Source organism: Brachycentrus maculatus, unplaced genomic scaffold (assembly GCF_059751285.1).
Source record: "Brachycentrus maculatus isolate JH-2025_06_01 unplaced genomic scaffold, ASM5975128v1 h1tg000391l, whole genome shotgun sequence".
NCBI lineage: Eukaryota > Metazoa > Arthropoda > Insecta > Trichoptera > Brachycentridae > Brachycentrus > Brachycentrus maculatus.
The window spans coordinates 231,927-304,015 of record NW_028281140.1 but is presented as its reverse complement, the minus strand read 5'-3'; the positions used below and the strand labels follow the sequence as shown (position 1 = coordinate 304,015).

Below are 72,089 nucleotides of genomic sequence, written 5' to 3'. Positions count from 1 at the left end.
AAAAGGAAAATAATTGTATTATTTTCCAATGATTTATCTTTATAATCAAGATTGAAAGCAATGTGATTTTTTATTTCATAACTTGAAATGCAAAAATTAATTTACCAAATTACTTATTATTTGATAGAATTATCGATTGATTTAAAAATTAGCATATTTCGCATAAGTTTATATTAAGTTATAAAAGTTTATATAAATAAAAGCATTTTTCTTTAAAATGGTTACAAATTGCAATGATAAGATTAATAGTTTTTTCAATTAATTATTCACAACCAAATACCTATTTTTTTAGTATTAAAGCACTTCTTTAAGTATTTTTTTCTATAAGTTTTACTATCAATCATTGGCTAGTTTAATTTATCACTTTTTACTGTGTAACACAGTGAAAGCCTTATTACTCAAATGTCCACAAAGGTTTTTTTATCATTCTCTCCTTTTATCATGTTGTTCTATAACTCTTCTTTTTCTATTCAGCTTATTATTTCCATCCTCCTCCAACACTACACTGAAATGAATACATCCACACACAAATATATGTATATATACTTAGTCGAGTAAACATATACATACATACATACATATCGCTCACTCCTTTCAATAACGTCATATATCAAAAATCGTAAGTTTTCATTTGTGCATGTTTTCAGAATGCCCAGAAAATGCACTATATCCCATCAAAAGCGACATATTTTAAACTTGATATTTATCCGCTACAGGGCAGAAAGTGTTGTTTTTGCATTTTGAAGAAAAAGTATTGTTTAATTATTTTTTTAAATATACCAAATATTTTTCAAATGGAAAAAAAACCTTCAGGTTTTACCTAAAAAGATCTGTTGCACAGTAAAAAGTTCAATAAGTGGCTTGATATTTATTTTTAATATTTTACATTATATATTTTTAAAACTTTAAAAACGATATCCTGAAAAATCTAGTTTTTTTATATATCGCTCACTCCTTTCAAGAACGTCATAAATCAAAAATTGTAAATATTCAGTTGTGCATGTTTTCGGAATGCCCAGAAAATGTACTATATCCCAGCAAAAGCGGCATATTTTTAACTTAACATTTAACCGCTACAGGGCAGAAAGTGTTGTTTTTGCATTTTGAAGAAAAGGCATTGTTTAATAATTTTTTTCAAAAAACTAAATATTTTCAAATGAGGAAAAAAACTTCAGATTTTACCTAAAAAGATCTGTTGCACAGTAAAAAGTTCAGTAAGTGGTTTGATATTTATTTTTAATACATTGTATTATTTTCTTATTATAAACTTTATTAATTCTGTATTATAAACTTTAAAAACGTTCTCCTGAAAAATCAAGTATTTTGATTTATGACGTTCTTGAAAGGAGTGAGCGATATGACGTTGAAAGGAGTGAGCGATATATGTACAAAGGCTAGAATAAATTTAAAAACATGAACAATCCAGTATTTTGTGTCAACGATAAAATATTGCGAAAAATATTGAACAAATATTTAACTTGCGATATTCAAACCAAACTTTGAAAAAAATGTTTATCCTACGCAAAATTTATTAAAATACATTTCAAAATGCCACAAGCATTTCAGGCATTCACTATTAACCCCGCACTTCAAATAAACCCCGTCGTATCGTGATTAATAATTTACAAATAAAATTAAATTAAAAAAGGACGTCAATCGTCTCACTGAATGAATAAATTTAGTACCTACGTTCGTTAGTTTCGGAGCTTATTTCAAGTAAACTGTTGACTGAAACATTATGTCACTAGCGCGGCGAGCTGTCATGGTCCAGTCAAAGGTATTACAACTGGTTGAAACAATCCTTTTCACGTCATGATATATATCGAGGATTCTACTACACGCCCCACTGACAAAACCTCCTGTCTACGTTATTTACAACATTTTGAGAGTGTCCAAATGCTTGTTCACAAATCTGGATTATCTCCAATTAGGAGTTATTTTTTACATTTTTGACATCTCAACATGGATGATGAAAAATATGGAAGTCTAAGTATTTACAGGGCTTACGTTATAGGGCAGGTTAAGTGATCATTTTAAACACGTGTAACATTTACCAATTCTACCCATGATTGATAACTCTGAAATAAGAAAAATCTGCGATGTTGAAGATGTTGTGCGATGGGGAAGAGAAAGAAGACGTTTCTGGAGAAATCATGTGGGAAGAGCGAGTTCGGATCGAGTGGTGAGGATAGCAGCGGACAGCAGCATAAGCAGGATCAGACCTCCAGGAAGACCACCTAAACGATGGAGGGATAGCTGGTCTTCCACCTTCCAGGAGCGGACCGGAGAATGACAGGACTAAAAAAAGAAAAAGAAGAAGATTGACAACCACACTACTAATTATTTTTTCACTGATTCTACATTTAATAGACATACATTCCTGATGAGACACAAGTTTACACTTAACTTACTGGAGTAACTGCGATATACATATCGACTTCACTTAGAAATTGAAGTTACCTTCACAAGAACTATGTTAAGAAAAAAAATCAAAGCATACACTTTTGTAGAAAAAATGGCAAGTTAAAAACCCTATGCGAAATCTAAGGGCCACACAACTCAAATTTTTGAACTCCTAGTTATATTGATCAAACTCGTAACTCAGTACATATAAGTGCACAATAGTTGGAATAGGGAAAACTTTTATTAAGCAAAGACCCTTTTTATTTGCATGCAAGGTCCGAATCTTGGATTAAATTCACACACTTGAGACCCGCCCGAAAAGTTTAATCAATATATCTAGGAAATTTAAAAAAATTGAGCAGTGTGGTTGTCAATCATGGGTTAAATTAGGGAATGTTACACGTGTATAAAGTGATCACTTAAATAATCCTATGATGATCGTAAACTCTGCAAATGCACCGACTTCTATATTCTTCTTCATCTATATAGAGATGTCAAAAATATCTTTGTTAACACTCTCCTTATCATTTATCGTTCACTTTGTGTAATACCACTTGAAAATACTAATTCGTGATAACCGGTTTCGGAATACTCATTCCATCATCAGGTGATCGTTATCAAAAATCACTTTGAGATGATGTCAAATCAGTTTCATGTCAGTTTTACTTAATAAATGCAACTATTTCTTTAATTCTATTTTAGACATGTTTCGATGCATCAAATAATATTGAATTCACCGAAATACTTCTCAAAATAGTTTTTTTTTAATATATATTGGAAAATCCTTTGCAGTAAATTACGATTACAAGTAAGTAAATCTTTAAAATACACAACTATGAACGATCTATATTCACAACCTGTCACTTCTTTTAACCTCTAACTTAAATTATATACCTTCCTGATTACTCCAGTAAAGTGGTAGCACGTTCAGCTTATATGCATAAGATAAGCGCCCAAACTATGGAAAGAATTACCTCTTTATATGGAAAACGCACCATCTCTTCAAGAAACCTTCAAGAACCGCCTGAACTTAACTTTTGAATTTAAAACCTAAATATTTTTTCAAAATTTATAAACAGGAGCTTTCTTATGTGCTGTCAGAAACTTTACCTACTAAACCATACAATTAGTTTAGTACGGTGGATATAACGTAAGTCCAAATACAATGAGATAGTAAAATGATTTCATTTACTCATAATTATATGTTTAATATGTTAAATGAAGATGTGTTCGCCTCCGTGGTGTAATGGTTAGAAAGTTTGGCTACCATGCTGGAGGTTCCGGGTTCGATTCCCGGGAGGGGGTAATGTTTATTTAATATTACCCTGGACTGGTCCCTGTAGCGCAGAAGTTATCACCTTGCCTTCAAGTAAGGAACGATCAACATAATAATAATAATAATAATAATAATAATAAGAACTCTTTATTCCAGCTTGACTAAGTGGTGGGTGCAATACTTAGTCAGCCATATATGTTTTACAAAAAATTTTATACAACGAAATTAAAAATAATAAACAAATAAGAAAGTGAAAAAAAAATAATGATACTTAATAATAAATTTGGAGAGATGTATATAAAAATTAGCTCGCTGGCAAACGCAGCACTCTGCTCCAGTGCCGCCACATGTCCAGCCCCCATCTGTGCTCCACAAGCCGCTTTAATGAGGTTGGAGCTCTTCATCAGCCTCTCCCGGAAGCCTGCCACTCGGTGCCTTAACAGGCCATCCCAATGTGGTAGGCGTGCGTAATACTGCGTCATACTGCGTCAAAACGATGCAGTGCCCTATTCACTATTGGGTGAGGATAAGGGTTAGAAGAAGAAGAAGAAATACACACATGTACGTACCATTACATATTATGCGAGTTTAGACAAAAGTAAAGGCATTTTTAATCGTTCATGGAAACTCGAAAGCATTTGAAAAAATGCCAATAAAACATTTGCGTGTTAAGTGTTAATAATGAAAGAATTTAATTAGATGACGGAATAGTTCTTTTATTTTTATCAAGCGTTAAATAAGACAAACTGCCTTTGAGCTGAAAGCGATAATAAATACAAAGATCCTTCTCTCCTGATTAAATAAAACAATTCAACATGGAAAATCCATCTCCGTTACGATACAATGTCACTGAATACACATTTCCTCTACTTTTCCGAACGTAAAAAGTTCTCCCAACAACTCAAAATGAAAAAAGAAGTTAAATTCACAGGAAAACGTTAAAGATAGACGGATGGAGAGTGATAGCTCTCCCTTTAGAAACTGTACCAAGACTCTGTAACATGATACGCTCGCAGTAACTACGTATAAACTATACAATACTAGATGGGAATATAAAATATCCTTCATAAAAAGCGTTGGATAATCGCGGTGATTGATACAATTCTTTCATTCGACAAATGTAACCCTTTTTCCTTTTTCATCTAGGCTTTAAGAATAAGTTGACATGGTCTAGATGAGCCTTAGGGGTTCATCATTCTGCTATTCTGCAACACAAAGGGTAGATATTACAAGGAGTAGTTAACGTATGACACGCGCTCATTTCACTGAATAAACTACAACTCGGCCACGTATCTTAGACTTCAAATATGCAATCTTAATAAATCTCAATCCATTAATATGGAGCAAGAAAATAATTCCCTTAGCAATTTTTATATCTGATAATGAAAAAAACCACCTAACCATTAAACAATCACGCCGCTTCTCCGCAAGGAATAGAAAATTCGATGTGAGTGATGAATACAAAATATCACATATCGGTAGTGTAAGGCAGGGGTATATCTGTCTCAGACCAAATTTTACAGGAGAGCAAAAACTAACTTGCAAAATTAAATAACTCATTTGTTTGATGCATTTTTATTTGTACATATCTTACTAAAACTAAATAAGTATTGCAACTACAGCTATATCCTTTTGCTAGATAATGAAATGCACTATTTTAGACATTTTGTGAAACAGACTTAGAAAATGAAAATTTTGGCAGATATACCCCTTTGCCATTACACCACCGATATAATTATTCATAGTTGAGTGTGTATGAAGTCAAAACATAATGAATGTACAAAGAAACAAAAAAATTAATTTAAATGTAATTACTAGTAAAGTGACGTTCTATCTTCTTTGTCCATCCCTGCAAAGAATTAGTGTGATGGTTATTTATTTCCTTTTTTTAATTTGTACTTGTCCTTATCATATCGCTCACTCCTTTCAACAGCATCATATATCAAATACTTGATTTTTCAGGAGATCGTTTTTTAAGTTTAAAAATATAATAAAATGTATTAAAAATAAATATCAAGCCACTTATTAAACTTTTTACTGCGCAAAAGATCTTTTCAGGCAAAACCTGAATGTTTTTTCTCCATTTTAAAAATATTAAAAAAAAAAATTGAACCATACGTTTCCTTCAAAATGCAAAAACATCACTTTCTGTCCTGTAGCGTGTAAATATTAAGTAAAAAATATGCCGCTTTATGCCGGGATGTAGTACATTTTCTAGGCATTCCGAAAACATGCACAACTGAAAATTATCGATTTTTATATATGACGTCGTTGAAAGGAGTGAGTGATATATTTATACAATCATTTCAATTCGAAACTATTTTCATGTAAATGAATCGAATGTGTATGAAAACGTTTTATCTTATGCGCCATCAATTTATAAGATGTGACAAAAAAATCGAGAACTAAACAAATAGAAATATTAGTTATCATTCGCATTTTTTTTAAATACACATTTTATGTACACAATACATATGACTATTAACAGAGCTAAGAAACATAACTGATATGTGAGAAAAGAAATGGAAGAGAAAAAGTTAGTACCATTAATTAAGAAGTGAATAAAGAAAATATCAGGAATGAACAAAGTACACTCATACTCTCACATCCCTGTATATGTTGCATAAACTTCTACTAATACAAAATAGATACGAATCTTCTAAGATATGTTGATTCCAAATTCGTAACATGTTGACATTTTTATGAAAAAATATCAACTTACGTATTTTGTTCACAATATTTTGAGTGTGTCCAAACACTTAGTAATTATTCTCAATATTATTAATATTTCCTTAATTTATTACTTATTCTTTTAATTAACAACCAAATAAATTTTACTTTTAGTACATTATTTGATTCAACATCGGTTAAGAAAGATTCGTAAATATTCAATTCAAACCCCGCCCACTCCTTCATCCTACGAGTATATAAGCTGGTTCAATATTATGTTTAACCCTAGTGAATGTTTAACCTCGGCTCGTAAAGCATGCTTCTGCTGAAACTTCTAGTGCATGTTGGTCTTCAGGTTGACCAAAAATCCCATGTGTTAAACATTATGTGTAGTTTTAAGTGTGTAAATAGTGCTACGGTAGTGAAGGGTAGTATTGTTTGAATGCTGTGGTAGTGATTGTCCTGACGAAGAGATGGGTACGTCTCGAAACCGGTAGATATAAAAACCTCGGTGAGTGGTTGTATACTAATATTATTAACATTTTTGTAAAAAAATAAATAAGTAACTTATTAATTGGTCAAATTATAAGCTGCATAAAATTGACAATCACGTTTTCAGGCGATTCCCAGTATTTAAAAGTATATGTATGCAGGTTCGAAACTTGCATACCTATACATCCAAACAATATAAAAATCTGCTTAATATCTATAAGCTTTCTCGATCCAACCATTGATGGGTCCATTGAACTCACATGTACTGTTTCATGATAAAATAATATATGTTACATAGGAGTTCCAAAAATTTGAGTAGGGTGGATGTCAATCATGGGTAGAATGGTGGCACGTATATAGTGATCACTTAACCCGCCCATAACAGCTCATGAGCCTTATAAAAACCCAGACTTCCATATTTTTCTTTAACTGAGATGTTAAAAATGTATATATTTTTTGTTTCGTTGATTTTCGTAATAAAAAGTAAAATGTTGTTACATAAAAAATACCCAACTTTACTATGGTATACATACCCAGTAAAATTCAATGTATTTTTAATATAGGGCTGCATTTTTTTTAACAAAGTCAGATATGCAAAACAAAACGTAATATTTGAATGTATGAAAAGGGATTCCAAGAGTTTCGATAAATGCAGAAGTCAGCAAATTGAAATACCCAAACAGGGTGGTTTTGTTGGAGCCAGAGGTGAATAAAACATGTTTTACGATCGATGGATGAACATTTTAGAAATGTTATCCGCGTGCAAACTGTGTCTGCGGTGAGTCGGGCTTATTAATGTAAGGTCATATAGTATCATGTTGACATGTTTTACGACAAGTTGAAATCAATCGTTTTTATACGAAGAAGTTAATGAATTAATATTGATTTTATTACATAACGCTTTCATAACTCACTATCATTGTTTTCAGTTTAAGTTTTTCTCGTTAAATACAACTATTTCTTAAAAACCTTTGCGACACGTGTTTCGATGCAGTCCACATCATTTTTAAATATTATCAAATTATGGAGAATGTATTAAAACACCTGTCACGATAGATTTAAGGAAAACGTGGAATTTACCAAGTAAAACAAAATGAAAAATGAATAGATATTACCACAAAGTGACTGCGGAATCCATGATTGAAATCACTGTTTTTGTGTTTTAGTCAATTTTTATTGTGATTTTAAGTACTCCTTCTTGTTTGAGTATGTTAAATTTATATGTATACTTATGTATATACACATCATATTTTCCAATATTACAAGGAAAACGTGTACTTAAGTAGTTATCATTCATAAAAAAATTAATACATGATACATATCGCGCACTCCTTTCAAGAACGTCATAAATCAAAAAACTTGATTTTTCAGGAGAACGTTTTTAAAGTTTAAAAATATAATACAATGTATTAAAAATAAATATCAAGCCACTTATTGAACTTTTTTCTGAGCAACAGATATTTTTTGGTAAAACCTGAAGGTTTTTTCTCCATTTGAAAAATATTTAGTTTATTTAAAAAAATAATTAAACAATACCTTTTCTACAAAATTAAAAAACAACACTTTCTACCCTCTAGCGGGTAAATATTAAGTTAAAAATATGATTCTTTTTCTGGGGTATAGTACATTTTCTAGGCATTCTGAAAACATGCATAACTCAAAATTGACAGTTTTTGATTTATGACGTTCTTGAAAGGAGTGAGCGATATGTGAAAATTTAGTTGATGATATTGATATTTGAGGAAGTATGGTGTTAATTTAGATCATTTATTTTACATCTCACCAATAGATGTCTCTAGTGAAGTTCTAGTGATTCAAGAACAAGGTTTCTAAATTGGTTCATATATATATAGAACTTCCAAGAATTTGAGTAGTGTGGTTGTCAATAATGGGTAGAATTGGTGAATGTTACACGTGTGTAAAGTGATCACTTAAACCAGCCTATGACGGTCGTCAGCCCCGTAAATGCCCAGACTTCCATATTCTTCTTCATCTTTGACGAGATGTCAAAAAAATATATTAATGTAGATCATTCCCAATTATGTTTTTTTATCCCGTGCTGCCATCTCTCGTTGGCAAATAAACGTGAAAGTGAGATAGACAGTCTACCATACGTCCAAACTATTACATTTCTGTAGCGGATATGGTTTACTGCGATTGAATTGTTCCCAGACACAACTTTCCGGTCTAAAGGTAGATGAGTTTATTTCAATAAAAATGTATCATGCTAGATTTGAAAGTACTGCAAAAGTTTCCACGTCTCTGGGTCCGCTATAGACTGCGAGCAGCCCTCCCCTAGTTCTCTCTCCGTATGTAATATAGCCCGTAGGTAGTCAAGGTATCCCGTTGGCTTTCATAACGTATTCATAACCCCCGCATTGTTTGCAACTGTACGGATAATCGCAGCCATTCCCTACAGGAGATATTCCACTTACACCTGAAGACAGATAGGAAACGAAGGAGAATTTATAAACGTTTTATTACATTCCGAGTTATGTTACTTCTCTTCCGATGAATTTGAATATCAACTGTCCATATATCAGACTTCCTACAAACCCTAGCTAACGTTTTTATTAGTATGTTTTTGATTGGTAAAAATACTTATTTCATAGCAATAAGTTCGGCAATGTACATACTCGTATGCAGGGCTTTTTTTAAAACAAAAAAGGTCCCTGAACTCACTTAATGTCAAGCTTTTTACTGAAAAAAAAAAATCAAATATCATTTAAATATTCATTGCAAAATCATATTTTATCTTTTTGAACAGTATCATGAATTATATAAATATATATTATTTCGACAAATAAAAATACTTTGTGCTCTGATCCACTCACATTTTTATTAACCAACTAGTTTCGGCAACAACCTGTTGCCCTCTTCAGGGTTACATTTATTACTGTTGAAACTAGTTGGTTAATAAAAATTGTGAGTGGATCAGAACACAAAGTATTTTTATTTCTCGAAAAAATATATCAATATGATCCACAAAGTGAATGCTTTCAATATTCAAAACATATATAAATATAGATTATAATCACGTAAGCGCAAATATTTTTTCGACTAATTTATTTTGAAAATTTAGAAAAAAATACATCCGTGAAAAAAGGTGCCGGAACGCCGTTCCACCGCATTTCACGGAAAAAAAACTCTGCTCGTATGTTTATGTATGTACGAGTATATACATATTTATTAAAAATCTTCAATCTCCAAATCTTCAGTCTCCTTTAGTTATTCGCCGATTGCTTTGAAATTTTGACACAATGAGACAGGCGAGAACGTGTTTTTTTTTACCGTAGTACTATATGTTGAACTAAACAGCAACTCAGCCAACTCAGCAACTAAACATTGCTAATGGCGGACAGCATGCTTCTTGACAAATGATAAAATATAAGATATGTACAGGCATTGTGAAATTAAACATATTAGAAACTTAGAATTGAATGGTTTACACCCTCTTGTTTTTCCATTTAATAAAACTTGGCCGGGAAAGGCTAGTGTTATAGAAGATTAATATTAGAAAAAAATATCAATGAGATTGTCCGAATTGTATGAAGTATGAAGTCTTTAAAGACATGATTAATATTTTTAAATTTATACTTCGTTCAACACTTTGCCATTCACAAAGTTCGGACATTGTAATTATTTAATTCTCCTAATTATGAAAACTTTTCTAATTGGGAATTTATATCTTAATTTGAAAGTTGGTGTCAAGTAAACGAACAGATGACGGGATAAGTTTATTTCCCACCCTTACAGTACTTATATATTCTTATATTTATGCCCTTCCATTAACGCTCCATTTTATCCATTGTTGAGAAAATCTTCCACGCAATATAGGTTAGTTGTCTTTTACCCTCGTATAATATGTGCTGTATATATTTTGTTAAAATAACTTGTAAATAAAGCCAAGGACACTTAACGTTACATCTTAGTATACACAGGTTATTTGCCATACAGGTACAGGTATATATATATATATATATATATATATATATATATATATATATATATATATATATATATATATATATATATATATATATATATAAAAATATATATATATATATATATATATATATATATATATATATATATATATATATATATTTATATATATATATATATATATATATATATATATAAATATATATAATATATATATATATATATATATATATATATATATATATATATATATATATATATATATATATATATATATATATATATATATATATATATATATATATAAATTACAAATATTTCTTTAGATTTAAAATTTTGCTTACATTTATTATTGAAGAGACAGATTTAAGCTCCTTTTTCTTGATTTTACTTTTTCATCTTTTTTATGTTTTTAAGTTTTTTATTTCACTTTAAAAAAAATAATAATGATTTTTGTTTTCTGATAGTCAAGTATTTTTTGTATTGTATATCAACACTATTATTCTAGTTCTACTTATAATACCTATACCCTTATTATGACCTAAATTATATTGTATACCCACACACAGGCCAAGCCTTTGTGGGATATTTTTTTGTAATGCAAAAGAATTTAAAATAAACAATAAAAAAAAATTAAAATAATTATAAATATATATATATATATATATATATATATATATATATATATATATATATATATATATATATATATATATATATATATATATATATATATATATATATATATATATATATATATATATATATATATATATATATATATATATATATATATTAATAATAATAATAATAACTCTTTATTCCAGCTTGAATAAGTGGTGGGTGCAATACTTAGTCAGCCATATATGTTTTGCAACATTTTTTTTATAAAATGAAATCAAAATTACAATAATTAAGAAATAAAAATAAAGGAAAGAATCCGTGAAAGAAAAACAATTAAAAATAAAGTTTTTTTTGTATGTATGTATATATATATATATATATATATATATATATATATATATATATATATATATATATATATATATATATATATATATATATATATATATATATATATATATATAATATTTATACAAATATAATATTTATTTCTCCAATAGTAATTAGGAATATCAAATCGAATTGTATCAAACGGTTTTGAAAATTGCTCGCCTAAATACCGGTATCAAATTCATGGCATACTTGCAAAAACCGGAATCAGTCGCTTGAAGAAATAAATCGATAACGAATTATAATTTGATGAATATGTTGTCATTGTTCATTCGTTCGGAAATCCAAAGTGCTCCAAATGCTTGTTAATTTCATATTCAAACGACACATCGCACGTATTGACAATTTACCTATTAACTCCGCGTGGAAATGGCAGTTTCGATAGGCAGTATAAATAATACACGGGTGCTGTTCAATCACCCGAATGCGAAAAGACTCGCGAACTCGGCTACAGCTGTTTTCCGAAGTGAAAATATGTTCAATTTTTCAAAACGAATGTTGTTCGAAACGAATGCTACGAAAACACTGGAAAGAAGTTTATTAAAATGATATAAACGTGCGTACTGTTTCTTTAAGTAAGTTTTTTTTTAATATTTGTTAGGTGTCTTAGAAAATTTTCCTTGCCTATTATGTACTAGGATTTATAGCATATTTAGTTTATATCTATCAATCAAGATCCGTGACATAGCTTTTTTATTTGTCCAATTCGTTTTGTCACATTTTCCAAATAAGACATCAAATCCGATAGATCCAAAAGTAAGGTTATGAAAGACTAAGGTTTTATGTATGTATGTTGATGAAGTATGTTTTCTCGGAATTTTTCCATCCCTTTTAAATATAAAGAAAGGAGAGTGATTGCTGGGAAGAGTAAGTGGTGCACTGAAATCAGTTATAGCAACTAAAAGCCTATCAGGTAAAGCTAAACTGGCAGTAAACGACGGAGTCCTGGTACCAACCCTGATATATATAAGTGTAGCATAGACTTTCTTAGTCATTTTCTCGTTATCCATTTGCTCTAAGTGTCCATACCACCTTAAAGAACTTTTCTTATTTTTTTTAATTATTCCTAGTTCAGCCTTTCTAATATTTTCATTTTTAATTCAGTTATGCAACGATTTTTCACTTTTGTCTGAGAGAACGCATTCCGACAGCATTTACTCTGTTTATATGCTTCTTTTGTCATTTTTTTATGAAAGTAAAGGCATTAAAGGAAGCTTGTGTTTAATTTGTTTTTATAATGTTTCAACCATATTCCCCAATAATAAATAGGCATTCAGCGAAAAATCATTGCCTTTTACTGGTGGTGTAGTAATAATAGGATGGTAGTTGAATGTACATAGATAAATATAGGTATGGTTTGGGTTTTAATTGGATCAAAGTGCACAAAAACGTTTTGTGGCCTCACCTGCCCGGCTACTAAGTGAGGCGCCCTAAAAGGTTGGCCCCACAGCAGCTCGCCTCGGGCACCGGGGTAGCATAAGTACATCACGGATGTACTTATGCTATCCTGCGACAGGTACACGGTATGCATGCATACGTACAGGTCCAGTAATTGAGATGTCAACGACAGTAGCCCGGCAAACCGGCTTATCTGACCCACCGACTCGATACAAAGGGACGATGTTTTAAAATCTGCTACTTTATACGTCCGCCAGATGTCCGACGCGGGGAGAGATTTCAAATTGTACGTTAGATATCAAATATTTAATTTCGTGTTGCTAGTCACAAAGGAAAAATACCGGAGAACATGAAAATTTACAAATGCGAGGAGCATCACTGTAACTCTCCAGTACTAATTTGTAGGACCTTTCATCTCCGGTACTTATTATATTATATGTATATATATATATATATATATATATATATATATATATATATATATATATATATATATATATATATATATATATATATATATATATATATATATATATATATATAATATACGTTTTGGGTAAAGTTAAAATTGTTATAAATAAAGCATTCCCAGTTCGATTTTCGCCAATTCCAAAATGAATTCAAGAAAAAAATATTTTCAATTGGTCTGGGTGTTTGTGATGTATTTTTCACATTTACTTTCCCTATCCTACCTGCAGACAAGCCTCAAATAGAGGCTTGTCTGCTTAAAAACAAAAATATTAAAATAACTGATCATGTCAAGCTTTCCTTTTGTCCTCCTTTGCTTCTATTACCAACAATTACAATATTACACCTATTTTCACATGAAAATAATGCGTTATTATTTATTTTATCTTTTGTATAAGCCGATAATTTCTTTCGTAGATATGTACTTATCTGGGTAACAAATATTCATCAATCATTCATCAACAATGAAAGGCTTCGTTGTGAAAAAGTTTTTTTCATTTTCCGTATTAATCGCAATAATCATTAACAATGATGCATAATATGAGCATTTGTGATGGCGCATAGTTTAATCCTCCAATACACTGTTCCGTGTATTCAAAGTATTCATTTATGTAGGAATATTAAAAGTGTAATTGAACATTTTACGCAAGTAGAGCAAAACAAATAGTCCGACGGTAAAACACAAAATAATGCACGGAGCCTTCGGTGGGGATGCAAATCCGTTTTATGGAAATTGCATCGTAACCTGATTTTATAATGCTACTCGGAATATTTTAATATCCCTTCCATACGGTGACACAAAAGTGCAGTTATAAACTGGTGATAGACTGGTGACCATCAGTGGGGACTTATCGGCAAACTGGTATATTTATCTTGGTATAAAAGCAAACAATACTGCTACTGCATTGGATTTATTATATTGATAACACTCTCCTTATCATTCATCGTTCACCTTGTGTAATCCCACTTTTATAAACACTTATTCGTGACTATTGATATCTCAATATGGATTATTTACTGGGCTTACGACTCGTCTATAGGGTTTTTTAAGTGATCTCTTTGTACGTATGTAACATTCACCACTCTACCCTTGATTGACAATCACACTAGTCGAATTTTGGAACGTCTATACACTCCTATTCTTTTATTGACACGTTTTTTTCACATGTTAGTACTCGGTACCATCTATAGTTGAGTCTTTTTTGACCACGGACTGGGTTTTGTCGTTGCTGACATCATCAGACTAGCGGGAGACTAAACAAAATTATATATTGTAAACGCAACAAGGCAGGGGTTGAAAACCATGATTTTATAAAAAAATTGTAGTCAAAATTAATTATTAATAATAATTACATTTACAGTATCGAACAGATTAATTGAAACAAAACTTTTAGTTGTTGTATTTTCGTAAAAAAATGTAAAATCCTTTGTTTAACAGTTATATCATAAATAACATTTAATGTGATCTAATTAGGGCTCAATCAAAGATTTTACTCTTCTTGGCATCTATTATATAAGGTTTTGGCACGTGGATGCCATTTCTTCGTCTCGAAACCATGCCTGAATTATGGACCAAATGAGCTTTTCCACCGTAGTGCAATCAATTTTGGAAAGCCGATTCTTACAGATTGCCGATAGATTTTCAATAAGGTTAATGTCTGGCAAAATTCTTGACCAGTCTAACACAGTTCATTGTTTTTGTGTGAAAATTTTCATCATTTCTTTGGATTTGTGGCAGGGGGTTGAATCCTGCTGAAATATCCCATTACCATTTGATACTTCGTTTTTGTATCTCGGGTAGTATCTTTTCCAGTAGAATTGGGTGATACTTCTCGCTATTCATCATCTCAGTAACTGAAAGAAGCAGCCCTGGTCCATAATACGAGAAACACCCCCAAAACATTTTTTAGAGGGTGTTGAACATACGAAAAAAAAGTGTTGTTTCAATTAATCTGTTCGATACTATAAGTCATGGTAAGGTTTTTGGGTAAGATTTATAAAAAATTTATAGATATGAATTTTGTATGCAAATTTAAATAATATGTAATTGAATCTGGAACCGGTACTTGGTAACTCCTTCTACTGCACATTAGTATGGAGAAGTCCGGTGTTCTCTAAAATATAAAAAAGGCAGATATTTCTTATCAGCATTACATGTACGAGTATATATATATATATATATATATATATATATATATATATATATATATATATATATATATATATATATATATATATATATATATATATATATATATATATATATATATATATACATATATATATATATATATATATATATACATACATACATATTTTTCTATTACTTATGTACGTAAAGGAATAGAAAAAAGCTTTTCCGTGATTGTCTGCACATTCTAACAATATAACTGGCCCTTTAACGTTCCGTTAAAACCTCAAATACGGTTCTTAATTGAATTCTGGAGGCCGGACAATAAGTCCGGGTAGGGCCGAGAATCAATAGGAACAGAACCTACTGTATCACAACTCCCATCAGCGCTTTGTCAAGGCACGTAACATGATTAGAGCCTACACTATCGAGCCAAGAGCGCTTAAATTAATTGGGATACAATAAAATCGCCCCTGCTGAAGACAACAAACGTAAGATATTTCACGATAGAAGGGTGAGTACCTTAAATTAGTTTTGTTTTGGACAATCTTTTAGGTTTTTCAACCCTTATTTGCACCCAATGGTGCATAGGGCACTATATCATATAAACACAGTGTTATATTGATCGTAAACACATGAAAGAAAGGTGGTATACCCTCCGTATCTGGTACCAGTCCAGGGTAACGTTGAATAAAAATTAGAGTTAAAAAATCTTTTATACATATTTATTTTACAACCCCCCTCTCCTGGGAATCGAATTCGGGACCTCCAGCAGGGTAGCCAAGTGTACTGACATACCCAAAGAAATATGTGAATGAAAACGTATTTATATTTATGTTTTTTCTGTACCTTTTATAGATAAATTGAAGCGCCCTCGCCTTTAATGTAGTAATTTTACTTAAGTTTTACTTTATGAATTATTCAACATTATTATTACTTTTTTTCCGATTTCTGGAGATCGAAAAGTAAAGTCACGCTAAAGAAATCTACAAATCGACTTAGGCACAACACTAAACCCAAAACAAACTCTCAGTTAAGTCGAGGATTAGTGTAAATATCCTAATTTCTCAATGCCGCGTTGACTGCAGATTTATGTTACTGAACAGTGTTGCCTAAATACTTTTTTATTCAGAAATCAAGCAGCGTGAAATTCACAAAACAATCTCATTTACCCACGTTAACGGATACGCAACCTTAGGGAAATTTACTTCAAGTGCTTCTTTCCCGATGACTCGACAAATTCAATACATATCTCACCGCCAACACATACAATAAGCACTTAATCGTGAAGAGAACAATATCGTAATCAAGTTGAGGAAATGTATGCAAACGTTCGGAGGTAGTTTATACTAATTAAAAGGCTTCTACGTCAAAATGTAAGCGTATTTCTTGGGACAATATCTTGTAAACGTACCTACGTACTAATTTAAAGCTAATATTCCCAAAGTGCTCTTTTTACAGAGCTTGGTAGTATAGTTATGCATGCAGAAAGAAATTTTAAAATTATGTTACTTAAGACAGCGTCGCCATAGATTGTTTTACATTCCTATACACAGGACCAACCTGCCGACGGTTATGCCTGTAGGAAGAGCTACCGCTATGTTGAACAATATCTCATTGGATATTGATCTGTTCCGTGTGTCTGAAGGAGTTTTCTGAAGCGGGATTCTTTTACACCTTTAGCAATAGTATTCTTGCATATGTATTTTCAATTTTACTGTATTTTAATGTATACGCTTCAAATTTTTAGCTTGTAATGTGTATGTTAATTATAAATAAATAAATTGAATTGAATGTAATTGAATTGAATTAAATTGTTACAGGCATCTTTGTTTAACAAATTTTATTTGAGAAATAATAAAAACATACTGCGTTTCGAAATATTTGGATGGTACGATAAAATATTTATATATGTTGTATCATTCATAGTGAAATTTAAAAACATAAAAAATGTTAATCAGATAGAAGTAGCAATTTCTTTACAGTTAAGATAGGCGCCGTGGTGTTGTTGGGGTAGGCGCTCGACTGCGAAACTATCGTCACGGGTTCGATTCCCGCCAATTGCAAAATAAATTCATAATATTCTGTCCGCCTCCGTAGTGTAATGGTCAGCACGCTCGGCTACCTGTCTGGAGGTCCCGGGTTCGATTCCCAAGGGGGGTAAAATAAATATAAGTGATTTTTTCACAGTAATATTTATTCAATATCACCATGTACTGGTACCTGAAGCAGAGGGCTGATCACCTTTCCTTCATATGTAAACGATCAAGATAACACTGGGTTAATATGACACAGTGCCCTATGCACCATTGAGGTGCGGATAAGGGTTTTAAAAAAATAGCATTTATTTTTAACATGTCTGGGTGTTTGTGATGTATTCTTCACATTAACCTTCCCTATCCTTACTATCCTACCTGCAGACAAACTTTTAAAAGCAGAGGCTTTGCGGGTTTTTTAACAATATTTTTGTGTTTATTTTAAATATGGATTCTTCCTTTTACTCTTATCTGCTTCAAATGGTGTTTACGGCACTGCATCGTATATATAGAACCAAATTTATATTGATCATTAAATACAAGAAGGAAAGATGATCAGCTTTGCGTTTCAGATATAATTCCAGGAGAATATAAATGAATATAAGAGTGAAATATCGCCCTGAAATCAATATTTATGATTGATTGTAAATCAATATCAATATTTATTTTTACCCTCCTAGAAATCGAGCCTGGAACTTCCAGTATGGTAGCTTAATGCGCTCACCATTACACTTCGGAGGCGGACATAGATTTTAAGTAGGTATGTTAATTGGTAATTGGTATATTAATATGTAATTTATGTTTTTTTTAAATATCAATTTGTAATTTATGTTTTTTAAATGTTCAAGTACTATCTACCCTCTGATTGCAAACGGCTATATATGGTATCAAACGTTTTGATCAATATCACTAGTCCGTCTTTGGTCGGTCGGAAGATATTGCTTTTTAGCAATAAGCCCGCCAATGTACTTTTTATTTTCTGTACATGAAGTTTAAATAAATAAATAATATTATTCGGCACGTAGATGTTTTTTAATAACTGTAATACCATCATCATATTTGATCTTCTTCTTCCTGGCTCCATCCCAACTTATCGTAGACTTTGTAGACTATTAGGGTCAGCTCTCCTCGTCCTCAGGTTTTAGATCCTTCTATCATATACAACGTCACCTAGGCCATGCCTTCGAATTATATTATATTTCTGTAGTATTCGTGATTTTTTTGGTCTTCTTCTAGATGCCTTTCGAGGAAGATCCATGGTAATCGAATGATTTACAATATATTTTTGTTCTCTACGTCCTATGTGCCCATACCATCTCAATAGTCATTCCTTCACCTTACTATTGATGTCAGTTACACCCAGATATTAAAGTAGGTGCCGATTTTTGATATTCAATAAAAAATAAAACCCATTATAAAAGACACAGCTCATGGTTTTATGTAGAAATATTTATCATTGTTTCGAAATCTAAGATGAAATTATTTTGTTTCTCAATTCCCCAATGCAATTTCGGGAGGATTTGGGAATATTTTCAGGAGTGTAACCGGTTCACTTTGGGAATGTAGGCCTCACTTATAGAATCCAGCATAAATTTGCATTTCTATCGCAATATGCGATGGAAGCCTTTGTAGGTAAGAAAACGTCACTTGATCTTTTCCGTGTCGCCTCACTATGTTGATTTATCCTTGGTTGAATAATGTATCTTCTTCCTGTGCCGCGATGCCCGACTTGGTAAAAGCTCCTAAAAGCTTTCTCTAAAAGCAATTAATTGTATTGTGCTAACTTCATTTCACAACACTTTGCGCTTAGACGGGGAGCAAAGGTTGACAGGTGGGAGGCGCTGGGTATGGTGCCGTGTCGCTTAAAAATTGCGCTTTATTTTTATCTGGGCTTTGTTGGTTACCGGTAATTAATTGCGAAAGGTAACCTAGTCGGGCCATAAAATGAATATCTAAATGTGATTAATTCAACGAGAATTATAAAACGATATTTTCCCCGATATGTTATGGCGATGGATCTGATCTCTCTTTCGCAAGTTCCTTCATTGCTGATTTGAGATCCAAGGAACTGAACTATTTATTATCTCTAAACCTTCAAAACAGATTTTAGCAAACGAATAATAAAAATTCGATTTCTTCTATACATTTGGCTGGTAAGATAAAATATATTTACATATCGCTCACTCCTTTCAAGAACGTCAAAAATCAAGAAACTTGATTTTTCTGGAGAACGTTTTTAAAGTTTAAAAATATAATACAATGTATTAAAAATAATCATCAAGCCACTTATTGAACTTTTTAGTGTGCAACGGATCTTTTTAGGTGAAACCTGAAGGTTTTTTCTCCATTTGAAAAATATTTTGGATATTTAAAAAAATAATTAAACAATACCGTTTCTTCAAAATGCAAAAACAGCACTTTCTGCCCTATAGCGGGTAAATATTAAGTTTAATATATGCCTCTTTTGCTGGGATATAGTACATTTTTTGGGCATTCCGAACACATGCAAAAATGAAAATTGACGATTTTTGATTTATGACGTTCTTGAAAGGAGTGAGCGATATGTTATACCATTGTTCCGCCGCGTGTGTGCCGCGCCACACTGGTGTACCGTGGTGATCAGTTGAGCCGAGGAAAAGAGTCTAGTTTCGTGAAGATAACACAATTGCTCCAAATTTTAATCGCCTGTGCTCAGTTAAGCAAGATCACATTTTGCATTAAACATTATATGTAAAATATGTTTGCGCATTATATTTATTTTAAAAATATATCAATACTAAATAATAATAAAAAAACTTTCTTTGGTGAACGTCTGAAATTTCTTAATTTGGCAGGTGTACCTTGAACAGAAAAAGTTTGCGGAACACTGTGTTATACCAATTAGGAGAAAACCCGTAATAAAATTAAAACTAAAATAAAATTGTGAATCAATTGTTAATTACATTAATGTGATTGATTCAGCGAGAATAATAAAGCAATATTTTTCCCCGATATGTTACGTCACCACCGGCCGGTAGGAAAGAATGACGAAACTGGTTTTATAAAATAATCACCCAAGAAAATTTATCTCCGTGACCGTTTTCTTGTAATTAAGTATTTTTAATTACTTGTATACATCCGACGTTTCAATTACTGAATAATTTATTAATATTTTGTTCATAATTAATAGTACCTACCTATCGTCTAGACCAAGGATGGTGGACGAGTAACCCGCGTTAGAAATCATATGACCTGCTTGAATTTTTAGATGAGATTATTTTTATTTGAAGCTTTCATTTATTAAAAAAATTAAATGCCACCAAAAGGTTAGCTACTGCGCTTTTAAGCAATTATATTTATCAATGAATTTTACTAACATACACATATAGTATACAATCTTTACATGCATAATGCTTTTTACCAATTTAAAAGGAAATGTTCTTTTTACTCCTGTACTTTTAAGCAGGTTCATATTTTAATATTTCATTAGTGGTTCGTAATACATTATTAATATTTAAAAAAATACTTTCACCAGAAATCCGAAACTGTTTATCTTTCATTCGTGTGCTGAACAGCAAACATTCATTAGTTTTTACTATCGTAAGATGTGCGTGCCTTAATGAGGGTTGAGGGCGATATTTTTCTCGAATTTTCTTTCAAAACTGTTTTAACGCATTTAAATATATATATATATATATATATATATATATATATATATATATATATATATATATATATATATATATATATATATATATATATATATATATATATATATATATATATATATATATATATATATATACTCAATTAACTAAATATTGTATTACACATTACACTATTGACTTGTTCTTTAAAAATAACACAAATGTACTCATTTGTTTTTTCCTTTTATTAAACAATATTTTTGTGTAAATTGAGATAGTGCTAAAAAATATTCCCTGTGTATTTGAAATATGGATTCTTCTTTTTCGTGTAGGTAATGGAATAGCAAAGATTCATTACTTTTATACTGTCGTTAAATGAACTTTGATAAGGATTGAGAGCGATATTTTCTTAAATTATCTTAAAAAACCATTAACGCGTTTTAAAAAAATATATCAAAAATACTAAATATTGCATTACCCCATTGACTCTTTCTATAAAAATAGCACGGATATACTCGTGAGTATATTATTTGGTTGGAAATATTTTCACGGGTTATTGAGTGGGTAGCTTCTTACCCTACGTTCCGGAATTTCGGGTATTAGTCTTTTTTCACCCCGGATAGGGGAATCTCAGATTTCAAGAACCCGAAAATATTTGAGGGAATCTTGGGAGTGAGCACCCTCCGTATAATTCTTGTGGTCCAAATTGTTTCGGGCATTTTATTCGCACCCTCATGATTTGTTGTGGGTCAGAAAATTTGCTGTCTCATTCAAATACAGGTGTGACTATTACTTTTTTATTATATTCCTGTCGAATTTCAAATATACTATTGTAATATAAATATACTATTGTGATATTCAAATACACTATTGCACTATTGTAGAAATATGAAATTCCTAAACTAATTTATGTACTGGTTGACGTGATTGGCTTTAAATGATCGAATTAATCATCATTTTCCATTTCATCAAATGATGTTTTTTTTTTTAAGTTTATAGTTAGCTATTTACATTTCGCATAATTTTGCTTGTTTGCAACGATACCTTAAGTACTCACCTACTTTCATTAAGAAAAGGGTCGGATTGACACTTTTGTCAGTCGGGGACTGGTGTAAAACCCTTATCCGCACCCCAATGGTGCATAGGGCACTGCGTCATATAAACGCAGTATTATCTTGATCGTTTTACACATGAAGGAAAGGTGATCAGCCCTCCGCTTCAGGTACCAGTCCAGGGTAATATTGAATAAATATTACAGTGAAAAAATCACTAATATTTATTTGACCCCCCTGGGAATCGAACCCGGGACATCCAGAACTGTAGCTGAGCGTGCTGACCATTACACTACGGATGCGGACAGAGGCGGACAGAGGCGGACACTACGGGGACTGGTAGAAGAATAAATTCGTATTCCTAGTAGAATCCAACTGTTATGCTTTTAATATAACTTGGTAAATACAACTTAAATTAAAAACGGATAGATATTACCACAAAGTGACTTCCCAATCAATAAATGAAAGAATACAACTAGTTAATTTTATGATTTTTTTATAAAGATGTAAAAAATTATTAAAATTTTGGAATATTTCATTTATGTTTACTGCTAGACAAAAAAGAGTAAATCAATAATAAAGGCACTCCAATAATTAAATTTATTTATTTGTTTAAGTCGGGAATTTTCAGAGAGCCAGATGAAAAGTTATGCCCAGATCCAGCCCGCGTGTAGTATGTTGGTGACCACTGCCTTAGATTTACTGGCTAATATTTGTAATGACCGTTACGATCATTATTCTTTAGAATATTTATCAAATATATCAATTAAAATATTAATTCAATTTAACATTTCTTAAATATGAATTGCTAACCATTTGAAAATATTAAATTGTACACATGAACAATCAAAATATACTAGAAAGAGTAGGAATGTAGTGACCGAATGTAGAATGACCCATGTATGTATACATAGGTATATAATTTTATGAGAGCATATAAGATCGTTGAATAAAAAGAATAATTGGAAATTTATGTGATCTCGCAAAGGAAAATATGCCTTTTACCCTGTTGCCTAAATCTTATCGAAATCAGATAATATTTGTTTATGTGCTTTTGAGGGTCCACGAATTTTCCCAATCTACATAGTGTACCTATCTATGATATTTACGAACTCGAATTAAAATGTATCCATAATAAAATATTTATTTTTATAACGATACGACGATTTTACAAACCAGGGAGAAGATTTTTACAAACGAAGAAAAAGTGATTTTTTAATGAAATCGAATTCGTAACTTCCCCCTTGCTGTGCTAGAAACAAATGTACACTAATGTATTTCCTTTAAACGGTCTTAGTTGTATTCTTTCAAATTAAAACATCTTTTACACATTTTGCATAGGTTAGCCTATTAAATTTTCAATTAATCTCACTAAAATATATAAACCTGCCACCTGTCAATTATAATTTTTTTAAACCGAACTTTTAACGACCCATCTTTTCAAACTAAAGTTAAGTTCATTGAAGTTCCACAAAAAGGCGATAGATGTCAATCGCGCTTTTAAACAAACGTCAGATTTAAGTGCCGGTTAAATTTCAGTAAAACTTTAAAAAGTTAAAAACCACAAACTACAAAGAAGTTCGGCATCTTATTTCTTTGTTTTGAAAGAAGTTAACTCCATAAATAATACAACATATTAAAAATGGACCGTTTATAGCGCTGACATAACTTTATTTCATTGGACATAGTTCGAGTTCTTTACATTTTCTAATTGCAGTTCCATCTGTATAATTAATTAGTCTGTGATTCCATTTTCAGTATTATTATATGTACTTTTAGTGTGCATTCAGTTTATTAAAAGATTATTACCCGTCATTTTATAATATTATATATCCACATAACTGATAACTTTTGACACTGTTATGTTACACTCTCAACAAATTCTTAAGTAATGGAGATAGTATATTAATGATAAGATTCACATCGATAAACCTCTGCACTCATTTTGAAAATAACATTTTACGACTTAAGTATATGTTTTCAAATGTGTACCTATTTTGAAAATGTTTATTCTGAGCGGGAAATCAAAGTTTTACAGAGTGAGTTTTCAAGGCTCCAAGGTTAGATATACAATTTATTTTTGCGTGTAATATATAATTTCAAAAGTATGTCAATGCTTTACTTAGACCAGTTGTACAAAATGAAATTTCTGTAACTAAGTACTATCCTGCCTTTGTGCTGAATCAAACTAGCAGCAAATTGTCAGGATCAATTGTTACAATATGCCGTAGTTGTGTATTCTGCAATTTCAATAAAAAAAATAACATTTTACTCACACTAAACCGCAAGTCAACTACATGTGTTAGTTCTTCTTCGCGGGTCACAATCTGTGCGATTAGTTTGCTTCATACATTTTAAGGATAAAGTTGTCTTAAACAAAAATTGTCATGAATATGCTACTAGACAAAAGGATAAAATAAGACTACCATTATTGAAAAGAGCTGAGTCGCAAAATTGCTTGATGTATAAGGGTTTAAAAATGTATGATGAGATGCCTGAATGTATGAAGAATGAAAAGTGTCTGAAAGAATTTAAAAATAAATGTCTAAGTTACTGTAAGGAAATGTAAATATATAAAGATGATGTAAATGTATATAATAGTTTATATTAGTTTTAATATAAGCTAACTTAAGAAATAAATAAATACAGTCAGTCTCCACCCGTCTCTTCAACTTGGCGTACCCGCTATACCACACGCTGGAGATAATTTGGTCCATACAGTTTAAATGGGATCGTCCTGTGATTTGTGTCTTTGCACATGCTCTCCGCAATCGTAAGAAGCAGGCCTGGGAGTTTTAAATTATAGCCTATCCATTGGACTTCCTGTTGTGTTGTTGCCCCCTGTTCTACCCGCCTGGTAGTCCACATTTCGCTTCCATTCAACCATATGCTCCAGACCAGTTTTAACTATGTTTTTTCTCATTTTTAAACGTAAATTATTAGATTTCACTTTTCTTGTTTTTACACTTATATTATTAACTGTCAATTATGACTGCTTAAAATTTCAGTGTGTGTATTTTTTTTATTAAACTGTGGAATGCGCAACTGCTGCAGCTAAAGGTGGCGATTGACCGAAGCATTTCGTCGTAACGTGTTATGTTACGATGCTAGCATTCAGGCAGTCAGTACACCGAGCCGAGCGCTTCATCTATAGTTTCGGATGCTCGGTGATGCTCGCCACGAGCGATGTTGCGACAAAATGCTCCGGTCAGTCTTCATCTTAAGAGTTGAGTGCTTCCGGCTGCTAATATGATTCCAGTCTTATTTGCCTTAATCCAAGCAATATATCAATGTAAATTATTATCAAAATATCAAAAGTGTTTATATTTTTGCTATCTAATTGAAGTTATTCTTAAACAGGTAAAACATATTTGGATCATGCCGGAGCAACATTGTATGCAGAGTCTCAAATAAAAAGTATATCAAATGATTTACTAAATAATGTGTACTCCAATCCACACACCAGTAAATACACCGCTGACTCCATTGATCAAGTGCGATTCCAAGTATTGAATCATTTTAATACAAACAGCGATGAATATAGTCTTATTTTTACATCAGGAGCTACTGCAGCTTTGAAACTCGTTGCAGAATCTTTTGACTTTAAAATAAGTGATAATAGACTGGATAAAAATAATCCAGATGCAGAATCAGGATGTTTCGCTTATCTGCAAGACAATCACACATCAGTTCTCGGAATGCGAGAAATCATCGCATTAAAATCTACGATGACTTTATGCATACCTCACGATGATTTGAAAAATATAATGTCATTCTCTGAACCTAAAACCGTAAATGATGAAACATTTTTCGATGCTTCAGAATCAATAGAGAGAGCCTTATTTGTATATCCTGCACAGTGCAATTTCAGTGGATACAAATATCCTTTGCAATGGATTGAAAAAATAGACAATGGAATACTAAACGAATTTACTCAAAAAAAGACTCAGAAAACCTATTCCGACTGGGCAGTTCTTTTGGATGCCGCTTCCTTTGTCTCTACAAATGTGTTGGATCTGTCAACACACAAACCAGATTTTGTTTGCTTATCCTTTTATAAAATTTTCGGATACCCTACCGGATTAGGAGGTTTGCTTGTCAAAAATACTAGAAGTCATTTACTAAGCCATAAATCGTATTACGGGGGTGGTACAATTCAGATTGCATTGAGTGAGAGAAATTTTCATGTTAAACGGGATATTTTATATGAAAGGTCTGTTTTTCAATATTTTAATACTATATAAGTACATGCGTAATATGAAAAATGTCAAATTTTAAAAATATTATCTCATTACAGGTTTGAAGATGGAACTATCCCATTTTTATCTATAATGGCAATAAAACACGGATTCAATACATTACATTCTTTAATCCCAACTGCAATCAATGGAAATATTATGGAAAAGATATCTTTGCACACATTTAATTTGGCTAAGTACTTCTACGAAAGGCTAAAATCATTACGTCACTTTAACGGAGCACCTATATGCCATTGCTATGCTGATACTGTGTTCGATGACATTGAACGACAGGGAGGAATCGTTAATTTTAACCTAATGCGGTCCAATGGGGACTTCATTGGATATGCTGAGGTTTGTTCCCACTATATAAATATTTTTTTTGTTTTAATTCATAAGTAATCAATTTTCAAACTAAAAAAATCAGTACTTTTTATATAATTAACCTTTATATCTTCTTAGTATAGATATAAAGTTTGTCATAAAATGTCCTGAGAGTTTTTATCATTGGAGAGTATTTACTATTCAGTATGAGAGTTGCTCGCAAAAACCGCATGTAACACTAATATTAGTTATATCTTTGCAACTATACTCATGGGCCTTATTTTGGTATAGTTGTGTAGATGAAAACAGCCATTACTAGATCACATATCGCTCACTCCTTTCAACAACGTCATATATTAATTTTCAGTCATGCATGTTTTCGGAATGCCCAAAAAAAGTACTATATCCCAGTAAAAACGGCATATTTTAGATTTAATATTTACCCGCTACAGGGCAGAAAGTGTTGTTTTTGCATTTTGAAAAAAAGGTATTGTTTAATTATTTTTTTAAATATACTAAATATTTTTCAAATGGAGAAAAAACATTCAGGTTTTACCTATAAAGATCTGTTGCACAAAAAAAAGTTCAAAAAGTGGCTTGATATTTATTTTTAATACATTTTATTAAATCCTTAAACTTTAAAAACGATCTCCTGAAAAATCAAGTTGATATAGGACGTTGTTGAAAGGAGTGAGCGATATATAAAGTGTACAAAGAAGTAATGCGATCAGAAATAAATTTTACCTCGCATGCGGTTTTCAACGAGGCTTAGCTTGGTAGTACATTTATCACAACACAATAGCATTGTTATTTAAACTACTTGCAAGTTGACTATTCCTATATGTTTACCAATTTCAGGTTACTCACATGGCAGAATTATTTAATATTTATATTCGATCTGGTTGTTTCTGTAATCCTGGAGCATGTCAACGCTTTCTTAAGTTGTCCACTCAAGAACTTCTTATGCAATATAAATCTGGCCATATTTGTGGAGATAATAACGATCTAATCGACGGAGTTCCAACTGGTTCCCTTAGGGTATCCTTTGGATACATGTCTTTAAAAAAGGATGCCGATTCTATGATAGACATGATAATTCAATGTTTTTTGGATACTGATGCAACTATACCTGTTAACAAAACTTTTATGAAATCAGAATTATCAAATAACCCTTCAGATGCAATATCCAGTAATAATTCTTTAAATGGTTATGTTAAAGGCAAGGGAGTCCTTAGGGAGATTCACATTTATCCGTTGAAGTCATGTGCTGCTTTCAAGATATATGAAAATTGGCAATTAGGACCTAAAGGACTAAAATATGACCGTGAATGGATGATTGTAACAGAAAGCGGAGTCGCTCTAACGCAAAAACGTGATACGCGCATGTGTATTATTCAACCTACAATTAATTTGGAAAAAAATATTTTAATATTATCATTTCCAGGTGAAAATAATGAATTATTTTATGAGAAATATGTTTTTATGTGTTATTATAAGAAATCACCTATTTTATTAATTTTCTAAATCTTTCATTTTTGAAACAACAAAAAAAAAGAGATTTAATTTTTTTAGACCACTCTTATTCTTTCCTGCAGCCATATTTACAAGAATTTCTTTAAATCAAGTCTTATCCATTCCAAGCTCTGAATAAATACATATTTCTCAACATATAAACTTACTTACAGGTGTGGAAGATATAGAAATACCACTGTCAATCAGAGATGGTTCCGCATCATCTCAAAATTCTCTGTGTCAATCTAAAGTATGTGGGGATAAAATTGACGGTTACAACTGTGGAGAGGAAGTAGCGAACTGGTTAACCAATGTTTTAGGCATCTCGGGACTGCAACTGATCAAACAAAGCGACTCAGAGATTCGAACTTACAAAAATAAATCTGAAAATGACACGCAAACACAAATATCTCTCACAAATAAAGCCCAATACCTTGCGATCAATTTAAGTAGTGTAAAATGGTTAGCTACTAAAATAGAAAATAATGAATTTGACGAAAGAATTGAAAATTTAACTGGCCGATTCAGAGGAAATTTAATAATAGAAACAAAAGAAGCGTTTGAAGAATTTTCTTGGAAAACAATGAAAATTGGAAACACAAGGTTTCAGGTAAGATTGTTTTTTGAAATAAAATTAGCGTGCTTAAAAAATGTTATAAAACGTTGAATAACAATTTATTGTGAGAATTTTGTTATTCAGATCAGATCATTTTAACTGACTCTCACTTGTCACTTATAAAATCTAAAATAAATGTTATAATAAAATGTCATCCTTAACATCCTTTGGTCTCCACTGTCAGGAGATAAGTTTTCAAATAAAAATAATAAATTGTTGAAATATATTTCAACAACAACTAAATGTGTTTCCTGAGCATTATTTTGTTTCAGATGATTGGACCCTGTACTCGATGTCAGATGATTTGTATCGATCAAGAAAGTGGAGAAAAAACTGTAGAGCCTCTTAGAACCATATCTAAACATTTCGAAGGAAAACTTAATTTTGGGAGCTATTTTTCTCAGGTGTTCGATAATGGTGAAAACCAAAAAATTGTCTGTGGTGACATCGTTTATGCCAAATAACCTATTACATATATTTTTTTATTTAAACATTCTTATGTATTTACAGGGAATAAACGCCAACTTAAACCGAATTTATACTTTTTGTATAGGTGCTATAAAATTTATTAAAACTTTAAGGCTTTACATTTTTTAAAGTTTACATTTTTCATTACATATTATATTACAGTTTAATTGAGAACATTTTCTTTTACACAATTACGGTTATGGGTTAAGATTATATACACCAAAGGACACAAAAAAATTGATTAGCACTTAATGGTGGTTGTCTATTTTAGTATCACTTCCAAAGATTTTTTTATATTAATTTTATGTTAGTTTTACTTTTTTAAGTAGCACAATTTTGTACTTAATTTCTATGTACTACTGGTGATGAAAATCCTTGAAACTTTACATGCAATAAACTCGACATTTTATGCAATATTTAGCATGGATTATGATATAATTTGCTTATTTATACAGTATAATGTAAAAAACACATTATTTATACATTATGAAGTAAATATAACTATTTTTCTTCAGTAATAGAAATATATATGTACAAGTATGTATTTTTTCAAAAGGTCCGCCTCTGTAGTGTAATGGTCAGCACACTTGGCTGCCGTACTGGAGGTCTCGGATTCAATTCGCAGGGGAGGGGTCAAAATAAGTTTAAGTGATTTTTTACAATATATGTGTTGCCTACTTTCAAAATCCGCCAGATCCAATTTTTTAAGGTTTTAAAATAAATACTCTACCGGAGTGACAATTATGGATTTAATTGTTTAATATATTTATATACTTGAAAACCCTGCTAAAAACTACTTAAAAACAGTGTTGTATTTCAAATTCCTCCATATTCATGAAACTTGCCTTCTGGCCCATATTGGCCAATCAGAGAGCAGGGATAGGTCAAAAATTAAGATGACGTCATTATTGGTTTGTGTATGGTGTTTTTTTTTAAATACTGAAAAAAATGGGAAAATTCTCTATTTCATAATATTTTATCTAAAGATAGACAAATTGACTTACATGGATCTGGCGGATTTTGAAAGTAGGCGACACATATATTTAATATTACCCTGGACTGGTACCTGAAGCGGAGGACTGATCACCTTTCCTTCATATGTTAAGGTGGGGACTGACCGGAGCATTTCGTCGTAACGTAACGTCGTATTGTTGCTCGCGGCGAGTATCTGACTTCGGATAGAGCGCTCAGAACTCTGTACTGACTAATGAATGCTGGCATTGTAAAGTTACGACGAAATGACTCCGTTCAGTCCCCACCTTTAATGATCAAGATAACACTGTTTATACAATGCAGTACCATATGTACCATTGGGCGCAGATAAGGGTTTAAATAAAAATATATTTATGTCTGTTGGAACATTTGTAGTTTATAAAATAAACAATTTTACTTTCATAAACATATTTTATTATTTTTTTACCTTACAATAATTGCATTTTAATAAATTATTTTTACCATCCCATATGACTTAAATGAACAATTCAATGAACAACCAGTAATTTGTGTTTTATCATTGCGCTATGACAAAACACAAGTTATTGGTTGTTCAGTTATAACGGGGGTTATAACTCCACTTTCTGAAGCGACCTTTGCTCTGGCAACGACTTCTTCAAAGTCAGGCAAGGCCATTGTCTGCAGTTTAGAATATACTTGGACATCATTTATGAAGACTTCAAAAGATCCTGCAATAAAACAAAAAAATAAGCATGTCAAAAATTTTGAAATTGGTAATCAGGACAGGACATATCGCTCACTCCTTTCAGAAACGTCATAAATCAAAAATCGTCATTTTTCAGTTGTGCATGTTTTCGGAATGCCCAGAAAATGTACTGCATCCCAGCAAAATAGGCATATTTTTAACTTAATATTTACCCGCTACAGAGCAGAAAGTTTTGTTTTTGCATTTTGGAGAAAAGGTATTATTTAATTATTTTTTAAATATACTTAATATTTTTCAAATGCAGACAAAACCTTCAAGTTTTACCTAAAAAGATCTGTTGCACAGTAAAAAGTTCAGTAAGTGGCTTGATATTTATTTTTAATACATTGTATTATATTTTTAAACTTTAAAAACGTTCTACTGAAAAATCAAGTTTTTTGATTTATGACGTTCTTGAAAGGAGTGAGCGATATTAGCAAGTCTCTTATACATCATAATTAAATTACACATAAAATTCAAAACATACACATGCAGAATCATAAAAAACGCAAGATCCTTTAGATAGAAACTACAAAAACAAAGCCAACAAAACGTATTCGATCAGATGATAGATGCATATTAGACAATAATAATCTTCAATAAATAATTGAACTCTGTTCAATAAATAATAGTGACTCTGTGTTCAAGACCATTAACAAAAATGTATAATTGAAACAGGCAAAAATAAAACACATAAACCAAATTATTTCACACAATTATTAAACAAACTGTTCGTGAAATAGATTTTCTGTCAACCAATGATTTCCATTAAATTATAATAATATTAATCCATGTAAAAATGTTATTTTCCTGGCAATGTTCTAGCCAACCTTGCAGGGTCTCTGTTGACAAAGTGATTTGGTGGGAAGAGAATATGGTCATCGATCATTTACGACCTATTATCGGCTGGCTTGAGTGATCACTTTATACATCCATATAATTTTTTGGAAGATCATTTTACCAGATTCTTTATTATGTACAATATTAGATGTGAATAATAAAGAAATGGTTACAGATTTATTTGCGATGTAAATATTGTTGGTGGCTTGAATTAGACTAAAATTGTGTATGCAGTAGAAGTGTGCACCAATGACAATTTTTAGAGAATATACAACTGCTGTTCAATATAAAAGCCAAAAATTGTAACAGTATAAAATATGTTGGTGCATTAAGTTTCTTTTTCTTAAATATTAACTATTTATTGCTCGTAATCCTTACCCTGTCTACCGCGATTGCATTCCACCTTGATATTAGGATTTGTTTCTCTTAATTTCCTAGCAAGTTTGAGACAATGGCCTCCGTAATCGCATACCCCGCTTAAAAACAATTAATTAATTTTTTTTTTTAAGTGAAAGTAAATAAAGAAAAAATATAAATCAATTATAATTTAAGAGGCCAGACATAAGTCGTGAATAAAACATATTAATACGATATACATCATATTATTTATTTACGAAGACAATGAATAACTTAGAGAACGGTTTGTTGACAAATTAACATTTAAGTAAACTGGCGCCAATATGAGGTTATAAGTTATATAAATAAAAGTTTTAAGAATTAGTACAAGCATACCAGAATTCAACTTTCACTTCTACCGGGTGTTCACTCATAATCACGAATCACGTCTAAAAGCATCAAAACAATGGTTACATTATAAAAGCAGAAAGAATTATTATTATAATCGTAATCAGCATTAATGCATAATCAAAAAATATATGCATAATAATATTATGTCAAAATGTTTCCAGAATAATTGGTATTTTTTTATACAACGCAGCAACCAGTGTACCCTACCTGTGACGTTCGACGATGCAAAGGCAAAACAACGTAATATACATCATTTATAGTAAATAACCAAGTTTTCACACGACTTAAATTTTGGGATACTGGATCACATAAGTTTTTTTTTCAATTATCCAGTATCCGATGAAAAAAAAAGCTTCAGAAACTTTCTGTACGTGTTTACATTGCAAATTCAGTTTCGTGCATATTAAGAATTACAAAGTTTTTTTTTTTAAATCATCTATGGAGTTGATTTCTTCTGTCAACTGTCAACTACCATACAACCTGCGGCGGCTGTCAAATGTCATCAATCGCAATAATCAGCCGTTGGTGCTGGTCGCAATTTCCCGGAATAGAACTATTGATATTTTCTACAATTAAACTATAAATAATTAAAATATGGACCCTGGAACTGAAATTCGTAAGGTTGATATTGGTCATATTTATGGCCTAATTCAAATTTTAGAGACTTCCGATTCCTGGAAGAGACTCATGTCACGGATACCAAAAGAATTAGAAAGCAAAACATTCATCCCTAAATATACTACAGAAGATATGAAGTAATTTCACTTTTCTTATTTTATTTTAACAACAATATTTTATAAACAATACATATTTTAATACTTCTTAATGCTCAATTGCAGACTAATAGAATCCGAGAGTGTCAAACAAAAACGCTGCTGTTCTATAATCCTGTTTGATGAATGGGGCACATCAGGAAGAATCCGTCCTACACTTGCGAGCTTACGAAATATTCTTGTTGAAGCAGAGTTATTTAGAGCTGCTGACTATGTGTCTGATAAATTATTAAAAGGTATTTTTATATTCATGTCTACATTCTTTACATAAAAATTATTCGCTTAGCAATTAAAGATTGGTTTATTACCATAGAAAATGTATATGTGTGTTTTTTTACACAGTTTGAAAATATCATCGCAATGTGAAGCAACTTCTATAAATATTTCATTAAAATCTTGAATTTTCTTGACTTTTATTAACATACTAAGGACTCGAAAGATATTTCAACCCGTTCGGTCGATTGATGCTTAATTTCAAAATCAGAAAAAAATGAATTATTAAAAGTTTTTATATGAATATTATGTACCAAACTCTTTGTTAAGATCTAAACTATATGTTAACAATTATCGAATTCCATTGCCAGTGGTCCGCAGGGGTAAAATTCACCCATCCGAAATGTGATAATAATAATGAAAAGAAGTTTATTGTATATTGTTTTGATCTTTCATACATATTAAAATTTATATATTGTGATTTGTATGGTTATTTTAGAATGAAAGAGCTCTTGACATTCACGTTAATAATTCAATTATGATACTCTCCTGCCTGTTGAAACCAAGTTTAACTGCTTATGTATTTATTCATTATTGTTTTAAAATCTTTTTAGTTTCACATCCTAAAAGGCCAGATACTGGACCAGCTGCCAGAGTGGATGTCTCTTTACCACGTATTCTTGCTAAGAAGGAAATAGACAAAATAAATGTTGAAAGCGTGTTGGAAAACATATCGTATCCTAATTTGACCACAGAAAATCTTCAAACGTATAACCAAAACATTGACATAAACTTGTCACCAGAAAAATCTACACAGCACTATAATAACTTTCTTACAAAATCAAGCACAAGTCCAAGTAATAGTATACATTCAATAAACAGTCTTCCGTCTGTATCAACAAATTCAACAAATGTCTCTTCTGGAGCAACGCAAACGGGAGAAAGTAATTCTAATAATATCACCGATAATTTCAGTAACAGCTTTGATATCCCTGCCATCAGTACATTATTAGATGATAATGTGAAAAATCCGAGAGAAGAGATGTCCTCACAAACTAACGAGATCAAATCAACTTCTGCCGAAAATGGCCTTGTCAGCGATTCGTTTAAAAGCACTAGCCTCGAAGCTGTGAATATGAATGTTTCCAATATCTCATTGTTACCAAGTGAATATAACATACCAGACTTCAACATGATACAACGTACTGAACAAGACATTCCAAACATCAGCCTTTTACAACCATTTTCCGATACTGAATCATCTATATCTTCAGAATTAAACATTCCTGAACTGAGCGCATTGCAAAACAGCTCTTCTAAAAGTACTATAAATGATAGTTTACCAATCACTAGTACTTCTTTAAACACCACTCTCCCTCATTTCTCGTATAAAGAATTACAAAAGGTCACAAATAACTTCAGTGACTCCTACACTGATGAAGAACACCAAATATCAGCAGAGAAAATTGGAGACGGTGGTTTTGGGACAGTATACTTGACCACAGGTTTACTTGGTCATGCAGTTGCTGTAAAGAAATTAAAACTTCTGGGACCCGCTGGGCAATATCGTGAGCCGATCATATCCAGGCAGTTTAAAACAGAAGTTGAAATTCTCTCTAAATATAATCATGACAATATCCTTACGCTGTTAGGGTACTCGTGTGATGGACCAAGTTATTGTATGGTTTATGAGTATATAGATGGTGGTTCTTTGCGAGAAAACATTTCGAGAAATTCCAATCTACTTTCCCACATTAGAAATAATATAGCCCTTAAATCTGCCGAAGGAATTGAGTACTTGCATTATGGTTTCTCTACTCCTCTTATTCATAGAGATATCAAATCGGCAAATATTCTTCTCACATCATCAAACATTCCAAAGGTTAGTAAATAATAATCTTTATAGTCCGTTCAAAATAAGTAACAATAACTATGGAGACTTTTCTCTACCTTATAGTATATATCACTTAGTATTACTGGTCAGAACTTTTTTTTATGAATTTTTATCCCATTTACCTTCAATAATTACACTAAGACCTCACTTTGGGTCGTACATACATTCCAAAATATTACGATGCAAATTTACAAACATTTAAATTTACAAAACGGGAAATTACCTTTTAGAACATTTAAAAATGATTCTCTGAATAATAATAATAAAAAACAACGCAATTCAAAAAAACAATGACGCACAGCGAAAATTCTGTAAAGACGCAACTTTGAAAAATGCAATGTGAAACGACGCAAAGCGTGGTCTGAGTGTATCTTTTTATTTTAAACTTCATTTAAAATATACACTATAAATATTGTATCTGAATTTTTGTTTTGGTGTTTTGCAATATGTACTTAAAACTTAAAAGACCATAACTAACCAACATGTTATCGGAATTAGTGAAGTTTAGCCGGATAGGATGACATTTTTTTGTTGTAAATAAGGGTTTATGTTATAAAATAGTTTTTAAATCATGTATTAAACATGGAATACAATAAAAAAATTATTTCAAACATTAAAAAAATGTATGCTCATCCACTTAAAAAACATTTATGCTACCATCTCAAATTTTAAAGAGCCAAATTTGCATACTTATCATTAATATAATAATTAATAGTACTTTCTTGTATGTTTTACTGTGTTATATTCTATGTACGCTATACTCCTAACATGTTACTCTAGAAAGAAAAGGCTACATGTTCTACTGAATAAATTTTTAAAATAATACATATTACAAAAAGGATATTCATATATGTAATATGTTCAATGTTATTTCATTTTGTTTTTTTTCTATTACAGCTCTGTGATTTTGGACTTGTAAAACACCTTCCGAACCAAAGCGTTACGTCAAATGTGATGGGAACATCAGCTTACATGGCTCCAGAAGCATTTAGAGGAGACGTTTCTGTTAAAATGGATGTCTTCAGTTTTGGAGTTGTTATTTTGGAACTGCTCACCGGCCTTCCCCCCTTAGACAATAATAGGAAAGGAACGGATATTGTTACACACGTGGAAGACATGTGTTCTGAGGTGATACAGCCACTGCTAGACAAATCTGCCGGTAGATGGGATACAGCAGAAGATTTGTTTTCTCTTGCAAAACATTGTCTCGAGGAAAAAAGAAAAAGACCACTTATATCAGACGTTGTTAAAAAATTGAAAGATTTTATTTAAATTCTTGTCAGGTCATATAATAAATATTTTGTATAAATATTTTAAAAAATACATATTTTATTACTGTTTGTTATATGAAGATCTTTATAAAATTATTCCATATTTATTATTTTATGTATTAGAGTTTATTATGTAAATTTTATACCCAAAAAAATATTTTTTTTGTATACTTTGGACAAAGTAATTTTATAAATATTAAAATCTATTTACAAAAATTATTGCTTATTATTCCTAAATAATTTTAACAAAGTCGATATTGCAAATGTTTAATCGCGCCTCATTGAGGTGATTGAGGTGTACATGATTTGGAACATCTTTAAGTATGCTCTTCTTCAATTTCCAAACACATTTGCCTCATAGGTTTGTTTCAATGTTCTTCCCTCATTTATTCCACATGTCCAATCCATCTTAACACACCCGTGCAAAGTTGTTTGGTTTTGTTTGCTATAACATACATGTATGTCAGTGCACCATTTGCTCTATTCATGGCATTCAATCTTCTCTCTTTAACCTTAATATTCAAAACAATCTATCTGCTACAAATATTTTACCACTAACCACTATTTTACACCCAGACCGACATACATTTATTTAAAAAGCACAACTTTGGATTTGTCATCTTCATCAAAATAACTCATTCCTTGCATATATCAAATACTACTTTCATCAGCCACTGAGGATCTTCTTTTTTGTCGTCATAAAGCACATCATCATCAGTATACAATATACATAATATCCCAGTCATATTGTAAAATTCAACTCCTCCAATTTTTAAACCATTTTTTCTTTCATACGACTGTCATGGTGACATTACGCATCCCTGTTTAACATATTATGCGAATGAGCCATTTACCCTTAAGGCAAACATTGTTATCCTTACACAAGGCTAATATTCCATGAACTAGTTTAATGCTTACTTTATTCCAACGCTTTGTTCTATCAACTCCATCATATGCTTTTTCCAAATCCGGTGGGTTCTTGTTGTTTATACCAAAAACTTTTGTCATATTACGGTTTGATCTTTACACCCCCTCTTCTATTTTTCCATTAAATTCGCTTGGAACATTTCACATTTTGAATTTTGTCATGACTATTGATTAGTTTTTTCCCAAACATCTTACCAAGAGTTTCGACTGATATCTCTATTTTTATTAATAAAAAAAACATGGACTTGTCCACCTCTGTAGTGCAGTGGTCAGCGCGTTTGGCTACCGTGATGGAGGTCCCGGGTTTGATTCCCAGGGGGGTCAAAATAAATATGAGTGATTTTCATTATCATATTTTTTTTCACCCTGGACTGATGCAAAAAGCGCAGGGCTGATCAACTGCCCTTATGCAACTAACGATCAAGATAATACTACGTCGCTACGATGCAGTTCCCTACGCACCAATGGGTGCGGATAAGGGTAAAAAAATACACATTTAACTTTTTTGTAAATACTTGGCAACACTTACGTGACATAGACTTAATAAAATCTTTGCATAGACGTTTACAGTGACATTATCTGTGGTGACGTATATTTGAATTCGCGACTCGCGAGTGGTGATCGCCATGGCCGGTTCCGTGAAATGTAGGATCGGGCCGTCAATCCTAAATGCCGACTTGTCACGGCTTTATGAAGAGTCACAAAAGTTGATGGACAGCGGAGCCGACTACTTACATTTGGATGTTATGGACGGCCACTTCGTCCCTAACCTAACTTTTGGCCATCCAGTCGTCAAGTGCCTGAGGTCAAAAATTAGAAATGCCTTCTTTGAAACACACATGATGGTTTCCGATCCTATGAAGGTGATTTATATTTCGTTAATTAAAATAATTAATGTAATTTAATGCCAGAATTATTTAATTCACATCTATTTTGATTTAGTACTGGATAAAACTAATGTTTGTGGATGTTGAAATCAAACGAAGCGATCTCCAAACTTGTTCCGATTGTTTAATCCAATAGGAATTACCTGTTTGCTTCTTATGGATTTATTTTTGCATAAAATGGATTGAAATAATGAACCAGAAATTTTTTGAATACCCCAACAATTTTGAAGGGTTTAAACAACAATGTTTAATTGCTGTTGCAAGCTATTCTCATGTTTAAATATTTTTTATAGTGGATTGAGCCAATGGCTGATGCTGGAGTTGATCAATACACATTTCATATCGAACCAGTCAATGATATTGCCACAGTTTGCAGAAAAGTCAATGAAGCGGGAATGAAGGTAAATGTATTTTTTATTATCACTTCCCCTTTAGTTTGTTGTACCTCTTTAAAATTTATTTAATATTCAATCCCAAGGCAATTTATATAAGATATAGATTAATGTGAAGAATTTTATCTAAGGAATTATTTATTAACTGCAAAAATTATAGAAGAGGATGTCCCTATATTTTGTAATCAATACGTATGAAAAAAAAACAAAATATATTTTTATGGAACATTATTAACTCCCATCCATCAGAAACATGTTTGTTTTATGAAAATATTGTCTTCTTCTTCTTTTTAATGAGCCCTCTGATCTCCACTGCTGGATATAGGCCTCTTCCCCTTCTTTCCATTTCCTCCGGTTGGTTGCTGCTCGCAGCCAGTTTTTTTTTATAAATGACGTTGTTGAAAGGACTGAGCTATATGTCCCGCCCATTGCCATTTGAGTTTTGCCACGCGATCCACGATATCCTCTACTTTGGTTCTTGTCCTTGTATTTTCATTGAAAAATGCTTTCAATTTACAAGGTAAATTACATTATACTTCTCTTTTTAGGTTGGTCTTGCGTTAAAGCCAGGCACTCCGGTGACCTCGGTGGTGGAATACATTAACTTAGCCGATATGGTGCTCGTGATGACTGTCGAACCGGGGTTCGGAGGGCAGGCATTCATGTTTGACCAAATGGAGAAGGTTCGGTGGCTCAGGAATGAATACCCACTCCTAGACATTGAAGTTGATGGCGGAGTAGGATTATCAAACATTAGTGCGTGTGCCGAGGTAAGAATTTGTTTCTATTTCAGAAAGCAAACTAAAACTGTTCATACTTCATACGTCTTGCTTAAAAAGGGCACATTTAGAAAGGTATTTTTTTTTACCCTTATCTAGACACAAAGGTGTATAGGGCACCGCACCGGATTCATGCAGTTTTAACTTGATATTTACTCACACGAAGGCAATATGATCTGTCATGCACTTTAACCACTTCTGTGGTCAACCTATTGGAAAAAATTTGGTCAAAAAAAGCCACCCTTTTTTTTCACTATTTGTTTGGGATTTGGATGACTGTTGGCATTGTACGTCGAATTGTCAGTAAAGTGAAAATTACGACACGTGTCACAACGCGTGCGATGCATTCTCTAGACTGATGGGGGAATAACCCGAGCTGGATTCGGGTAAATCAATATAATAAGTTTCGTGTACGATGTGCCCGAACTGGATTCGGGCAAATCACTGTGTCAGCAAAATACCTATGCGAATTATATTCAGGCAAATCAAACAAGGGGTTTAACCGATCCAGGATAGTGTAAAAAAATATTGAAAGTGAAAAACTTCTATATTTTTGTGGTCAATGAAAAATAACTTTTAATATGGATTTTTCATGATTTCAGGCTGGTGCTAACATGATTGTGTCCGGTACAGCAATAACAGGCTCTCCAGATCCAAGATCAGTAATCGCCAATCTTAAAAATACAGTAGAAAGTTCCATCCACAAATGCAATGTTTAAGCCATCCATTTTTCGTTTTTCTTTTAGAAATTGGAGTGTACATTATCCTCATTTTTGATTCTTTTCATTCCAATATGCCAAAAAGGGTGTTTTTTTATAATTTTTTTATTGTATTAATAAGTAAAAATAAGTTTATAGTTTAAGAATACGAGAGGCTTAGCCTTGCAGTTTTCCAAATTGATCTTGAATTTAATATTATTTTTTATGGAAATATTTGTGAAGATTTGGCAATAATGCTCAGGTGATATTTTGAGGGTGTTTGTTTTATATTGTTATTTGTTAACTTTCCTTTTATACGTTAATAAATTAACAAATTCATATCTATGAAAAACTGGTGTTTCATTTGAATTAATCTTATACATATATAACATATTTTTGATAATTTTTATGGTAAAATACATAACATATTTTCATACATGCACAAAGTAAAAAAATTCAGTCAAATCTACTCAAATCATCTTGTTCTATAATAACTTTTTTTGATTTTGAGTCTTGGACTGTTTCAGCTTTACCCGCATTTGTAAAGTCACAACTCTGTGCGATTTTGTCAGTAAAAATAAACTCTTTGACTTTATTTTTCTGTTCGATTTTGTTTCGGAGAGCGGACATTGTTACTAAGATAGCTTCTTCCGTTCTGATGGTTCTGGATCCTTGTGTGGGAACAGAGTTGATATAGTGATCGAACAAAAGACTCGGATCATCGACAGCCAGCTGCTCGTCACTTTCGAGAGCAGCTTCGATACCCTGAAGACCACCAAACAATATCAAAGCATGGTCGTATTTGATTTGATTTTCTGAAATGCTATCTAAACTCGCTCCCTTGTCTGATGTTCCGATAGTAACATCATATCTGCAAAAAAAGATTTTTTATGATTAAAAGAAAGAAAGAAATGAATTAAGAGCTGAAAGCAGCTGTGACTAAGTATGTATCTCGATATGTGCACTGGTGGCGGAGGAATACGACGCTGTGATATAAAAATTTGTCACACGTTACGACAAATGCTTAAATTTGCTAAGTGACTATGTAGAGAAGTACTTTACAAATAAAAGGTTCATATTTATTTATATACACTACTTTTTTTTATATTCCCTAAAGGGTACTACTTTCCGGATAACCATTGTATATACAGATAGCCAAGCAAGATAACCACTGAATTGTATGAGTTACATTTCATAAACTCTTAGATGCATTTCATAAACCCGATGGTGCATAGGGCACTTGCATCACATAAACGCAGTGTTATTTTAATCGTTATCACATGAAGGAAAGGTGATCAGCCCTCCGCTTAAGGTACCAATCTATGGTAATATTGGGTAAACATTAGGCTGAAAAATCACTTATTTATTTGGCCCCCCCTCCATGGGAATCGAACCCGGGACCTCCAGCACGGTAGTCGAGCATGCAGACCATTACACTACAGAGGTGGACAAGTTATATAAGTTTTTTGAAGATTTGGCGTTTAATTTGTGGAACTCCATTTAAATTGATTTATTTAACGTTAAAACAAACACTGATTTTTTGAGTCGATAAAAACACATATTCGCCTAGTTATGGCATAAAACGAATGTTTGAAAATGTCATAACTAGGCGAAACAATTGTCACAAAATTTATATTTATGTGTTTTTTTTTAAAATACAACTTAGTAGACTCAAAAAATCAGTGTTTGATTTAACATTTAATACGTAAATTTTTATAAGTTTAGTATTATGAAATACGTGTTTAATACAATAAACTCACCCATCTTTGTATGGACATTTAGAGAAAACTTCACTCAAGGTGTTTGCAATTCTCACGACATAGCCCCAGTACACGCCTGTTTCGGCTCGGGGAGTGGACAAACTTTCCACTTTACCGCGTAACTTCTTACTCCCTGGTGGAGTGGGGAGCATTCTGACAGTCACGCGGATGTTTGGCGTTATCAATTTGTCAACCGACACATCTTGCAGAAGACCAACATTGACCTGCGAACCTCTGCCAGGCTTCACATTCTTATTCATTGTTATTCCCTCTCTAAAAAACAAAGAAATTATTTAATGTAGAAATATTATAAAAGGAATTTCAAATTAAAGGAGGAAGTATTTATAGTGCAGTTATTCAAGGTAGGAAATCAACAGGATTCTACCTACAAAGATACAATAGCAAAATACACAATCGGACATTTTTTAATCTTTATTTAGCTTTGTGATCTTCAGTGGCTGTCTGTAAATTAGAACTGCAGCCTCCAATATAGATTAAACGTTCCTGTTTTATATTTTACTAATTGTCGTTCTTACATTTATCAACAATTAGCTGCATATTTTGAAAAGCTCAACTAAATTTCACCACAAATAGTGGGGATGGGAACATATATTTAGGATACAATATTGTTGCTGTCTGCATAGGTTGCCAGCTGCACCGGATCTAGCATCGTGATTGATAATGAAAAGGAAATGTTTTTAATGTTGCTTAGTTTTGCTTTTCTATTTCAAATGTTTTTTACAGTATGCGTCATAAAGTTGTGTTATTTCAGTTAATGGCTATGCATAAGTTAAAAAGCTCTCAAAATGATGTCATGTGAGAATATGAAGATTAAATAAGCCCCATTTGAAGAGTGTTTGCTAAAAATACAGGGTTTAAATGTTTAGTTACTTTTCTTCTTAAGCTTTGTTAAATTATGAATTGTCTAAGAAAGAAATTATTTGGGTCCTACCACCAATGGGTGGATCAAAAATGGCTACGATTGGAGATATCATTAGAAGAGAATTTGTGATGGCACTAATTCTCCCCTAGGCCTAGCTTCTCACTCATCAAGAACTTTCTCATTTTTATTGTGGTTTCTTGGCAAAGATCAGAAATTCGCAATACATATTTAACACATTTTTTACGATGTGTACATATTTTTGCGTTTCAGAAACCTTTTATTGAGACGGTGTGCACGGTTTTGTGCATTTCAGTTACCTTCAACTTCATAAACAAAAAACGCATCTTAAATGTTTCATTTCTTGTCATGTTTGCTTTGATATGTAGCAGATAGGTGTCACTTTAATACAAAAATATTATCGATTCTTTTCTGTCAATATTCTTTCGACGCAATCTAATATCGCTCGAGTCAAATAACATTTATTTAACAAATTTCACCTTAGCCAATGTGTTGAAAAAAAGAAGAAAAAATCCATTTGTCTCACCCAATAGAGGATGAACCCATAATTGGCTGTTTTTGTATTGATAAATGATAAAGCTGTCACCTTAAACGAAGACATGTTAAGGAAAATACTATAGAAATATAGGTCAATAAGTATGAAGGTATTAAGTACCTGAAATGGAAATCATTTTTCGCCCGTAAATGATGAGGTGCATCTAAAGGATTCAATATGCCAGCAAATTTTAAGTCTTCATGTATTGGAAAGAAAAACTTTCTTAAATACTGTGGACACTCCAAGTATTGTAATATTCTCGCCAACTGCACGCAACTTTTTCTTGATATTTTTGTTCCGTCAATGTCGTCGATTTTAGATTTCTTTGTATTAATTTTATCACCTATATCATCGTAGACAATTATTTCATCTACACTGAAGATGCAGGCTGCTCTTGCAATTTGTCCCGCCAAATACGATCGTAATTCTGGAGATTGTGCGTTTTCTAAAATAGAACCCGGCACCGCAATGCTGATTGTGGAAACATTAGGTATTTTGGCCTTTTCAGCCTCTTGTTTCGCTAGATCTTCTTCTTTTTTCTTCTGTTCTTCAGTTTTGGCAATTTTCTTTACAATTTTTTCCTCGTTCCATTTTCTTTTCAGGTTTTTTCTGTGCTGAGAATAATCTTTCCAAGATTTGAAGCCTTCCGGGATAGTTTTCGGCGTATTCATATCGTTTTATTCCGGGGGTTAAAGGAAGAGTGAATTACTCTATTAAGTTATTTTTCAACCAGCCGATTAAAATTTGTATCTTATCGGCTTAGTAATAAATGACAATCGCAAAAAAATTATTTAACACTAGTAAAGTATATTTTGATACCGAAAACATAAGATTATTTAAAAATAAGTCAGCAACGCGTGTCAAGAACTGATTTGTTTACACGTGCTCGGATTATTAAAATGATCATCTATGGAATGAAATGTCACCTGTCAAAATATTTTATAGCTGTATAATGTATAATTCTCTATAACCAATTACTTATTAGTGACCTAAATATTTCGGCTTTTTATGATTCATCCCAGCCAGTGAGTTCCATTAAAACTTTGTTTTATTTTTTATTTATCCTATTAATAATGTCAGAATTATAAATAAAATGTATTCAATTTATGAGTAAGTAATTTATTACATTTTAACAAATTTATACAATTAAATTTATTTCAATTATTCAACATGTTGATTTTCTTAAGGGGTGGGCAGAGAGAATACAACTCTACACCACTCCACTTGGTCTTCGAAAACATCATTTTTCCACATTCATGTTCTTATGCGTACTTACATATTCTCAATCTCCCTATGCTACTATTTCCAATAATATTTACTAATGGTTTTTTTTATTATTCTTTCCTCATATATTTTCTATACATGTCCAACACACTTTTTTTCTTAAAATTTTTAAAGATAATTGTCATCTTAGCCGCACATTTTTTCCTTGTCATTATTTGAACAAATTGTATTTGTTTCTAGCACAAAAAAAACATTTGTATTTTACACATGTATATAAACTTTTTATTTTATCTATTACTTTTATTTTGCGACCAAAAAATTGCTCGGAAATTCATGTTTGATAAGTGGCATGAAAAAAAAAGTATGTGTGGTTATCTGCATTAATCTTATTTGTTTATGGTTGAATTAAAGGCAAGATTGGGCAAGATCTTTGAATATAAACGCATGCGCATGTCAATTTAGTAGTCTATGGTTAATTTTTTTTTTGAACAAATCCCAATTGTATGAGCTGATTGTTCGCCGTAGAACTATAATTATAATAAATTGGAAAACGCGCGTCAGCAGCAGGGGTAAGAGTTTATAACGCTTATTTCGTAGCTATTTAACTTAACCAAAAATATTATTAAAAATATAATTTGAATTATATATATTTTTCTTATTTGTTATCCTTTTACAAGATTCTAACTGGAAAACGCAGTGTACATAATATTAATCAAAATCTTTACCATGTGTTCCTCAAAATTATATCACATAATAAATCATGAAATACTGTTAATGTTTTGGACAAAAATTACATTGGCCTTTTATCAATTTTGAATTTTTTAGTTTTATTTATATTTTTGTTATATTTTGACTACCCTCTTTTTTGCCATATATTTTACGAGTGATGTTTAAATTAAATTCTGATTTGTGTATAATGTAGGATACTTAAGTGGGTTTTGTCTCCTACTTACATTTTAAATAACTTTAAAATATGTGCAATTTTTATTTAAGCGAGATAAGGCAATGTCAATAATATTATTAATGGTGCTTCGTAAATATCTGCATAATTTACATTATAATCAGAACAACTCTTGGCATTTGATCTTTAATCTGTTTCGCCCTTTGATTATTCAGAACAAACAACTTTTCTACGTAAATAACATGTTTAAAATAAATCATTACTTTATTGTAGAAGTTTCCAGTTCTTCACATTACTGCGGAGAGCGAGATACAACAGTCTACTTTTAAAAATTATACAACAAGAATATGTCAACATTAGGTAAGATTCAAATTTTGTCTTCAATCTTAAGAAAGTATTCATTGTTCAGTCATCAATACATTTCACCACAATTTAATAGGTCCCAGGTTCAATATCTTACTTACTTACTTACTTATAACCCTTATCCGCACCTAATGGTGCATAGGGCACTGCATCAAATTGACGCAGTGTTATCTTGATCATTACTTACATGAAGACAAGGTGATCACTCTTGCGCTTCAGGAACCAGTCCAGGGTAATATTAAATAAATATTAGGTACAGTGTTAAATCACTAATATTTATTTTCACCCCCCTTCCCTGGGAATCGAACCCGGGACCTCCAGCACGGTAGCTAGATTCAATATCTAGTAAAGTCATATATTTTTATTATATTTATTATTTGCCTAAGAAAATTTTCCTTACCTATTATGTATAAGGATTTATAGCATATTCAGTTTACATATCGCTCACTCCTTTCAAGAACGTCATAAATCAAAAAACTTGATTTTTCAGGAGAACGTTTTTTAAGTTTAAAAAAATAATGCAATGTGTTAAAAATAAATATCAAGCCACTTATTGAACTTTTTACTGTGCAACAGACCTTTTTAGGTAAAACTTGAAGGTTTTTTCTCCATTTGAAAAATATTTAGTATATTTAAAAAAATAATTAAACAAGACCTTTTCTTCAAAATGCAAAAACAACACTTTCTGCCCTGTAGCGGGTAAATATTAAGTTTAAAATATGCCTCTTTTGTTGGGATGTAGTACATTTTCTGGGCATTTCGAAAACATGCACAACTGAAAATTGACAATTTTTGATTTATGACGTTCTTGAAAGGAGTGAGCGATATCATAAAAATGATTGTGAATGTGTACAATAAATAATTAATGAATAAGCTTGATCCCTAAAACCAATACAATACAATAGATACAATACCTTAAATCAATCAAGATTTTTCACAAAGTTAATTTATTGATTTTTTTAAAAAATAAAGACTTAATTTGGAAAATGAATGTGGGAAACAAGGTATGCAGCTGACAAAAATTGATGAGGCAATAGGGCATAAATATCTATCAGATTTAGTGGTATCTTGTTTAGAAAATATGACAAGTTAAGTCACACATATTTAAAATAATAAAACATCATTCCTATTTCGTACCTGAAATTAAAATCGTGTGTTAGACTACTCCGCTGGAAGACCCGGGTTTGATTCTTGGGAGAGTGAAAATTAATATTAATGATTTTTCACTCTAATATTTAATTCATATTACCCCGGATTGGTACCTGAAGCATAGGGCTAGTCACCTTGCCTTCGTGTGTTTAACAATCAAGATAACTCTTCTGTTTCTTAATAATGCAGTGGTTTATGCACCATTGGGTGCGAAAAGGATTAGAATGATAAGTTACTTCAGTGCTTCCTAATTTTTTGGTACAAAAATTAACTTTTTCACTCAAAATAAAATAATTTTTGTGTAAGTGTGGCAAAAATTATATAAAAAATGAACAACTGTTAATACATAGATATTATATTAAAAAATTACCTCGTCCAATATTTTTTGTCCATGTGTTATGAAGATCATTTATTATTGTATGCTTTTTAAATTGCATTAAAAGACTGCTTATGAATATTGAAATAACAACATCATTTGACAAGTGATGGCTCTAGCATTAGTATGACGGATTTCAGATTCAAAATCAGTGGTTAAAAACCATCTTTATAATATCTGCCATCAAAACATTGCACCATGCGTTTTATTTTTGATTGCAGCATTGTTAAGTGTCTCGGATAAAACGGGGCTGATTCCATTGGCGAAACACCTTGCGCAATGCGGTCTGAAGCTAGTAGCGAGTGGGGGGACGGCCACCTCCATTCGGCAAGCTGGACTAGCCGTGATGGATGTCTCGGACATCACCGGAGCTCCGGAGATGCTCGGCGGGAGGGTAAAGACCCTTCATCCTGCTGTTCATGCCGGTATCTTGTCAAGGTTCGGCAATATCCATTCAAACAAAAACTCAATGCTGTAATTTATCAAAGTGTTCAGTTTTGCTCTATAACTAATTAAGTAAATAAATAAAGTAAATTATGTCCTTACAAGGTACAGAACGAGAAGCTCTTACCACCAAGACAGGTCGTGAGCTACATGACTCATGTAGGTCTTGAAAGTGAGCTTTCATACAGAGGGAGGTCACAATATACCTAATATGGTCGCAGTGACATAAGAGATGCAAGATCCCTTGACCTCATAAAAAGATTAAAATTAAAAAAAAAAAATCAAATTACTCGGTTTTGCTCTATAACTAATTGTAAAGTATTTTTTTTTTAAGTAAAGATAAATATTTGTGTTCTTATTTACACAATTATTTCAATTTCATACTATTTCTGTGAGCCTAAGCGGCTCATTATTAGAAATAGGTATCAAATTGTGGTAGAATGGGTTCGAACCGAGAAACTCTGACTTCGAGAGTCTGCGACACTAACCACGGGACCACAACCCTACATTGTATCTTTACAATGTACAGATCGAAAATAAATTTGTTGGATTACATTTATTGAAAAGTATAATTGGTATCTTCATTTGTTTTTATATAACTTTTTAACCTGAATGATGGAAATGGTTAAGCTAGATAGAATTGCGTAGCAACATCATGCCCCTGACCGCTAAATTGATGAATCGATGTTCTGGAAATTCTCGTACGATTCGTATCTTCATTTGTTTTCGTATAATTTTTTAATCTGCATGATGAAAATTGGAGGCTAGAATTGTATAGCAACATCATGGCGCTGACTGCTAAATCAATGAATCAATGTTCTGGAAATTCTCCAGAGAATACCCTGCATGTCCCTGATAATTTGGTAAAAGCACGGAAACACAAGATGTTCACAGTTTACAGAGCCAGGACAAATCTGCTATTGAATATGCTAATTAAAAGATGATTTACGTTTTGCGTAAGCTCCTTCTGGACATCAGTGTGTTTCATTTGACTGTCGCTAGACGTAGGTCAAAAATTTGCTTAACAAATGTAACAGACTGTTTAAATTATTAAAAAAAGCTTTGTTGCAATCCTATTTATCTATTTTATTTTATAAATGTAAAATATTTTCTAAGCTTAAGTAAAATACAATAATGAAATGTACATATACGCATTTAAATAAAATAAACACATTCTCCGACGAGCATTTTATATGCTAATGTATTCCACCTTAAATTATTAAAAAAGGGGTCACATAAAAAATATTACTGGCGCAACTACACATTAATATTAAATATGTAATTAATCATAATTTAAAAAAAATGTTTCTTTTGTTAGGTTAATTCCTTCAGATCAGGAAGACATGAAAAAACAGAATTTTTCATTGATCAGTGTTGTGGTTTGCAATCTGTACCCTTTTGTGGACACTGTATCCAAACCAAATGTCACAGTTGACGATGCAGTGGAAAATATTGATATTGGCGGCGTCACTTTGCTCCGAGCTGCTGCTAAGAATCACGATAGAGTGACTGTCATCTGTGATCCCGATGATTATAAAAGGGTAATGGAAGAGATGAACAGTTCAGCTGACAAGCAAACATCTAAAGGAACCAGGTATGTGTGTTTTATAACATGTAACAATTATATAAATCAATTTATTACTTTGTGTTTGCATTACTTTTTTATGCTTTGCTTATGTATTTATTTTTGTTTTAATTTAACTTATTTCAAGGCAAGAACTGGCCCTAAAAGCTTTTACGCACACTTCTGAATATGATCTCGCCATATCAGATTATTTCCGGAAACAGTTTTCTGCCGGAAAATCACAACTTACTTTACGATATGGTAAGATTTTTTTTTTCATTATTACTTTATTTATGCTTTCATTAATTAGTAACAGCAGCCATGCTTTGATGTTTAATGGCTATCACTAGTTTATTAACACATTATTGTCATTTTTTTTTTTGTCAACCCCGACCCTAATTATACTCAGGCCGTTTTCTGCCCGACCCTCAGTTCACTAAGCACAAGTAACCGCAAACGTGATTCTGATCTGTGTAATTTTTTTTGGCATCTCTCATCCTCTACCAAAAGTAAGCAAATAGAAAGCTTTTACGCTTCTCCCGCTCTCTACCAACAGTGTGCAAAAGATGCTTTTAAGCGTTTCCCGCGAACGATGTGTTAATATTTGTTTGCTTTTAAAAAGGTTTATACTAACAATGAAATGCTGGTTTCTCTGTGTGATTTTGTTTTCATTTTTTTTTGTTTTAAGTCTTCATAGTCAGGTTCTTTAAAATCTAACAGATTTTCAATAACCCAACTGACACTGCTGACATTCCCAAAATATTATGAGAATGTCGGCAGTTAGAGAAACAAGTCTAAATAAAATTTCTATGGTACCAAAAAGTTGTCAGAATCGAATAAAACTAAGTGTATTCAATTCTAAAAAAATCTACTGTAATTAAATTTGAATTTCTTTGATTTTACCCTTTTATTTCTCAATAACTGATGGCCATTTTGTTTTAAGGTATGAATCCCCATCAAACACCCGCCCAACTATTCACAACCTCCGCCCAGCTGCCTCTAGTTCCCCTGAACGGCTCTCCAGGGTTTATCAACCTGTGTGATGCCCTCAACGCTTGGCAACTGGTCAGCGAACTGAAGAAAGCCCTGGGACTCCCTGCGGCAGCCAGTTTCAAGCACGTCTCACCGGCTGGTGCTGCTGTTGGACTTCCACTGGACAAAATTCAGGTTAGACAGACCTTCAAATGCTAAATAATATCTTAGTTTAAATTTTACCAAATTATATACAATGGTTGAGTGAAAATGCGATGACTGACCATTCTCTGTAAATGTCTTTGCACTATTCCGTGTCTGTCTGCTGTGCTGGTCGGGGTTGTGGGCGTCTGTGTACCGGCCAACGTCGGGTTGAAATCGGATCTAGCTGACTAATTGAACTAAATATAATACAATCCCTTTCACTGCCTACACCGGGGTACTTCTAGAAAATTTGGTGACGGATTTACAAACTCGTATTTATTTAGATTGGCAGTGACAGGTATATTGAAAGCTTTTAAATGTAAATTTTCAGTAAAATTGGGATACAATTTTATATTGTTTCACATTTTCAATAAATTTCGCAACTTAGTTAAAAAAAAAAATTGCTTTGCAAGAGCAGATCTGTCAGGAAGCCTAGATGCTTCTGTATTAGATCTGGGCATGCGGTGGGACAGCTTACAATATAATATATATATATATATATATATATATATATATATATATATATATATATATATATATATATATATATATATATATATATATATATATATATATATATATATATATATAATTACAATTTAGTTTTGTGATTAATGCCGCATAAATGTAATGACTTTCAAAGACAAGCTTTGTGATACAATATAATGGGATCTTATCACATTGTTTGTGGGAAATGCTTAAAAGCGTCTTTTACATAACATTAGTAGAGTGCGGAAAACGCTAATAAACGTTCTATTAGCTAACTCTTGGTAGAGCGTGAGACGTCTAAAAACATTGTACAGATCGGAATTGGGTTTGCTGTTACTTCTGATAAGTATACGATTCTTATTAGTGTACTAATTTGGGTCGGGGTTGATGAAAAAACCGCCCGACAACAATGTGTCATCAATGATTTGAATAAAATGCGAGACAACATTTTGGGTGTGTCCAAATCGTAGCTCGAAAATTTGGATTTCTCGACTTTGGAGTTATTTTTACATTTCGAAGAAAGAAGTCTGGGTTTTCAAAAATTAAGAATGGAAGTCTGGGTTTTTAAAAATTAAGAATTTTTAAAAATCCAGACTTCCATATTGATTGACTTCTTCATTTACGTTGAGATATCAAAATGTAAAAATGTGTAATGTTCCCAGTTACAATACATCATTGCTGCATATGGAGTGACAGTTTGGTCAAAATGTTTAGATTAGATTTTCAGAAAATGCATTGAACGGCATATATAATTTATTTAATGTCCTGCGATGATATGTAGCTTGGTAGATGCACTGATGGAACGTTTATTATGTATAGTATCACTCATTTTCTATGTATCAGTATGTTTTCTTATTCTGTTACAGGCCTCTCTTTGCATGGTATCAGATCTAAGTGAACAACTGACTCCGTTGGCCACGGCCTACGCACGAGCTCGCGGGGCCGACAGAATGAGCTCGTTTGGTGACTTTGTGGCTCTCTCTGACGAGTGTGACGCTGTCACGGCCAAGATCCTATCCCGGGAAGTGTCCGATGGAGTCATCGCTCCGGGATACACTGATGAGGCTCTCAGCATACTGAGGAAGAAGAAGGGAGGGAAATATTGTGTCCTGCAGGTTGGTTTTGTGATCTTGAACAATTCATAGATTACTTTTTTTACGAGTACTTTTTTCTTACCCTCCACAGTATGGGGTTAGGGCGCTAGGATACCATGCTAAAGGTCCCGGGTTCGATTCCCAAAGAGGGTCAAAATAAATATTAGTGATTTTCCAGTCTAATATATTTCAAAATTAATAAAGTTTAAAAATGCACTTAAGTATTATTTTTCTTTAGACCCTCATTCACACCCAATATTGCAAAGGGTACTATTACAAGCCTATACAGTGTTGACTTAATTACTGATTCATAAAAGTAAGACACTCTACGTATTGGTCTAGGGTAGTATCAAATACATAAATATAAAAGTAAAAAAATCATATCTTTTTCTCGCTCTGGGAATCAAACCTAGGACCTCCAGCGTGTTAGCCAGATGCGCTGACCATTACACTCTGCGTCGGTAACCTTATTGCTCCATTTATATTAAATTACTGCAGTTATCACTACACTGATAATACATATATAACTGCATAAACATTTATTTTAGATGATAATAGTTTATTGTATCCACATTCATATTTCATTTTATATATCTCATAATTTTAGTGCCACAGACGCCTTTGGATGACCCCTGTAATGGTGGCTCTTTAATTTTGATAATAGCCATTTATAAATGATAATCTAACTATGTGTATCTTAATGAATCTGTTTATTCCACATTGTGTTATTGTGAGGATAAATCTTGTGCCATGATTTTTATTATTTCTTTTAAAGTAATTACGCGCAAAGCATCTACATATTTTAAATGCTTGTTTGCAGGTAGAATAGTAAAAGTGGAGACTGACCGGAGCATTTCGTCGTAACGTAACACGTTACGATGCGAGCATTCGTATAGTCAGTACAGCGAGCGGAGCGCTACATCCATAGTTTTGAATGCTTGCTGATGCTCGCTGATGCTCACTGATGCTCGCCGCGAGAGATGTTACGACGTTATGTTACGACGAGATGCTTCGGTCAGTCCCCACCTTAAGGATAAGGAAGGTAAATGTGAAAAATACATCACAAACAGACCAATTAAAAATAAATCTTTCTTGAATTCATTTTGCAATCGGCGGGAATCAAACCCGCGACGCTAGTTTCGCAGTCGAGCACCACGATGCCTGGTAATAATATATAATAAACAATAATAATAAATAATGTCATTTAATTTATAAATTCTGTGTAATTTTGATTTTCAGATGGATGCGAGTTATGTGCCAACTCCTATTGAGCGCAAGACTTTGTTCGGACTGACATTGGAACAAAAGCGCAATGATATAATGATAGACTCCTCGCTTTTCACCAAAGTCGTTACCAAGAACAAATCAATGCCAGAGTCAGCTCTACGCGATCTAATTATAGCAACTATTGCTCTTAAATATACACAGAGCAACTCCGTTTGTTATGCAAGAGATGGACAGGTATTTAAAAAAAAATAAAGTTTAATATTTTAGTGTGCATTCTCAGGACTTCAATTGCTAACATATTTTATTATTAGACTCATTTTACAATTCTTTACAATCAACAGTGCATTTACAAAATTTAATATTTTTTACATTTCATTGAATATGATATTGTCAGCCTCTGAAGTGTAATGGTCAGCACTCTTGGCTACCGTACTGGAGGTCCCGGGTTTGATTCCCAGGGGGGGTGACAAATAAATATAAGTGATTTTTTCACTGTTTCGAATATTGAAAGCATTAACTTTGTGGATCATATTGATATATTATTTTGAGAAATAAAAAGATATTGTTTTTTGATCCACTCACATTTTTATTAACAACTAACTAGTTTCGGCAACAACCTGTTGCCCTCTTCAGGGTTTAATTTATGACTAAACATATTTATAAAAAAGATTTTTTCACTCACTATTTATTCAATATTACCCTGGACTGGTACCTGAAGCAGAGGGCAGCTTGGCAGGGCTTGGGCAGCTCTAAACAGCACCTTGACGGTCCTTTATTTTTGCATTTATCAATAAATGCAAAAAAACAATTTAATTGTTTTAGATAACAAATTTTATTGACTGATAAATTGTACTGTTGATTCTTACAGGTCATCGGTATTGGGGCTGGTCAGCAATCCCGTATCCACTGCACCCGGCTGGCCGGAGCGAAGGTGACCAACTGGTGGCTGCGACAGCACCCCAGTGTGCAGGGTATGAAGTTCAAGCAGGGAGTCATGAGGGCCAACATGTCCAACGCTATAGACAACTACGTCAGCGGAACTGTCGGTACGTATAATTCTAAATCACTTTTGACAATGTTATGTGAAATAAAAGAATGTTAAAATCCAGAAAAGATTATCATGTATCAAAAGTAAGACGTAAAATATGTGTTAACTATTTCTTGGAGACTGTTTGCATTCAAAACTTCTCATTTGATAAATGAATATCAATTAGACAGATTTATGAAAATTTTGATGATTTGATTTACAGTAAAATATGTGATGTAACGTATTGTTATTTTGACCTTTATTCGTAATGCAATGTTTGATCAATGAGTACTGAGGTAAAAGGCAAAAATTTGCCCATACAAATCAAAATGAGTGCTCCATACACCAATAAGCACAGATAAAGATGATTTTTTTAGTTGTCTGCAGTAAAAAAAATGCAGTGTAGTAAAAAAATAATATTATTTTCAGGTGTGGATATGCCAGTATCAGATTGGGAGGCTATGTATGAAGTGATACCACCCACTCTGACGGAAGAACAGAAAAATGAATGGATTTCCAAGTTGGATAAGGTTGCCCTGGCTTCAGACGCTTTCTTCCCATTTAGGGACAATATCGATCGAGCAGTTCAGGTACACAATATGATACAATACAATGCTTGATAACTTGTGTTCCCTCTAATTTGTGTATTTACTATTTTCCTGTGGTTAGGACACTATCTCCGATACCTTCCATAAAGCATGCCATATGTTTAACACATAGTTTGTGGAACACTCAATGAGGTATATGTACAAAGATTATGATAAAAAAAGAGATGTAAATAAGTGCAAGATATTATGCAATAACATATGAAATTCCTTTCATCTGCATGTTTCGAAGACGAAAGCTAAATATGACTGTCTTTTGACAACAATATATGGAAAAACTTGCAATCCATTAATTTAATTTTCATCCAGTAATTTGGTATAGATTTCTTTACAAGATAATGATCTTGTAAAGAAATCTATACCAAATTACTACATATGTGTCACTAAACCAAACAAATAAAATAATTTGAATAGTATACAGATAAAACATTATTTTTAATTAAACCATTTTATTTTTAACTAACCATATCAATACAGACAAAAGTTCAAAATCACATATAAATAATTTTAACGTATATATCCCGGCGCCTGTAGGGGTTGTCTCCATAGCGGAAAAAGTCCTTTATTGGGAAACAATCGCCCTATTTGTTCAACAATATTTTATAATAATTTGTATAAGTAAATGACTAAATGGCGGTTAGACGTCCACAACAGAGGCAAACAGATGAAACATGATACGATGTATATTTTATGAATTGGCCACATCTTCACTGCTAGATAAAACCCTTGATGAAAACTTTATCAATAATTGTGAGATCCTTCTAAATTGAGTTACGTACATAATATGTTACCTTTGAGAGTTTAGTATCTAGACATTTTATATATCTTAACAGAAACAATTTTAAACCCTGTAATTATCTAGACTTCCATATTCCCCTATTTGATTACAATCTCTTGAGGGTGGAACCCAAAATTTATCTGCGTATAAAGATTTGTTTGCAATGAAAACATTTTGTTTCAGTATGGTGTCCAGTACATTGGGAGTCCATCGGGATCAACTAATGATGAAGCAGTTATCAAGGCCTGCGACGAACATAATATCACCATGGCTCATACTAACATCAGATTGTTCCATCACTGATTTTATAAAGAAAATATCATTTAACTTCAAAACATTCTTAAATTATGTTGAACTGCATGCACGTTATCTTGTTTTTGTAAAAATTCTATGAATTTTTTTTATTTCTTTAAATAAACTGAATACATACCGACAATCCAAATGTAAGTAAAATGTTAGGAGTTATTTGTCGGTAATTTAGAAAATTCAGAAATAATAATGAACAGCTACTTACTTGTCAAAGTATCATATTCTAACACTTAATTTTTTACTATGCGTTATTGAGTGAAATTTCAAATCAATATTATGGGAGACGAATCTCAGAAAAAAACTTTTTCAAATAGATATTGTTATTTTTTATACTGAAGAAAAATATATGACAAATATATTTTTAAAGCTCAGTTTGATTAAAATATTAGTTATTAAGAGAACAAAAGAGGGTTAAGACGCATTATTTTATATAATTTTTCTTACAAAACGAATTTAAATTGAATGAATTTAAGTTGTGTATTGTAATAATAATTACATATAAAATATTGTAAGAGTTTAAAGCAGGAATTAACATAAATTTTGTTATAGAAATGAATTTATCCATTTACAAAAAACGAGATGAGTTATGGGAAATCCAATTTCTCCAATTCTTACAAAAGTTTTTATGGATCACATGGGTATAAAAAAAACATCCCAGTATTAAAATAATTTTAAAATGTTAAATTTTATCATCGTTTTGTCAACAATATACTAATTGAATGGCCAGGAAACCAAAAACAGTTAGATATTTCCTTAACATTTGTTAAAATATCCAACTGTCTTTGGCTTAAACAAAATTAATAAACCAATTCAATTCACTTGGAACTGGATTAAAAAGTAATAAATTTCCTTTGCTAAAAAATCTGTATAAAAATCAATTCAATACAATTCGCAATATATAGAAAACCAACTACAGCGATAATAGAATCATAAACAATAAACCTCAACATTATATATCCTACAAACTCGATGTATTTCATAGTTGAATACATAGACTGTTGCAGTGCCATTTAAAAATAACTGTAATAATTAACTAAACACTTCTACTTGTGTCCTGTCAAGTCCCCCCAACTTTGGCGATCACTCTAGCAAAGGCTTTGCGGTCTTGTGCTGTTCTTAAAAACTCCTCCATCCCTCTTATCTCGGTTCAGTCGCGAATGTTGCAAAGTGTCGCGATGTTTGCTTTCTGTCAGCTCTTCAGCATCCTTCTATCTTTCCCACAATGATAAAATGTATAAGTTGGTATTTCTCTCCACTAAATATGTGACCCAGATATGAGATCTTACGAACCTTGATATTGGAAAAAGAGTTCTCTACCTGCTAACTAAACACTAAACAGACAAATGCATTCAATACAAGTATGCATGTGTTCTGATTGATCAGTTAATTAAAAAAAGACAAAAGAAGCAAGCCACTTTAAAGATCGGTTAAATTATCTTTTATTGGGTATTGAAGTAAAAAAATCATTAAAGTAGCTAACAATTATGAATGCTAAACTACCTTTAACACAAATGTGGGGAATATGTTAAGTAATAACACGATATAGGAAAAAAAAGAAAACTCCACTTTTGCTAAACTACTTAATCCACTCGAATTACGATTTTGACTAAAATATTAAAATTAAATTCTTATATACATCTAGTTGTGTATATGATACATATATACTTTTATTTGGAGCTAAGTTACTCAATAGTCTGATGTCGGTGACAATGGAACCCGGTCATTGGTGAAATAAAATAAATGCAGAAAGAGTTAAATACATAGTTTACAAAACTTAAATTTTATAAAAAGAAGTTTCGTATACAGAGTATTTTTAGATATGTGAATACAATTCATAAAACTGATAATTTGTGATAAATATAAGCCATATCATTTTTACTGGAGTCAAGTTTAAAACTATTAAAAATAATGATGCCATATAACTTTTTCCACACACAGGCCATCCCTCTGTGAGATCTTTTTTTGTATTTATATTATATATATTTTTTTGTACTTGTATTTATATTATGTTGTGAAATGCAAAAGAATTTAAAATAAAGAAAAAAATTTAGCAAGTTTTTGCTGAATCTAATCTTGATTTTTATAAATTCTTCTAAAATTATGAAAATAATCTGATTATTGCATTTAAAATATAATTTAATTTAAGCACAAAGTTTTTAAGAAGCTTTTAAAATATACTCGTACAAGTTTTCTCAAGTTTCTACTTTGCATGCATTAAGCATATAAAGATAAATGGAATGAATTATTCTAATGCCAGTGTCATGCAAAAACTGTTAATCTATTCTTGTTTATATTTTGTTTGAATTTTGGTGTTGTCTAAACCAGTGGTTAACAACTGTTTTTTTTTTTTAAAAAGGGTCGGATTGATTTTTTAAATCTGCCAGATGATAAAAAAATTATTTTCCAAATATTGAACGTTTTTTCCTTTAGGACCACTGCCTCCTACCGAATCAATTCAGATTGATAACGAAATAACAATATTTTATAAAATAAGTATATATAAATATATATTTACATGCACAAATCGGGAATTTATGAAGGGGCAGATGAAAATATTTGTCCAGTTGGATCCGGCCCGCAGGCCATATGTTGATAACTACTGGTCTAAAAAAATAACTTTAAATTGAATTATAATTCAGATTTCATTAAACACAAACTATGTTTTTACATAGTTTGTGCTTGTTTGTTGAATAACTCATACTTAGTGTGGGTTATTCAAATCAAAATATATACATGTACAAATGGCATATCATACACAAATATTTTAATAAATAAAATTATATACTATTGAATTTTGTTTTATTTTTGTTATATTTATGACTAAACTAACTAACCATCACGCGGGGGTAGGTCGATAGAATAGAATGATACACTACTCTGCCTTTGCAAACATTCTTCGCCACTTCCACATTCATGCATCTCCTCATACATTGGATTCTTCCCTATTCTTTCCTGTATTTGAGTGGTGTTCTTCCTCCTGAGCTATGTCATCTGCATATGCATCATAAATGGGTTTGTATTTTCACCTGTTTAAAACATCTACAGTTCTGGAAAATAGTTGTGCTTACATTAATAAACTCACAAGTGGTTTCTACAATTATTTGATTAGTATTTTTAAACTACCATGTTATTCCATTAATTGAATGTCAAATCATTATAAAATAAATTTAAAATCAAATTCTTTACTAAATTACTGGGACTAAGAAAAACAATGATGAACCCAGCCGCCATTCATCATGTTAAATGACAATATCCCTACCTACTTGTGAAATATTTTATGAAAGTGATTTTCTTTGGTCAATTTAATTATTATTTTACTTTACCCATAACTATATTTTTAATTTATTTGAGTTTACATTATACCTTAAAATTTAAGGTTACAATATGCTTAATCGTAAAAAATAAGTTTTTCCCAAATTATTATTTGGATTATAGTGTGATCAAATTGATTTTTTTACCATTTTTTCAATTTCTGAAAATTTAAACAAATAATCTTAATGATTTATTATGTCTTCTTCTTCTTCTTTTTAATGGCTTCTCACCATTCTTGAGTGTTCTAGCTAGTGTCGAGTTATCTTTTTTTTCTCAATACATCGAACATTATCTGCCATAGACCAAAATGATATATATATGATCTGATTATCCGTCAACTGGCTGCTGCCAGTGTTGATACACATTTGTGCCCGTTTTGTCACAAATCGCTCACTCCTTTTTTTATTTTCTCATACCATATAAAGGGAGTTATGATAATTACATGAATATTTAAGTTGTAGGGCGGATCTCCGAGAACATGACTTATTTTTAAAGGATTGATAAACAGTCAAATACGTTTTACTGACCGTTTTTAGGAAATATGATAGGAAGGAGAAAAAAATGCTAATTATGTACATATATGTACTCCGTTCAACAACGTCATAAATCAAAAATCGCCAATTTTCAGTTGTACATGTTTTCGGAATGCCCATAAAACGTACTATATCCCTGAAAAAGAGGCATATTTTTAACTTAATATTTACCCGCTACAGGGCCGAAAGTGTTGTTTTTGCATTTGAAGAAAAGGTATTTTTTAATTATTTTTTAAATATATTAAATATTTTTCAAATGTAGAAAAAACCTTCAGGTTTTACCTAAAAAGATCTGTTGCATAGTAAAATGTTCAATAAGTGGCTTCATATTTATTTTTTATATATTGTGTTATATTTTTAAACATTAAAAACGTTCTCCTGAGAAATCAAGTTTTTTGATTTATGACGTTCTTGAAAGGAGTGAGCGAAATGTGAAATATGATTGACGTACGACGCCATTTGCAAAAATTACAACATCTTCCGATAGGGTGATTAATTTTGTGCCACCCTGTATGAAATGTAAAGAAGATGGTATTATTACCGTTTACGAAACTCATTTTAAAATTAGCTAATAATGTATTAATTGTCATTTATTATAACGTCCATGTTAAGAAAAATGTGTCACAATTTATTTTACGTTATATAAAACCTTGCACGGAACCCCTGAAATATCTCGGGAGCCCCTGGGGGTCCGTAAGGACCACTTCGGGAACCACTGGTATAGAGATAGGGCGATTGTCCACTATCCGGAATTTGACCGTCCGGCAGTCCGGTTTTGAAAAATGAAAGCGACTACGACAGTTTAGAGTGATCGAATTTACGCGCAACGTGTTCACGCACCGACCAAGAGCACCGATCCGAAAAAAGATGGACAAAAGCAATAGCCAATCCAAGCCAACCGTCGTTTTAAAACGCTTACTGACGTGCCGGACGGTAAAATTACACGGAATTTTACCGTCCGGCACGTCAGTTAGCGTTTTAAAACAACGATTGGCTTGTGCTTTTGTCCATCTTTCTTCGGATCGGTGCTCTTGATCGGTGCGTGAACACGTTGCGCGTAAATTCGATCACGCTAAACTGTCGTAGTCGTTTGCATTTTTCAAAACCGGACTGCCGGACGGTGAAATCCCGTGTAGTGGACAAACGCCCATAGAGTATAGAGAATCGGCCGTTGTGCATTGTAACGCCCTTGAGGTAGTATTTTACGAAAACGGCGCTATATAAGTTATCCAAATGTATTATTATTATAACATCATTTTATCATCAATTTATTAATGAATGAATAATTTATGCGTTTTTCACGTAAACACTTCACATCGATGTTTGTTGAATAAATCTCCCATAATTGGAGGTTCCTGATTTGAATACCGTCCAAGTGAAAATTTCCAAATTTTCCACTTGGATGGCCTGGCGTCGCTTAGTATGACACTGATTTAACTTGACAATTCTGTTAACAACGTAAGTATTTTATATTTACAGCAAGCGGAGAGGCGGAGATATTTAAATTACTCCCCTAGCCTTTGAGATAATAATAATGATTTGTCATTTTCAAACCCATATCCGTACCCGATGGTGCAAAGGGCACTGCACCATATAAACGCGGTATTGTCTTGATCGTTGTTAACACATGAAGGAAGGGTGATCAGTCCTCCGCTTCAGTTACCAGTCCAGGGTAATATTGAATAAATATTAGAGTAGAAAATCACTTATTATAAATACGAACGTGGGACCTCCAGTACGGTAACCGAGTGTACTGACAAATTAAGGGATAATAATAATAATTACTTTATTTTTTCATTGTATGTTATTTAGTATATGGTATATGCTATATGAACCTTAGAGGCGTTCACTTCAACTCAAGATTTTAAACAAAAACTGATATTAAATAAATAAAACAGAAATTACTATTATTTTTTTATTTGTTTAGTTCAACTGTTAAAGGGTTTTATAAAGGTCTCTTCTAAATAAAATACTTACTCAACTCAACTAGAGATGCTGACGAAAACTCGCATTTGAAAGAACGTGTTAATTATTTTTATTCCGTTTGGATAATAAAAGGTTTAAAAAATTTGAAAACTACGTTTTCAGGCGTCTCCTAGTATGTGAAGTAAGTTGAAAAGAATTAGTATACATTTAAAAATATGGGTCTTTGCTAAATAAAAGGCTTACTCAACTCAACCATAGATGTTGCCGAGAACTCATATAGAACGTGTCAATTATAAAGAGTTACAAGCAATTGAGTAGTGTGGTTGTCAATCATGGAAAGTGGCGAATGTCACACGTGTATACTTTATATACTTTATCACTTTGATCACTTACACCAGTCTATAACAGGTCGTAAGTCCCGTAAATGCCCAGACATTCATAATTCTTCATCTATGTTGAGATATTGAGACATGTTAAGGAGGGTCTTAATAATCTCTTCCACTGGGCATCCATTGAGGACCTCATCCACCCTGCTGTGGCTCTAATGGTCATGATGTCATTAATTTGTGATCATCTGAACCAATCCTTTGTTTTCGATACAAACACTTTTGGCTGCATAAAAATATAAATACAATATGACATCATAAAAAGCGTTACCATCAAAAATACAAAGTCTACCTAATACAAAGCTTCATTTTCGCTGATTTTAATAGGCAGTGTCCTTGAGGTGACATCTTGAATCGTAAAAAATACCTCTAAGCGTAGATTATATTATTATTCATTTGTTGATTTTGGCGCCTACGATGGCGCTCAGGGCAGTCGACTTGTTTTGGCTCGCCCTCTTCGTTTTATTTACTGACAACCCTACATGTAGTAACGTTCATTTCATACATTTTATTTCTAGACCGTTCACGCTTGACACAGTGCTTATGGTATTTTTTTTTAAAATGGGAATTGCATTTATTATTTGTCTTGCTTTTTATGTTTCTTCTAGCTAATTAAATATGTTTTTATTTGAATCTGTGTTGGGAACAGGAGGGATAGTCTAGTGTAGGCCAATCAGGAACTTCTCAGCATTTGCTCATTGCTGGGAGGAAACCACGTAAACCTCCTCAGGAGAAGGCGGACTGTTGACTGTCATCAGCAGACCTTCCGTTCCACTATAAGAGGGTTCGGCATTTTGTGTCCTACTTTGGTTTATGTTACCAATGTCCTTCACTATTTTTGTCATGTATGATACTACCTCTCGTGACAGTTCCTTATGTACAGTTGCTTATGGTAATACCTCCATTATTAATTTATTGGTAGTACATTTTTATAAATAAAAAAGTTAGTTAAAGGCTTCATGGACAATAATAGCTGGTTAAAAAGCTTTATTGATTATTGGTTAAGGTCCAGTATCCGTAAGTCGCAACTTAATTTTCTCTAAATCCAGGTAACATTTTACGCAATTGATTTTTCTTAAAACAGCGTTTTCGCATTGAAGAAATCATTTATCCGTTGAAACAATTAAATGGTTTTGAAAAAAAAGAGTTATTAAAAGGTAAGGAGTTAAAAAAATAAATATAAGTATATGTATATTTTATATATATATTCTTAAAAAAAAACAACATACCTACATTCTTGAAAAAAATCAGGTGTAAACAGAGATGTGACCTCTCCGGTGGTCTAATAAAGCCTTAAAAAGCTTTATTTTATATTTTTGTTGTCCACATTTAATATGATTTAATAAATGTAGACCAAATACTTTTTTCTTTTTTTTTCTTAATTTCACTTTATTGTTATTATTGTTGTTTTTTTTGCTTCTATCTCTATCTCCTATCATATCTTTTGTTTATTGTTATTACATTGTATTTTGTTTGTAAGAGCTAAAATCTTTTTTAATTTATGATCTTGGAGGCTTTCTAAAAATAGAGTTCAATCGAGTTTCCTTTTAAAAATACCATATATGATGGATGTGATTTGTTTCTGCGCTTTAATATATCGTATTCACACAGGGGAAAGTGATCAAGTGCATTTCTTACAAAAACGTGATCGTTGACTATTTGATATCTTACTAGCTTAATATTGCCATGAAAAAAATCCCAAAGGATTTAAAACTTGGAAGTATAATATATTGACTTGTTAAAAATGACTTACTGCCTTGATATTTATTTTCTTGTTATGCAAAAGTGACTTAACTGGCCCTCCTGAACATTTCACAATTTGTTAGTTAGTCACTTTCTCCTGTACGACTACGATATATTTTGCTCACTCCTTTCAAGAACGTCATAAATCAAAAAACTTGATTTTTCAGAATAACGTTTTTAAAGTTTAAAAATATAACACAATGTATTAAAAATAATTATCAAGCCACTTATAGAACTTTTTACCGTGTAACAGATCTTTTTAGGAAAACCTGAAGGTTTTTTCTCCATTTGAAAAATATTTAGTACATTTAAAAAAATAATTAAACAACGCCTTTTCTTCAAAATGCAAAAACAACATTTTCTGCCCTATATTGGGTAAATATTATGTTAAAAATATGCCTCTTTTGCTGGGATATAGTACATTTTCTGGACATTCCGAAAACATTTACCACTGAAAATTGACGATTTTTGATTTATGACGTTCTTGAAAGGAGTGAACGATTTATCTGTGTTCGGTTTTATAAACTAAGATTTTTTTTAGTTTGGCTTTGCAATCTAATAATAAAAATTGTAAAAAATTCACTTAAAATAAAATGATTCAAAATTAAGGTGCATATTATAGTCCGTAGCGTCATTTAATGCCAAATACAGTCATATTATAAATGTATTAGTGAGTTGTAATTTGTGTTTGTACTGCTCATCGCTTATCTGTGTTTATCTGTGAGTGGGAGGGAGACACGTACCGTTAGTTGATTTCCCGCGCAGCGAATACGGTTTGGGCGGGATTTGATCAGCTGTTTCCTCCCCTCCCCTCGCCTTCCCCCGCCTTCCCCTAGCCCCACCCGCCCAGCATAACCTGACCCAACGGGTCACATTTTATCTGCGCGGTATCATTTTGCGGTAATGGGTTAGCGTTATTTATTGTCACCAATTTGTATATTTTAGCTTAGCCATAAATAGGTGATGCTTTCCAATGATTTTGTGCATTTTGCGAGTTTAGATTTAGAACATGTTGCAATGAATAAATTGATAACATATTTTGTATATTAAAAGCATTGTTAACTATGTGGTATGGTAATATAACACTCTCCTTATCATTTCACAGTTCACTTTGTGTAATACCACTTTAAAAAACACTGATTCGTGACTACTATTTCGAAATAATCATTCCATCATCAGGCCAATGTAGATTGAAATGAAATCGTTACGGTCTGACATTGATACAATTTTATTTTTATTTTTGTTTTAATATCAGACCGTAAAAATTTTATTTCAATCTACATTGACCTGATGATGGAATGATTATTCTGAACCGGTAGTCATGAAGTAGTGTTTTTTTAAAGTGGTATTACACAAACTGAACGATACCATACCGCAAAGTTAAAAATGCTTTTAATGTGCAAAATATTTTTTATATTATTAAATAGAACGCAAGATATTAATAGATTGGAAAATTGTATTTGTTGCGATTCCTGAAATTCAACAAAATTTCATATTTTTAACAGCCTTATTTTTAAACAGATTTTTAAGACGGTATAACTTTAAAATTTATAAAGTTTATAATAAAAACAAATAAAAGCCTTACATCGAATGCTGAACTGGCAGTTCACAACGGAGTCCCGATACCAACCCTAATGTATGGAAGTGAAGCACGGAGTTGACAATAGAAGGATAGCAATAGACTGAATGTAGTCGAAATGCGAATATAAGAAAAGAATCCAAGGCTGCGTAATCGTCATCGATAAAATTAATTAAGGTGTATTAAGATGGTTTGGGCATGTAAATCGAACGAACAGTAAAATAAATTTATAGGGCGAATGCAGTTGAAAATAGAAGCAGAGGAAGACGAGGAAAATTTGGCATGATCAAATTTTTCAAATAATTAGACGTGGTCAGGTCAGGAGAGGAATAATCGGTGGGTGTGTGCATAAATGGCAAGAAGATGCATAAATGTGGAAGTGGCGAAAATTGTTTGCAAAGATTGTTTGTTATTTTATGATCTACCGATCAATATAACACTATATCGCTAACATCCAATGCCCAATGAGCACCATTAAGGAATGAAAATACATAGGAATAAGAAGTCATATAAAATTGTTTTATGGAAAAGATATATTTCGATATTTCGAAAGTAATGTTTTTTATAAAATAAAAAAAAATACTTTTTAAATTTTTGTGCGCCATATTGCAGCAATTTGCAAAATTAAAATATGATTATTTTTTTTCTCCCTACCGCACACCGCATCTGAGAACCAAAGTCTGTTTTGCGACACCCACATACTTAAAAATAGTTCTCGTTAAAAAAGAAGGCTAAGTAAACTAACGTTAAGGCTGCCTTAAAAAGTTCTTCTGGTCTTAAATTGAGAAAATGTTTTTTACTGAATCGAATTGAATTGACATTTAGATAAATACTGTAAAGATAGCCAAGCAAGATAACCACATAACTACATAAGTTTCATTTCATTCAAACCCTTATTCGCACCCGATGGTGCATAGGGCACTGCATCATATAAACGCAGTGCAATCTTGATCGCTATCACATGAAGGAAAGGTGATCAGTCCTCCGCTTAAGGCACCAGTCCAGGGTAATATTGAATAAATATTGAGAAACATCATTAATATTCATTCATATGGACGCCTCCTATTTAACATTTAATAATCTTTTTTTATTTATTATGTTTTAAATTAGTAATTTTTGGTGGCCCTTACTCTACAGCTTGCCTAGTTCGTTTTGTAAATATAGCCCTCTATTAGTTATTCATAGTTTTTAGAGTATAAAGAGATTTTATCAACATCATACAAGTGAGCAAGTACCTACGTATTCTTGTTAATCTATTTTAAGTCTATTCTTTATAAAAAGGTTTCCCGCTCTCGAGAATATTAAGGGCACCTCCGTTTAATTTTAGAACATTGTTTGATTTGAGATTCTGAATCCGAAATTACGTTCTATTTATGGAAAATAAACCGGGTAAAGAAGTTAAATTGCGATATTTATCAATCTAGTGCTTTCTTTGGATTCTGTAATATTATATAATCTATATTTATTTTTACACATAAATGTTGAAGAGATTATTTTAAACTTTGCCTTTTTGTAATTAAGAGTCAAGATATCACTACTTAAACCTACTGCAGTAAACTGTGCACTATCATTAGCGAGGTTTTCACTCATGTGAAGAAAATAAATAAAAAAGATGCAGTTATTTAGCACTATATGAATCCAACAGTGTAAAATATTATATTATTTTTATTTAATATAGTTAAATTTTTTATACAATTTCTATATATTTCTACTGAATACAATCGTATAATTTAAGTTGCGCTAAGCCTCTCCAAAAAAAGAGAATGAGCTCTTGTGCTTGGAGAACGACTTATTTTATTTTTTTATGATTAGATTGTTTCAGCTTTCATCACATAAAGCTGCCAAAATTTTTTTTATTCAATGCTCTATCCGAACACATGAAGTTCCTACTCAAAATACCAAAGTTGAATCTACATATTTTGTATAATTCATCTGCATCGAGTTTCTTTGAAATTGTAACCAACACCAATAATGAACTATGTGATAAATCTTGATTGATATATGATATTGAATCCATTGTATCTATTGTACTGTATTTTATATATTGTATTATTCTTAGAGATCAACCTTAGTCGTTTATTATAAACTATACTCAATTACTATAATTTTTAAAACATTTATACTAAATATGCTTTAAACCCTTTTATATAATAGGCAAGGAGAATTTTCTAAGACAACTAATAAATATAATAAAAACACTAACAATGTATGTTGGTCTAAAATTTTTAATGATTGTTTTTTACCACTTGAGTATAATATTTACTTATAACGACTAGTTTCAGAAGCTACAGATGCTTCCAACTACGGGTTTGAATATAAACTAAATATTCAACCCGTAGTAGGAAGCATCTGTAGCTTCCAAAACTAGCCGTAACAATAGAATACATAAGTATTGAAAAACATGTTTTTTCATTTACAATTTAATGATGTCTTACTTATGCAAAGTAAATGCCAAAACAATTAAACAAAACAAATAAAAATATGTAGGTCTTGTGAATAATTTTTCACAGTTTTCTGTCACGTATGACAAAGAAAAAAGGGCGAAAAAGAGAGAAAGCACCTTTTATAAAAAAAATAGTATCTAGAAAAATAAGATTGACTGATAAGAAATAAATGATAGATGGATTTTTTCAGTCCAGTGTTCTATAGTTAATTTTTTAAATTAAATTTTCAACTAATAAATATAATTGAATAAAAATTAACACCAATGTATGTAGATCTTGTTGATAATTTTTTCCAGTTCCATGACACGTTTTATGACCAAGAAAAAAGAGCGGAACGGGTTATATGAAATACCTTTTATAAAAAAAGTATCAGGAAAACAGAAGAAAATGACAGTAAGAAAAAATGATACATGGATTTTTTCAATTTCATTTTTCAATTCAATTTCATTCATTTTTTGAATTCGAACTTCCAGTCGCTATAGCAGCGGCGGGCGGCGTGGCGGGAGCTCGTCCCAGGTGGGAGGGCCAGGTAGCCAATGGCAGGCCGCCGTCGGGCGGGCGAGGGGCGCGCGCGAGGGGGACGCGCCGGCCGGCTGCGCTGGCTTTTTCCGAGAGAATGTTTTCCGCACCGGTCCGTCGCCCTGTTGTTTGTTGTCATCCGCTGTCAAAATTGCGCGCGTGCTCCAATTTTCCGAATTCAAAAACCGAACTAACCGAGATCTATGGATAAACTGTCATCCCTAGTACCTACTTGAAACTATTGTAATAATATCTTGTGATTATATGTGCTTTTATAAAATCTACTAATTTACGTCCGATTATGAAACATTTTTTGTGCTAATAAACAAAACGAACTCATGTAGGTATGCATATTTTTTTTCTGTTGATAAACATACGCGATTTACAACAAAAACAAATAATGCCGTTTTTAACGCAGGTAGGTAGGAACTTTATCGAGAGTGCCTAAATACTTGTACATAAATTTAACGTCGTTAACAAATTCAAATTATTTTAAATTTAAAATACGTTTTAACTGTAATAAAATCATTTGTTTTTACTAGCATAACATTTTAAACTGAAAATAAGACGTAAGATATATTGTGATGTGTAAATTGCAAGTGTTTTACGATATTTTTGTAATAATATGTGATTTGTGAAGTGTGTGTATGTGGTTTAGGATAATTTAAAATGCAAAACAATCAGGAGGACTGTGATAATTCAGCGGAAATGCCGCCAACACGCGCCAGGAGGAAGCAGGCCAAACCGCAGAGAAAAACAGGTAACTTGTCATTCTGACAGATCTGTCATTCGCGACGCGGCTTTTGACCCTGACTTTTCACTGTGCCGCACGTAGTTCATTTTTCTGGTGGCGGTTTGACAGGAGCTTTGAATTTTTTGACGTTTGGAAGCCACGTGGTTTGGTCGTCGGATTTTCCGACCTGCGTAATAAGTTACTATCCACGTGATAAAGAAAAAGGAAGGATATGCCTTATTGACTTTTCTGAAAGGTTTTCTTAGATACAAACAATTATATACTACATATAATTAATTAATCATCTATATATCCATTTTATAAAAATATTTTTTCGTTGAAGGTTTTTTTCTTTGCCTTCTATGGATACCTTAAATCGAATTGAATAATTGTACATTATACTTATAAACACATTTGATAACTGCTGTGTTATCTTCATTTATAAATAATACGTTACAATAATATGAATGCTTAAACGTACAGTATAGGAACCTTATGTTTACTTTAAAAAAATAAACAGTTATATTTTACCACAAAATTGTAGTTTAATATGCTTATTTATGTATACGTTTTCGAGTATACATATATATATATATATAAATATAAGTGATTTTTTCACTCTAATATTTATTCAATATTACACTGGACTGGTACCTGAAGTGGAGGGCTGTTCACCTTTCCTTCATGTGTAATCGATCGAGATAACACTGCGTTTATATGTAGCAGTGCCCTATGCACCATTGGGGTGCGGTAAAGGATTTATTATTATACTATTTTATATATATATATATATATATATATATATATATATATATATATATATATATATATATATATATATATATATATATATATATATATATATATATATATATATATATATATATATATATATATATATATATATATATATATATATATATATATATATATATATATATATATATATATATATATATATATCATATATCACATATTCGATAGTTTTATTCCTATTACATACGGTAAGTGTAGATAAATACATAAAGGATATTATTATCTAAAACAATTAATGCATCAGGTAGAAATCGTTTTTTATTTATATATACAATCTTACAATAAATAGCACACAATACTTACAACATTTTGAGTGTGTCCAAATACATGTTCACAAAATCTGGATTATCTCCAATTACATGAGTTATTTTCATATTCTTTTTTGACACCCCATCAAAGATGAAGAAGAATATGGAAGTCTGGGCATTTACGGGGCTGACGACCGTCATAGGCTGGTTTAAGTAATCACTTTACACACGTGTAACATTCACCAATTCTACCCATTATTGACAACCACACTACTTAAATTCTTGGAAGCTCTCTATATATATATATATATATATATATATATATATATATATATATATATATATATATATATATATATATATATATATATATATATATATATATATATATATATATATATATATATATATATATATATATATATATATATATAACATATATATATATATATATATATATATATATATATATATATATATATATATATATATATATATATATATATATATATATATATATATATATATATATATATATATATATATATATATATATATATATATATATATATATATATATATATATATATATATATATATATATATATATATATATATATATATATATATATATATATATATATATATATATATATATATATATATATATATATATATATATATATATATATATATATATATATATATATATATATATATATATATATATATATATATATATATGAACCAATTTAGAAACCTTGTTCTTGAATCACTAGAACTTCACTAGAGACATCGCAATACTTACGTTAAACTGACAAATAAATGAAATGCAATTACTCGTTTCGTAACGTTGATTCTAACAATTTTCACGTGGGTGAGTAGCGTATGGGTCCTTAACAATAATTAAAATTAATAAGGCAAAATCGGTACCTAGTTAACTGAAAACGCGATGCATCCCTGTTAAAAATAAATTCAGTTCATATGACAACGCAGGCGATACAGTTTAAAAATGGAGTCATTTTTAAATAGCCCACCAGACGATTGTTTGTCTCCTTCTCGCTTTAAACATTAGATTAATGGCTCTCTTTCCCTCCCCAACATCTGGAAGCTATCGTGGTCAGGGTCGACGGGTTGCA

At 31.7% G+C, this 72,089-nt stretch overlaps 6 protein-coding genes across 6 annotated transcripts; 4 read left to right on the top strand and 2 right to left on the bottom strand.

Moving 5' to 3' along the window:
- Positions 1–24,007: 24,007 nt before the first annotated feature.
- Positions 24,008–29,906, top strand: LOC148303027 (molybdenum cofactor sulfurase 3-like). Its single transcript, XM_088270682.1, has 6 exons — positions 24,008–24,571; positions 25,872–26,724; positions 26,809–27,103; positions 27,932–28,517; positions 28,759–29,195; positions 29,474–29,906. The coding sequence occupies exons 1-6, from the start codon at positions 24,496–24,498 to the stop codon at positions 29,663–29,665; spliced, it is 2,439 nt and encodes an 812-aa protein (XP_088126808.1). The 5' UTR covers positions 24,008–24,495; the 3' UTR covers positions 29,666–29,906.
- A 1,153-nt stretch (positions 29,907–31,059) lies between these two features.
- LOC148303026 (migration and invasion enhancer 1-like) lies at positions 31,060–33,095 on the bottom strand. Its single transcript, XM_088270684.1, has 3 exons — positions 32,941–33,095; positions 32,587–32,684; positions 31,060–31,351 (listed from the first exon to the last, which is right to left on the bottom strand). The coding sequence occupies exons 1-3, from the start codon at positions 32,976–32,978 to the stop codon at positions 31,188–31,190; spliced, it is 300 nt and encodes a 99-aa protein (XP_088126810.1). The 5' UTR covers positions 32,979–33,095; the 3' UTR covers positions 31,060–31,187.
- Positions 33,096–33,395: 300 nt separating this feature from the next.
- Positions 33,396–37,228, top strand: LOC148303025 (interleukin-1 receptor-associated kinase 4-like). Its single transcript, XM_088270685.1, has 4 exons — positions 33,396–33,710; positions 33,795–33,964; positions 34,556–35,823; positions 36,733–37,228. Exons 1-4 carry the CDS (start codon positions 33,550–33,552, stop codon positions 37,105–37,107), a joined length of 1,974 nt encoding a protein of 657 aa, XP_088126811.1. The 5' UTR covers positions 33,396–33,549; the 3' UTR covers positions 37,108–37,228.
- Positions 37,229–38,589: 1,361 nt separating this feature from the next.
- LOC148303024 (ribulose-phosphate 3-epimerase-like) lies at positions 38,590–41,141 on the top strand. Its single transcript, XM_088270688.1, has 4 exons — positions 38,590–38,896; positions 39,214–39,321; positions 39,861–40,082; positions 40,694–41,141. The coding sequence occupies exons 1-4, from the start codon at positions 38,660–38,662 to the stop codon at positions 40,808–40,810; spliced, it is 684 nt and encodes a 227-aa protein (XP_088126814.1). The 5' UTR covers positions 38,590–38,659; the 3' UTR covers positions 40,811–41,141.
- LOC148303023 (28S rRNA (uridine-N(3))-methyltransferase-like) lies at positions 41,131–44,902 on the bottom strand. The gene is made up of 3 exons (XM_088270687.1): positions 44,106–44,902; positions 42,550–42,822; positions 41,131–41,660 (listed from the first exon to the last, which is right to left on the bottom strand). Exons 1-3 carry the CDS (start codon positions 44,654–44,656, stop codon positions 41,246–41,248), a joined length of 1,239 nt encoding a protein of 412 aa, XP_088126813.1. The 5' UTR covers positions 44,657–44,902; the 3' UTR covers positions 41,131–41,245.
- Positions 44,903–45,647: 745 nt separating this feature from the next.
- On the top strand, positions 45,648–58,271 carry LOC148303022 (bifunctional purine biosynthesis protein ATIC-like). The gene is made up of 11 exons (XM_088270686.1): positions 45,648–45,778; positions 46,384–46,470; positions 48,220–48,436; positions 49,761–50,036; positions 50,155–50,267; positions 50,950–51,173; positions 52,538–52,786; positions 54,005–54,226; positions 54,861–55,038; positions 55,449–55,609; positions 56,586–58,271. Exons 2-11 carry the CDS (start codon positions 46,458–46,460, stop codon positions 56,703–56,705), a joined length of 1,773 nt encoding a protein of 590 aa, XP_088126812.1. The 5' UTR covers positions 45,648–45,778; positions 46,384–46,457; the 3' UTR covers positions 56,706–58,271.
- Positions 58,272–72,089: the final 13,818 nt, after the last annotated feature.

What these genes read in the sequence shown, in the direction of transcription:
- LOC148303027 (XM_088270682.1), top strand. Translation starts at nt 24,496, where the DNA reads ATGTGTACCTATTTTGAAAATGTTTATTCTGAGCGGGAAATCAAAGTT. An exon ending in ACTTCATTGGATATGCTGAG is followed by an intron (nt 27,104 to 27,931) that starts GTTTGTTCCCAC and finishes TACCAATTTCAG; the next exon opens with GTTACTCACATGGCAGAATT. An exon ending in TTGGAAACACAAGGTTTCAG is followed by an intron (nt 29,196 to 29,473) that starts GTAAGATTGTTT and finishes ATTTTGTTTCAG; the next exon opens with ATGATTGGACCCTGTACTCG.
- LOC148303026 (XM_088270684.1), bottom strand. Translation starts at nt 32,978, where the DNA reads ATGAGTGAACACCCGGTAGAAGTGAAAGTTGAATTCTG. An exon ending in GAAGTGAAAGTTGAATTCTG is followed by an intron (nt 32,685 to 32,940) that starts GTATGCTTGTAC and finishes ATTGTTTTTAAG; the next exon opens with CGGGGTATGCGATTACGGAG. An exon ending in ATGCAATCGCGGTAGACAGG is followed by an intron (nt 31,352 to 32,586) that starts GTAAGGATTACG and finishes GTTTTATTGCAG; the next exon opens with GATCTTTTGAAGTCTTCATA.
- LOC148303025 (XM_088270685.1), top strand. Translation starts at nt 33,550, where the DNA reads ATGGACCCTGGAACTGAAATTCGTAAGGTTGATATTGGTCATATTTAT. An exon ending in TATACTACAGAAGATATGAA is followed by an intron (nt 33,711 to 33,794) that starts GTAATTTCACTT and finishes GCTCAATTGCAG; the next exon opens with ACTAATAGAATCCGAGAGTG. An exon ending in CATCATCAAACATTCCAAAG is followed by an intron (nt 35,824 to 36,732) that starts GTTAGTAAATAA and finishes TTTCTATTACAG; the next exon opens with CTCTGTGATTTTGGACTTGT.
- LOC148303024 (XM_088270688.1), top strand. Translation starts at nt 38,660, where the DNA reads ATGGCCGGTTCCGTGAAATGTAGGATCGGGCCGTCAATCCTAAATGCC. An exon ending in TGGTTTCCGATCCTATGAAG is followed by an intron (nt 38,897 to 39,213) that starts GTGATTTATATT and finishes TATTTTTTATAG; the next exon opens with TGGATTGAGCCAATGGCTGA. An exon ending in ACATTAGTGCGTGTGCCGAG is followed by an intron (nt 40,083 to 40,693) that starts GTAAGAATTTGT and finishes TCATGATTTCAG; the next exon opens with GCTGGTGCTAACATGATTGT.
- LOC148303023 (XM_088270687.1), bottom strand. Translation starts at nt 44,656, where the DNA reads ATGAATACGCCGAAAACTATCCCGGAAGGCTTCAAATCTTGGAAAGAT. An exon ending in AAAAATGATTTCCATTTCAG is followed by an intron (nt 42,823 to 44,105) that starts GTACTTAATACC and finishes TTTGTTTTTTAG; the next exon opens with AGAGGGAATAACAATGAATA. An exon ending in AAATGTCCATACAAAGATGG is followed by an intron (nt 41,661 to 42,549) that starts GTGAGTTTATTG and finishes CTTTTTTTGCAG; the next exon opens with ATATGATGTTACTATCGGAA.
- LOC148303022 (XM_088270686.1), top strand. An exon ending in CAAACATCTAAAGGAACCAG is followed by an intron (nt 50,037 to 50,154) that starts GTATGTGTGTTT and finishes ACTTATTTCAAG; the next exon opens with GCAAGAACTGGCCCTAAAAG. An exon ending in GGAAATATTGTGTCCTGCAG is followed by an intron (nt 52,787 to 54,004) that starts GTTGGTTTTGTG and finishes TTTGATTTTCAG; the next exon opens with ATGGATGCGAGTTATGTGCC.